At 42.1% G+C, this 72,089-nt stretch overlaps 3 protein-coding genes across 3 annotated transcripts; 2 read left to right on the forward strand and 1 right to left on the reverse strand.

Annotated features, from left to right (window-relative positions):
- Window positions 1–673: 673 nt before the first annotated feature.
- On the forward strand, window positions 674–13,400 carry LOC134466997 (5-hydroxytryptamine receptor 3C-like). Its single transcript, XM_063220927.1, has 6 exons — window positions 674–761; window positions 9,452–9,612; window positions 10,801–11,011; window positions 11,849–12,028; window positions 12,924–12,936; window positions 13,307–13,400. Exons 1-6 carry the CDS (start codon window positions 674–676, stop codon window positions 13,398–13,400), a joined length of 747 nt encoding a protein of 248 aa, XP_063076997.1.
- Window positions 13,401–20,505: 7,105 nt separating this feature from the next.
- Window positions 20,506–21,648, forward strand: LOC134466999 (interferon-inducible GTPase 5-like). The gene is given in 1 exon segment (XM_063220928.1): window positions 20,506–21,648. A coding segment is annotated over 1 exon segment (1,143 nt).
- Window positions 21,649–42,182: 20,534 nt separating this feature from the next.
- On the reverse strand, window positions 42,183–45,197 carry LOC134467000 (uncharacterized protein K02A2.6-like). Its single transcript, XM_063220929.1, has one exon. The coding sequence runs from the start codon at window positions 45,195–45,197 to the stop codon at window positions 42,183–42,185; it is 3,015 nt and encodes a 1,004-aa protein (XP_063076999.1).
- Between the last annotated feature and the right edge of the window lie 26,892 nt (window positions 45,198–72,089).

Raw genomic sequence — 72,089 nt, forward strand, 5'->3', positions numbered from 1 at the left:
GTAGTTAAGCCTTTTCAGTTAGTGAATAGGGTCGCCGGCGACCCCTGATGCAGTAAGAGGCTACGTAAACATACAAGAGCCAAAGTAGTTCTAATTATTGTCCATGCTAGAAGTCCCTCCGTTCAATGAAGAATAAAAATGCAAAAGCTGAGTAGTTCACGGCAGCTACTAAAGGGGGTGAGGTAGCTGAGGTGGGGTGTAGTGGGTTATTGTCCTGTTTAAGACAAGTGCCCAAGGTAGTGCAGGTGCTTGCTCCAGGGGGTGGGGGTGGGGTGAAAAAGAGTCCCTACGCCCAGCTGCTATTAAATGTGTGAATGTGTGCGTGTTTGCGTGTGTGTGTGCGTGTGTGCGTGCGTGTGTTCGTGTGTGTGTGTATACTTATCAGCATAGAGACTGAAGCGGGCATGAAAGAGAATCCCAGCTGCTATTAAATGTGTGTGTGTGTGTGTGTGTGTGTGTGTGTGTGTGTGTGTGTGTGTGTGTGTGTGTGTGTGTGTGTGTGTGTGTGTGTGTGTGTGTGTGTGTGTGTGTGTGTGTGCGTGCGTGCGTGCGTGCGTGCGTGCGTGTGTGTGTGTGTTTACTGATCAGTATAGAGACTGAAGCGGCCATGAAAGAGAGTCCCTATGCCCAGCTGCTGAAGGGGGGCATAGTGTACACCACTGACAGCTACCGCATGACCACCTCCTGCAGGATGGACCTCTACAAGTTCCCCTTCGACACCCAGCGATGCACCATCACACTCATATCATTCATCTACCCCAGTACGTGTGTGTGTGTGTGTGTGTGTGTGTGTGTGTGTGTGTGTGTGTGTGTGTGTGTGTGTGTGTGTGTGTGTGTGTGTGTGTGTGTGTGTGTGTGTGTGAGAGTGTGTGTGCGCCGTGCCTGTGTGTGTGCCATCACACTCATATCATTCATCTACCCTAGTAAGCACAAGTTGCTTGTGTGTGTGTGTGTGTATGTCACTCCATGACTTTCAGCTGACTTTGTCTTGGGCCCTGCAAAAGCTGTCATGTGGCCTGTGTGCAGGCCCGGAGTGGGCCCTGTAATCAGGCCGGGATTTTAATTCACATCTAGGCCACTTTGATATGGAAAATCACTCACAATGCATTTTATTGGACTCATGTTAAAGTAGGGGCCTAGAGTATATTGTCAAGTTAACAGAAAACTTTAACTTTACAAAGTGTAGGCTAATTCAAATTGAAACAAATAGGCCTAGGCTATGACAACAAAAAAAGAAAAGCTATATTTGTATTTGAACATGAGTTATTTGACCAATCGTGCGTAAAGGAAGAGAGGAAATCCGCACACTGTTGCTGCTCACCGATTTATTATAACACAACGTTTCGACCTCAGGCGGTCTTCGTCAGGTGTATAGGTGTGTGTCAGCCCGTGAGTGACAGTTCTTATAGAAAAGGAAGGGGCGGGCATAGGGTCAGCTGATATGAAATAACAATGTTCCCAAAATGACACATTATCCCAAGGAATTGCATAATTACATTGTGAAAAGACAAGAGAATTACAAAATGAAAGACAATAATAATAAAACCCATACAGTGAATAAATATCTACACGTCACCAATACCTTAGATTGTTATTTGACCAATCAAACTGCATTTGCCATCACAAAAAAGTTCTCAACAACTTGCATGTATCTGTGGATGTGAGTGTGGTTTACTGTGGAGTCAGGCTCCATGTTCTGCTTGTCTGATGCTCCACATGCATGGTACTAATGTGCAATAGTCCCGTGGTGTTAGGCCCACATGTAGGCTGTCTTGTCCTTAGGCTACTTAAATCAGTCTTGTTCAGGGATGCAAAATGAATTTCAGATTCAATAACAATTGATATCCCCAATACATGTTTTTTCATTCTTATTAAATTGTATTTCTTTTAAAATAGGCTACCCATAATATGGCCATTTTAATGAATGCTACTTTTACAGTAATTACAGAAGGCCTATCCAAATCATTGCTTCCTTGTCAAGAACAGTTGACAAATACTGTTGACTTGGAGAAAAAAAAACAATGACGACACGCCTTTGATGCGCAAAGCTGTTCGATGTCGGGTTGCCTACAAAAGACCGATAGCAGCAAAAAGTCACCCTGCATTTGTAGCCTTGCTTGAGCGTATTCTTGGACTCACACAGAGCCGTGAAGTTAGTAACGCCCGCTGAGATATCATATCAATTTATCCCCCCTCTCACATTCTCGTCGCAACTGTCACATCACCAAACGTTTTATTCACATTTCATTTGCAAACATGCATGCCAAGATTGTCGTTGTCACCCTATTACTTGTGTTACTGGACTTCTTATTGAGCCTATTCACCTGCGCACTGCTGTCATGCTACTATATGTGGCCATTAGGATTCAAAACTTGTCGAGCTGATTGTGAGTGCGTCAAGTGACATCCAAGTTCCCTCCGACGTTTGAAAACTAACTATAGCTACTGCTATAAGAGACACGAAAGATTTTGAAGATGCCTGGGTGTCGGCTAGAGCCCTACACACAGTCTATATATTAGGGTACAAAATATGCTCATAATCAACCTCTCTATTATCAACAATGTTGAGTTTAGAACTTTTAGTTATCATACATCTGACAGCCAGCCAGCGCCACGTTTAGGTAGCAAAAAAAAACAAAAAAACCCGACAGCCAGCTGTAGATATGCCTCGGAAAAATAGGCTAAGATTTCATGTTTCAACTGATTTGCTTTGCAATTCGTATTTTTGATTGAAGCTTCCTAAATTAAGTTTTCAAATTCAGATTCACCTGCACCTCGAGAGATAGGCAAAGGGAGGGGCAGCATGCGCGTTGGGGGGGCACGCGCAGCTCTACATGGGAGGGAGGGGGGAGCAAGCATGCATGCGATGCGACCAGGGCAGAGACGCAAAATATGTCGAAGATGTCGTGGGAGTAGAGCGACTGCCCTGGCGGCCTGAGGTGAGCTGGAAACATAGCAGACTACACAGTATTACACTACATGACCACAATTAATGCCTCTTAAAGCCGATGTCGAGTTTAGGACTTTAATCTGACAGCCGGTGTGCCACGTTCAGATATTGGGGAAAAACGACAGCCAGCTAGCTTGCAGTCATTGTCAACGTTTTACATGGCTCAGGTTGTTTTGTGGAAGGCTAACTCAACTAAGAAATGTGCAGATGACATGTCGTTTTATCAAGCAAGAGAGAACTTAAGGGGGTAGGCTAGCTAAAGGAAGCTCATCTCTGCAGAGTTGGCTGCGAAAAAAAACAGAGAATCTTTTTCAGGATTGTAGTTTGATCTTGGTGAGACCGCTTGGAAAGTGCTTTTTCTTACACTGATATATTCTCCGACCCAAAGATACTGTTTCCACTGTCAATGTCCGTAGGCCTACTTGAAATAAATCCACTCCACATGATAGGCCTAACTGGCGTTTACTGTTCTTCTCAAGACATAGGCCTACAAAATGTGCATGAACTAACTAAAATATCTGTAATGAAAATAAAAGGTTATAAAGTATGCGAGAAGCTCGGGGCTTCAGAGCAACAGATAAGAACTGGTCGCTCCCACGCCACGGTTCTTTGCGATCTGAATGAAAGCCGGCTCGTCAATTCTTAAAGCGACAGTACACATTTTTAATATAGGCTACAAAAGACCCAACAAATGACCTAAACCTGTGAATTCTTATTGTTTTAGCTTTCCTATATAATATTCATCATTTTAATCATGGAATATGCATATTAACGAAATTTCAAATTCAAATGAAATGATCTTTTAACCATTTTTAAACTATTTCTATTTATTATAACTTAAAGTCTACTTTGGCTGCTACAAGGATTATAAAGATGACAGTGGGTTAATTGATTAAGCATCTTCATATTTAGCCTATTAATTTACTCATCATTTCATTTCATTTAAGATGAGGATGACTCACAGACCTCTGCACATAGGGCAGGTAGGCATAAGACTGATCATCTCTGTGACTGATAAGTTACAGGTTTAAAAACTATCAAGGCTTTTTCTCATAATTTCATTTAATTTAGGGGCAGCCACATACCACACATGAGGAAATGTGGATCAGGAGACATTTAGGGCAGGTGGGCATAAGGCTGATCATCTCTGATATGATTAATAGGTAGGCCTACATGTTTAAAAACTAGCATGTTATATCATATGGTACGCATTCAAGATACTATACAATAAAATAATATTAATAATTATGACAATAATATACTACTTCTCAGAGGTGTGACCAAGTCACTAATGTGCAAGTCACAAGTAAGTCTCGAGTCTTTCCACTCAAGTCCGAGTCAAGTCACAAGTCAAGACACATCTGACCAAGTCAAGTCCAAGTCCAAGTCGTACCCCAGCCAAGTCAAGTCCAAGTCCAAGTCTCATTTTTTTTCAAGTCCTTAACAAGTCACAAAGGGATTTTCTATTTGCAATCACAATTTCGATCATAAATGCATTAGTATAATAATGAGACCTGAGTAAAAAGATGACAATTACTAAAACAGTTGCTGAGAAATCAGTCTAAACCAAACTACTGCTTGTGCTGTGTATGTAAAATGACATTTAATTTCATATTTTTTTTTCACATAAAAATACATTTCATATGAATTTGTACTTAAACAAAGGAGCAACCGTATGCCAAATATTTACTGTCCAGTGGGAAAATAGTCCTGTTTGCAAGAATGTGTGTGTATGTGTGTGTGTCCGTTCCATCATCTGATGGCATAAACCTATCCCACTACTCCACCCTGGTCTTGGTGGTGGGCCGGTCATATCTAGTCAAGGTTGTAAGTTACACAGACTCTAGCATCATAACGCTAAGGACAGGACTATGGTTAACTTTTTCACTAGGAGCACAGGCAGGGCCGCTGACAGCTTTGGCTGGAAGGTTTTGTCAAGACATTAGGGGGGCATATTACACTTCCGACCTGAAAACGCGGAAAACACACTTTCAGCGTACTTTGTTTGAGTTTACCCACAAAGGCCAAGGGTGAAAGTAGTAGCCTATTCATGTCTTACAGGTGCTACCCACCCTCCCCACTCTCTTTACTGTAGTGTAACACTCGACTAATGTAAACATTTTGGTTTGGCTTTAAAAGACGCCATTTTCCCTAAGGTACCATATTAAGCTCACCATTCTCATCAAGATATGACATACAGCAGGGGTAATCAATTTCTTTTTAAAAAAAATTGAGCCCAGTGTGTGTGTGTGTGTGTGTGTGTGTGTGTGTGTGTGTGTGTGTGTGTGTGTGTGTGTGTGTGTGTGTGTGTGTGTGTGTGTGTGTGGGGGGGTGGGGCTACACATGTGAGACAGGATGATGAGTTAACAGCACAGCTCAGCAGGCAGCCCTGTCTCGGCTGGTCCATGATGTTCACTTCATCCCATTATCTGTGAACCAAAAGCTGAGCATCGACCCACCAATGAGCACATGCATGGTGCAGCACTAGGCTATAGTCTGCTGTAGGCTACGTGCCAACAGTATTTAGCCTAGTAGACACTTGTCCATATGGGCTAAGAGATGGGGACAAAGTAGGCCTAGTTAGTTGGATTAAATTCCTGGTAAAGTAATGATGAATTTCCTGAATTTCCCCCTGGGGATCAATAAAGTTACTCTACTACTCTACTCTACTCTACTCTACTCTACTATTGTTGAAGCTGATATATATATTGTTGAAGCTATGTTGATATCGGCATTGTCGCTTTCTCCCTCACATTCTCGCCGCAATGGCCCACCACCAACCATTTTTACTGCGTCACAGTCCAAGTTAACTAGAACTTCGTTTGCAGTCATTAATCCACGTCTTGTTAATTATATTAGGCTACTAGACTATTCGCCAGCACGCTGTCAATTAAACATGGCGTTAGCGCTGCAGAATGTCAGTTATGGCAACGAGGCAACCTTGTTCTGCGCTTCTACAGTGTAGGAAGAAGGAAGGTGTGTAATGCCCTATCCAACATTTCGCTCTCATTTTCCCGAACGAATATGCGTTTCGCGCCATGCTCTCGTCTCCCTGTTCTCCCCAATCGCCCTCTCCTCCCCCACAAAGGCACTTGTATGCTGTTCATGCCTCTTCAAAAGGAAGTTCACCGTCCAGGTCATAGATTGTAGCCAAACAAAGTTCTGCTTCTATGTTTCCTATTTTTTGTTAATTTGGAAAACAGGGTTACATCCCAGTTCTCCAGTGCTGGCGTCGTGTAGCTCTAACGTGTCATTTCCAAGCAGCGGTAATTGCGACTCCAAACTCCCCCAACATACCAAACAAAGCATGTAGTTCGAACTGTGAGAAACATAAGATAAAGCGGTGTCGACAGATACAAGGTTCGCGCGCGCAAGGATTGGGCTGGGAGCAGTACGCGAGAGGGAACATGCTTTTTATCCGAGCCGACCCATGCCCATGTCTTGCGCTGCTCAGCAGTAGCTTGCAACCTCTACCTCGCATTACATTTAAACTTCACGATAGGCTGCATTAAAGATTGCGTTTCAACTGATGTGGCTGACATGATAGTGTGTCAAGGCTGAGTTTTAAAACTTCCAAGGAACAGGTATGGCATTATCTTACCATTTGACACATGGGACACTGCTATTCTGCTTTCAGCTGGCTGAGGCGGTATTCCAGGAATCAAAGCCCTGATGTCCTTAGAAATGTTTCGATTCAAGTCATCGAACAACAAGCAGTGAGGTTCGGGCGCATAACTTATTTATAGCCCTCAAGCGCAAGCTTCGCGGGAAGCAATGTTGCTTGCGCTTAGTTTTTTCCAATAGCAAGTATTCCTCATCTCGCGCCTTGACCAATTATTTGACAATTGTGGTCGTTTGTCTTGTCTCTTTGCAGGACTGACATGAATAGGCTATAGGCTAAATTATTTCCCTTTGGAACCATTCACCCAGCATCTAAAGTAGGCAACCGGTGGAGCTCTTTTGATGGATGCAAGACCAAGTGTTCTCTGCTCACCTATTTTCGATTGCATGCTGGAAGACTAAGACATGTATAAACGTGTCTTTTTGTATTGATTCCAACACTCAACCGATGGTGGCTGGTCAATGCAAAGAATGTTACCGAGAGGTTATCTTTCTAGACTGAGAAGCGCGAGCACAACATGCATTTTCAGCGCGTGGAGTTGTGGTGGTGAAATAGCCCTGGGATATCAAGCCATAGCCTACGGACACATCCTGGGTTGGGGGAAACTTAAAAGCAGGCCATATTCGTAACGTTTACCTCGCCACATATCCATCATAACGTGTTTTTTCCGCGATGGTGGAAATTATTCGCAAGGCTGCACTCACTTTGAAGTGACTGACTCGCAAGCATAGTGTGTGGGAGCGGAACATAGGCTACTGTAACAGCCTTCGGGGGCTGAAGGCAAGCGCATTCATAAAGGACAGGGAAAGCAAAACGGATAGGCGTCCTCTTTTATAAAACAACAAGATTAAGTCCTGTGGTTCGGTTATGTCAGCAGTGTGTGCTTTTTTATTTCAACTGCTTAAATAGCCTAATGTTCAACAATCAATGTCCATCACCATTTAGCTAAAATATTTCTAACAGCTTGGTTCTCACTGAATTTATGTCGTAAGCGAGGGGCGAGAGAGCGAGAGCTTCACGTGTGTAGCCTACAGACGCGTGTTGCACATCACAGCGCCCCACCACACACACTTCCTACAACATTGATAGAAAATATTTGTTGATCACAGTGCAAACTTCCATAGCCTACCCTATTAAGAATGCAAAATGAGTTGGGGCTGAGAGGGAGATAAATTAACTTCCGCGATGGTTTAAAATGTAGGCTATGTTTGCTCTGGAGACTCGCAAATGGTATTTCACTGTTGCCGCTGGTCGCCTCGTCCAGGCCAGCCGCGTCCGGCCGCATCTGGCCGCCAATGGCATAGCACCGCTTAGGACAATGACGTGATTCAAACAAAGAATGTGGGCGGGCTGTTGCATTCTGAAAACAAGGGTTGGACGTGGACTTTTTTTTTAGACCCAACATGGCAAGTCACGCCAAGTCATTGAAAGTTACAACTGTCAAGTCCAAGTCGAGTCCCGAGTCAAAGGCGTGCAAGTCGAGTCGAGTCGCAAGTCCTTTCTGATTTTGAAATTTCAAGTCGCAAGTCTTCACACCGCTGACTCGAGTCAGACTCGAGTCCAAGTCACTGGACTCGAGTCCACATGTCTGCTACTTCTACTACTACTACTAAAAATAATAATACCCATGGTGCAGTTTCCTAAAAAATTCTGAAGGCCGCTCATTGTTGATAGGTTTTTTTTTGTGTTTTTTTTTTGGGGGGGGGGGTTGCCCTTTCTTCAGGTTAGAGCAACTGCCCTTTGAAATTCCTGTGCACGTCCCTGCTCTTTCCCCTTTTAATCGCTCGTTTGCTTTTCTTCAATAATACAAATCGGGTTAAGCACACGCCACGGCGGTTCTCCAGTGCTCGCGCCATGTCTGGGCTCTCAAGTCGCTTCCAAATAACGCCAATTGCCACGAACTTAAAATATTATTTTAAGAAAGTAAAGATGAGTTGAATTATACCCCATACACTGTCCTGTTCCTATAGGCTACGTTTCTGACTCCTCATCGCCGACTTCTGTTGTGGTTGAGGTAGTAGAAAGGGATGTATTTAATTTGACTATTATTAAGCTACACGCAGATTTCAAGTGCACCTTTCTTCGCGCATTTCGCCGCGCCTCCCCATGGACTCTTTGGCGCCTAGATGGTTGCACCTTAATAATCTGCTGTGGTGCTGCCGGTGGCTGCGCTGTCATAGTGAATATTTATGCAGACTACAAGTGACCATTGCATTTAGATGTGAGTGTATGTTTGTGTGTATCAAGATTGATGCAGCACAGTATGTATGCATTTTACAGCAAGACCATCCTGGGACTGCTGTTAGGGATGCCTATATGGGGTAAGAGCTTTTTATTGTGTGTGTGTGTGTGTGTGTGTGTGTGTGTGTGTGTGTGTGTGTGTGTGTGTGTGTGTGTGTGTGATTAATTAATGCACGTTAAAAAATGAGTCCGGGAGAAGCGTACTGAAATTAAGCACCTGCATTTTATTTTCCGTTCCAACTGTCCACCACGTGGACTCTTTGTTTACATTTCAATTTTTTATTATTATCATTATTATTCCCATAGTTAGGAAATGGATCGCTCTCAGTTTTTCTTCAGTTTTTCTCCCAAAAACATCCAAAAGGTTATACAACATCAGCAGACAACTAGCAAACAGCGGTACCTTTTGGGAAAATATTTGGTGTAGGCCTATGTTACATTCTTAAAAAATGTCAACAAATGCTGCCCCCATTAGAATAGCTCATATCTCGGAAAGGGCTGAGCCGAAAAATGTGGCATCACCAGGTACTGACAAGTCAAGGGTAGCGTGAGCAATGCAACAGCATATTGAAATTGACTGAACTGGTCATTTAATCCAAATTTCCGCTAGTGAACTAATGAATGTCTGTTGGTGTCCAGTTGAGGAGCTGAGGCTGATGTCGCCCTACAACTCCTCCACGGTGACGGAGAACTCCCGCAAGATGTTCCAGTCCATGGGGGAGTGGGAGCTGATCAACGTGGACATCAGCAGTGTCAACCTCACCATCGGACGCTTCGTCTGGGATCGGCTGATCTACACGGTACAATAAAACACACATTCTCTCTCTCGCCCTCTCTCTCTCCCTCACACACACACACACACACACACACACACACACACACACACACACACACACACACACACACACACACACACACACACACACACACACACACACACACACACACACACACACACACACACACACACACACACACACACACACACACCAGTGGTGTAGTCTACGTAGAATGCATACTGAAATCCCTGAAATTTAGAAGTGGGTATACCCACTTCTAAATTTCAGAGATTTCAGGGATTTCAGTATACCACCTTAAAATTGATTGATCCATTGTTTTGAATAGCACAAACATATACAGTATACCCACTTTAAAAAATGCTCAAATATACAGTATACCCACGATAAAAAAGTAGACTACACCACTGACACACACACACACAGGACCGCTGCTAAGGTTTTGGATGCCCTAAGCATAAATGGTCAGGACTCCCAGGATCTCCAGTTGAGTAATGTAATAATACACATTTTTTTTTTTTTTTTAGGAGAATACATATATATATTTTGTAATGTAATTTAATATTTTAGGAGGCCTCAGTTTTGGGGGACAAAGTGGTTGAGGCCCTAAGAGCTCTGCATACTCTGCTTATGCCTAGCGATGGCCCTGATCACACACAGAGACTACGCACTGAATGTGTACCCCTAAGATCAGTATGGGCAGGGCAGGGAATAACGGAAATGAGGGAGAGAGGGAGCAATAAAGCGACAGAGACTGTACTTGTGAACAACTTTATACAGTAGTTTATCCAGGGCTCTAAATTAACAGCAGCTTACCGACCAAACGCTGGTGGAATTTCAGTTTGGCTGGTAGCAAAGAAAACTAGCCACTTTGACCCTTTGGTGACTATACGTTTGGCTTGTAAAATTAGCATTTTCTAGTCATTTTGGCTGGTGATGAAAAAAGTTAATTTAGAGCCCTCCGTGGAGATAACAATTAAGTTTACCCGCTGACGTTCAAACGTTTGGGGGACTGTTCTTCATTCACCATCCCTGATTGCAAATGAGAAAATGACATTAGAATTGTGCTTTTGCAAGATATTGAAATACACGTCTGTCGTCAGTGAGGTCATTGTGAGGCCACAAGCATGCTAGGGAGGACGGGAGTGTAGATTATATTAGAATGCACCCTAAATGTGTCGCCAACCCCAGGTCAGCATGGGCAGGAGGCCCCTCCTCTACGTGGTGAACTTCCTGCTCCCCGTGCTCTACTTCCTGCTGCTAGACTTGGCCTCCTTCTTCATCAGCGAGCGCGGCGGCGAGAAGCTGAGCTTCAAGGTCACCGTGCTGCTGGCCATCTCCGTGTTGCTGCTCATCCTGCACGACATGCTGCCCTCCACTGACCAGCACATCCCCCTGATTGGTCAGTCCCCCTGTCACTCACTGTCAACACTAAACCTGATTGGTCAGTCCATCTGTCAGTCATCATGAACTATCCATTGGTTAATTTGGTTGGTTTGCCATCATCACCATGAACGCCCCTTCCTCATTGCTGCTTAATATGCTTGTTCATAAGGGTTGGAGCAGGCGTCACCCAACAGTTTTTTTCTTCCTTTTAACGGTGATGACCAAAATATTCACTGAAAAACCTTTTTTTCATTTTTCTGCTTAATCTGCTTGGCAATGGGCAATGGGCACATGTCCCTGTTGCATAAAAGGCCCACAAAACATTTAAAAGTAAGAATTATAGGGGACGCTGTGGCGCAGCATGGCCACAGGGGTCATTTCCCGGCCCTCCCCCGTCTCTCTCTCCCAATCATTTCCTGTCTGCTCTTCACTGTCCTGTAATAATAAAGGCCGGAAGGCACCAGAAAATACTTTTGAATTTTGGCCTAGCTTGTGTCTTGTACACCTCTGTGAAAATGTAGCAGCAATGTTCAACTCCTGACGGATCGGGACTCTGTTCCATCAAACACACCCACCATTGTACATTTGTGAACGCATGTGTGTGATCACAAGGTAATTGGGAGAATGTGATTGACTATGTGCGCTGTGCACATCTGTCTGTGTGTGGTGTGTAGTGCGTTTGTAATATAGTGTGTGTATGTGATCAATAATGTGACAAATAATCATTGTATCCTTGTATGCTGCAGCTGTGTAATGTGTGTGTGTGTGTGTGTGTGTGTGTGTGTGTGTGTGTGTGTGTGTGTGTGTGTGTGTGTGTGTGTGTGTGTGTGTGTGTGTGTCTGTTCTCCTCAAGGGATCTACTGTCTGGGGATCTTCTCGTTTGTGGCGCTGAGTCTGCTGGAGACCATCTTTGTCAGTTTCCTCCTGAGGACGGGATCTCGGAGGGCCAGGACAGCCACGAACCCTGCTGTGACCTCAGCTTTGACCTCAGTAGTGACCTCCGCCCCAGAAGGGTCACCTGACAGCGAGCAAGGTGAGGTTCATAACAGACAGTATACAGCAGCCATAGGTCAGCGGTTAAGGGCATCAGACTTGTATTCCAAAGGTTGTCCGTTCAACTTACCAGGATGGCAGGGAGGGGAGTCATTTTACCAGTGCTCTCCCCTATCCTCCTTTATGTTTGAGGTACCCTGAGTATGGTATCATCCCACCACACTGCTCCCTTGGGGCGACAAAAACATGCATGAACTAGATGTGCCAAAGCTGCAGTGCCAGGGTCAAGCCTAGAGGGTAGCAGAGAAATTGGAATGGAGGAGAAGCTTCACTTTCATTGGTTCCCATTGTAGCCAGTAAGCTATTGCAGTACCCGATGGGTGCCCACTAGAGGGTGAACACGGGAAAATGAAAACCATGGAGGTATCATAAGACCTTTAGACAGTGAATAAGTCCCGCCCCCATTCATTGCAATGGGAAATATTAAGCATTTCACTTTCAGCATCCAAAATGGAGTTTCATGGAGCTCAATTCCGGTACCAGTTTACTCAGCCAATTACGTGCCACGTTACTGACTTACGTATGGTTGACCAGAGAGCTACATGGAAGATGGGCATTGGATGTTCAGAAATGGACGATAACGTTGTTCAGGGATGCGTATTGTCTTCTAGCCTGCCCAAACACAGACCTATATTAATCACATGCCCAACACTTAACTCGTGCATCTGCTGACAGCAATGGCGCACCCACCAATCATCATGAGCGAAGTGTTCCCGGATATGATGTGAATTTGTGAAAATGGCGACGAGGAAGTGCCTTGCTAATCAGCAAAGCTAACCAGCAAAATCCTGACCCCCCTGGCAAAAATCCCATTGACATCCATTCACTTGCCTGTGAACGCCAACTAGCTCCAGTTCCTCTTGTGTGCCCAATAGAGGGTAAATGCAGGCAAGTGAAAACCTCATTGACATCCATTCAATTGCTTGCGAGCGTCAACTACATTACAGAATCACCATTGAGTGAACACCCTCTGAGGGTAGTAAGTAAGTGTGGCAAGCCATGCCGTGACTGACCCTTGTGGTGTGCGTGTGTGTGTGTGTGTGTGTGTGTGTGTGTGTGTGTGTGTGTGTGTGTGTGTGTGTGTGTGTGTGTGTGTGTGTGTGTGTGTGTGTGTGTGTGTGCGTGTGTGTGTGTGTGCGTGCGTGCGTGTGTGTGTGCGTGTGTGTGTTTCAGGAGTGCACAAGGCCAAAGACACCTGGACTTGCGGACCGGAGTGTGTGTGTATGACCAGGCTGACGGAGGGTGTGTGTGTGACCAGGCTGGCCAGGGTCATCGATGTCATCTACTTCCTGTCCTACCTCGTCAGCGTCACCATTTTCCTGCTGTTGACGACGCTCAACTGGTTCTACTAGCGCTGAGTAAATGTGAGGCATACAATGTAAAGCACCCTGAGTGCTAGAAGGAGTGGAAAGGCCCTATATGAATGCAGTCGATTTACCATTCTATCACTCTCCTCCACATTTCTAAGACTGTATTCAAATTTAACGTTCCATGGCAGGGTGAAGGGCATGTTCTCTCAGTTTACTCTGAAATGTGGGAACATGGGGAGCCTATATTTATTCATAGGGCCTATATTTGAATAATTTCTTTAAAATGTGGGAACATGGAGCAGCACGAATAAGCTGTTGGGACCAATGGGCTGTGGGACCTTTGGGCTGTGGAAACATAGAGCTGACCCCCTCAAGCAGCTGTTGTGCTTAGGCTTGATGACTGGCTGGCAACTCACCCAGCTAATTGGGGCCTTCTTTATCTAAAAAAAAACCTGGTGCACTGAAATACTTTTAATTGGCTTTTGTGTTTTCATGTATTTTGTTTGCTGTGTTTCTTTTTTTTCCCAGTGTTTTCATTTTGTTTAACAATTTATTTGTTGGGATAGCCCCTTGAGATAAGATATCTCGTTTTCAAGGGGGTGTTTGCTGTAGTTACTTTTGGTTTGCAGTCCTTTTGTCATATGTGTTATATTTCATTGTTCTCCTCAGCGTATCTGTGTTTTGTTGTAAGGAACCTCCACCAGGGTGCAGGGCTGGCCCAAAATTGGGACAGGATGTGGGGCCTGTTAAATTGTACATATAAACAGATACAGTGCATTGACCTGGGACAACCACCAACTTGTTGTGTGGTTTCATACACATTGCATTAAACCAGTTCTTTGCCACAGATGTTACTTTCGGTAGAATATTTTAAACCACCTGGTGAAACAACATATTTCAGTGATCTGGGTCACATGCCAAACAATACCCGTCTTGTTATCACTTCAAAGACAACAGAGTTACTACTGTGTGTGTTCAAAGTCAAGTAAGTGTGACCAGAAATCAAATGATTTATTTTCTTATAATAGATGATGTGTTAAAAAATAGAAAGACCCTACAGTACCACTTTCAACGACAACAACAACAACAAAAATAATAGTAATAATAATAATTATTATAATAATAATAATTAGCATTGTGTGTCAATATGGCATCGCAAACAGCTTGGTACCCGTCAAATTCTGAAAGTAGACACTTTAAAGATACACAAAATGAGATGTCATAAAAATGCCTTTCCATCTAGACCAGTGTTTCTCAATGGGTGCGCCCGGCCCAGCCAGAGCTGTCAGCGGCCCTGATGCACAGTAGACATGGGGTGTCAACTTGTAAAAGTGTAAAGAAATCCTGCACACTGTCCATTCCACCAACAAACTTCAATACAACGTTTCGGTCATCCGACCTTCTTCTTTTTTACCTGAAGAAGGTCGGATGACTGAAACGTCGTATTAAAGTGTGTTTGTGGAATGGTCAGTGTGCGGGATTTCTTTACACTTCATTGACAACCCCACTGGGATAATATAAGTAGGTGCGTGGACCCAAAATAAGACACTAAGGTCAAGCACAGTGAGTTTTTTTTATTTTATTTTTGTCAGAGCAGAGTAGAGCAAAAATTGTACAGATAAACAGTGGATTGACCTGAGACAACCTCCAACTTGACGTCTGGTTTCACACATACTGCATTAAACCAGTTCTATAATTGCCACCATTGAGATATGTACTCTCAATGATTGCCACAGATGTTACTTTGGGTACATTTGAAACCACCTGGTAGAACAACATATTTCAGTAATCTGGGTCACATGCCAACCAATACCAGTCGCATCACTTCAAAGACAACATACCCAGACAGCAATTAGATTTGGGCCGGATCCTTTTTCGAGTCAACAGATCCGCATAGCAGTCAGAGTCATTTTACACCTCTAGGTCGGATCCGGGCCAGAGCCGTAAACCGGACGCGAATTAGTTCCGCGCTCGCGGACCCGCGGCGGTCCCGACGCTGATGCGCAATATGCTTGCTCCGTTCTGCAGGGTCCGCAGCGGACCCTGCGCTGATAAAGAATTCGGAAAATTGGTATTTGCACGGGGTACTACAAATGTCCCTGTCGTTGCAGACCTTGTATTATAAATATGGGAGTTAGACGTTTTACAGAATCTGTTATATTGTTTCAGAGGGGTTTTATTATTTAATATTGCCCAAGTTGAGGTCAATAAAGAGGCCATTAATTTATCCTCAACTTTTAGCCAGTGTAAAGAAGAGTGCATATGTGTAATGCTGGTATATTGTGAGCATTGTAGAATTAGTCTTGCTGCCTTGTTTTGCACTACCTGAAGTTTGGCTAGATGTGTTCTACACGCATTAGACCATATTATGTTACAATACTCCATCTGACTCAGAACCAAGGCACTTATTACACTTTTCATTCATTTTTGTATGATAGCATTCCTACATCTTCTAACCAATGCCAGGGCACAACTCATTTTATTCACTATTTTATCTATTTGATTTGACCATGTCAATCTACTGTCTAAAATTGTTTTGTTTCCTTTACTTGTTCAATAGGTATTTTGTTTATAGAGAGCTGAATCACTGGGTCATTTTTTAAAGAATAGTGCGATCCAAATAAAATGCTTTTCGTTTTAGCTATATTTAGGACAAGTTTGTTCTGTTTCACCCAAGCTTCCACTTTTTGTAACACATTATTTAATGCCATCTGACGTGTGATCATCTCCGATCTTGTATATATCAAATTTGATTATGAAATAAAACAACTGTTATTTTGAATTTTATTGACAAGTTTGTGCGATTTTCTTTCAAATATGTGTTTTGCACATGGAAATAATGTTGATCGGTGAGTCAAGCTGTAAAAAATAAAAATAGATTTTTTTTTATTTGTAATTAATAAAATAGTAATAAATAATAGTATTTTATTATGATTTATTAATACTATTATGTATTACTATTTTATTAATTACAAATAAAATATTTCTATTTTATAATAGTATTAATAATAGTATTACGGATCTGGGCCAGATATGGGCCAGATCCGGTCCAGACCAGGGCCAGATGAGCCCCAAGTGTGTATTACGGATCAGGGCCAGATCCATTCCAGAGCCATAATCTGGACCTGTTCCAAATCTGGCCCAGGTCCACCACTAACATCATCACACTTGGATTGGACCTGGGCCAGATCCATTCCTGATCCATAATCCGGACCTGTTCCAGCTCAGCGCCATTGTAAAATAAGAAACCGGGCCAGACCAGGATTGCAGACCTGGCCCAAATCTCTGCCAACATCTGGACAGGATCTGGGCCAAACCCATTTTGCTGTCTGGGTAGTTACTACTGTGTGTGTTCAGAGTCAAGTAAGTGTGACCAGAAATCATTGATGATTTATTTTCTTATAATAGATGGTATGCAAAGATTACAAAAAATTCTTACTCGTAACAACAACAACAACAATAATAGTATTATATATTGTAAAAATATGAATTATACTACTACTAATAATAGCCTAATAACAATTAGCATTGTGTGTCAATATGGACAACCTCCAACTTGTCGTCTGGTTTCATACACATTGCATTAAACCAGTTCTATAATTGCACCATTGAGATATGTACTCTCAATGATTGCCACAGACGTTACTTTGGGTACATTTGAAACAACCTGGTAGAACAACATTTAGCATTGTGTGTCAATATGGCATCGCAAACAGCGTGGTACCTGTCAAATTCTGAAAGTAGACACTTTAAAGATACACAAAATTAGATGTCATAAAAATGCCTTTCCATCTAGACCAGTGTTTCTCAATGGGGTCGGCCAGGACAGCCAAAGTTAACAGCGGCCCTGATGCACAGTAAACATGGGGTGTCAACTTATATACCTGCAGTTAGAATATTACAAATTACTCTAAAAGCAGAGTTAAAAGTCAGAGTCAAAGTTCTGAATGTGGCCAGAGTGTTTCAACTCCACAAACATCTGACAGTATAGTCAGTATAGACAGTAAAGTCCAAAGAGTGGCTTAATTCCCAACATAATAAATAACCAACATAACAATACTTGTAAAAAAAATAATAATAAAAAAAACACAGTGTATAATGATTGTTGTACAGTAGATGTGGAACACAAACCGTCTGTATGATATTGAGTGTAAATGTGTCATCTCCATTATGGCGAGAACATGTTGTTTTAGCCCTTGTTTATCTCTAGTGTCACTGATGCTGAACAAAGATAACATCTCCTTTTCGTGATGGTGACTACTGTTGAACAGCAGGTTTTTCCACCTGTGTGACTCGCTCTTGAACCCTGATTTCACCCTGTTCTTGACTTTTGCGTTCACTAGGCCTATATTATATTCAGTTGGCCTATGTCATTTTATTCTCTAGTACCATGTCCTGTCTCATTTCAGATATTAAAAAACTCATATACAGCAATTGCAAATCATCGTGTGATGATATTCAGCCATCAGGGGTGCTATCTGTAGTTTTACATTAGATCAAATCTTATTAGTCTGTCTCTTCAGAAGAGAAGCTCTGAGAGCGTGTGATTCACAATTAACATCAGATCAACACAACAGACAAGGCTTAAGGACCTCAAAGACAAAAAAAAAGAAACATACTAAATAAGGAAACGTGTAAAAAAAAAAAAAAAAAACCAACCAGTACGCACAAACTTCCATTTGGCCCTGACACACAGTCATCCAAATATAATGCAATCCATAGATATTGCACATACTCCTACCTTGAGATACTGTTCAGAGAATACTGAAAAAATGAAAATAAATAAATGCATTTATGTGCAGATAAAAACCCACATAAAATTACTGTAATTGCTGTAATACCTACCTAACCCCCACGCACAGCACACACAAATTATTTTACCCACTCTGTTTATGAGAGTTCAGCTTTCAATTGTACAGACAGACGGGTTCTGACCATGACCCCATGTCTAACAATTGATTCAATGGAAGCCCTTTGAAAAGCCATCATTATTTCCTTCTCAATGCCAAACACTCTCTATCTCCTCAGATAGGCGTTGGCTGATCTTGCACTTCAAAGTTCAACATGCTGGCCCTGTGTCAACTGGGAATCAAATACAACCCTGACAACGAGTATTTATGTGAAGACCTGCTCCACTGGCTCCCCGTTCAAATTTAACAAATCATGGCTACAGTATATGGACCTGAGGTCAAAAATGATTTCTGTTGTTTGGGAACATCTACTACCAGATTATTTATTTACACCACAACACAGCCCTACTGTATATCTCAGACGTATATATAGAGAGTCCAGTGTCAGTAGACTAAAAATGACTATGTTGTCTGAAAACTTGATTTTGTGATTGTTTGAGTGATGGTTTCTGCATTCATTTGCATATTACAGGAACAATAATGCAAAACTCACACAACCTTGTGGGACTCCTGTGTTGATTTTCAGTGTGTCAGAGAGGATAGAGTTAATCTTGACCTGTTGTGTTCTATCAGTGAGAAACGCATTGTACCATTTTATCCTTACAGGGCTGACATGCATTCATGAGAACTTCAAGAAATGAGGACCAATTGTGTTCAACGCAGAACTAAAATCCATAAAAAGAAGCCTGGCGTATGCCTTGGAGTTTTCAAGGTGCTTAAGTACTATAAGATCTGATGTGGTGCATAAAGCAGATCAGTGCTCCTTCTGTCTTTGTAAGCGAACTGATAGGGGTCAAGAAGATGTTGCAACTGCTCTTAACTGCCCCAGCATTATACGTTCCATTCCATTGACCATTCCATTCCACGATTCCATTCCATGATTCCATTACCTCTGATGTTAACGCAACTGGTCTGAAGCCATTCTCATTTGGACAAGTTTTCTTTGCTATTGGAATTATTATTGCTTTTTTCTATAGTCTTTCAGATCAAATATTTCTATCAGAATGTTTCACAGAAATGAAAGTTAATTTAGCAGAAATGTGCTTTACAGGGACTTTCCTGGCCTTGTGCACAATAATCAGATGGACAGATTGGAAATTCTCCATGACACACAGGATTCCAGTCATGATAGCTAAGGTGTGTGTGTGTGTGTGTGTGTGTGTGTGTGTGTGTGTGTGTGTGTGTGTGTGTGTGTGTGTGTGTGTGTGTGTGTGTGTGTGTGTGTGTGTGTGTGTGTGTGTGTGTGTGTGTGTGTGTGTGTGTGCACATGTGCATACGTGCGTGCGTGTATGTGTGTAAGTGTGTGTGTGTGTGTGTGTGTGTGTGTGTGTGTGTGTGTGTGTGCGTGCGTGCGTGCGTGCGTGCGTGTGTGTTGAGTTGAGATTACTTACATTTTGAACCACACCCACACTGTTTTAGTGATTCAAGGACTGATGAATATGCAACAGGCTATTGTTAAAAATGACACCCTCCATTTTGAAGCCTGTGTTTTGTATAAGTTTGCGATCCTCCCGGTCTGATATTTGTTACTCAGACTGACATTTACACTTAACTGAAGAGGACTGTTTGAGCTATTTTTCCAGACAGTAGTTCTTAGTGGAACACTACCTGGGTGAGTTTGAATACACTTTCATATTTTCTGAAGCTTTAACAAGTAAGTAGTTGGTAGTAAATGTCGATATGCATATTGTAGCTAGCCTATGTACTGTAGGCCTACGTATATAATGCCCATAGCTGCTCTTGCACACAAATACTGTTACTGAATAGGTAACATGATGTAACATCGTCTAGGGACATGCTTGCTGTGTGCCTTCAATTACGCATGCACGTGTGTGACTGAGTGCACATGCTTGCTTCAGGATGACCAGACCACTGTTCACTACACTGGAGGTTTCATGTAAGGGGCAGATAGCCAAGCATCAACCGCGACCTCAACATGGAAGGTCGGAAGATTCCCCCTCGTGGTTTGTCAATATGGCACTGTACAGAAGTGCATGCGCCTGTGTACCTTGTATCAGGTATTTTCCCATGTGCAAATGTGACATTAACAATGCATGGCCATGCGTTCGTGCACGAAATGTGCTATACAGCAAGCATGTCCCCATCCTTACAATAATGTTTTTGGTCAATAGAATTAATCAGCTAGTACACAACCATGGTGAATTGTATAAAATTTGATTTTGCTGTGGCTTCCATTAATAATTCTAAATTGAAAATAAACTTTGTCTTTGCAGATCATGGATGATGACAATCGTGCTTTACTAAGAGATTCTGGGCTACCAACAAGAGATCAGGCCATTGCCAGGGCCGAAGAAATAGTTAATGGATTAGATGACGTCGAGCTCAACATTGCTGTGACCGGGGAGAGTGGTGCAGGAAAATCCTCCTTTGTGAATGCAATTAGAGGTCTTAAAAGAGGGGAGGAAGGCTGGGCTCCTACTGGGTTCACAGAAACAACCATGGAGCTCAAGGAGTATCCCCACCCCAACATTCCCAATGTGAGGATCTGGGATTTGCCTGGCATAGGCAGCCCAAAGTTCAAAGCGAAGACCTACATGAAGGATGTGAAATTCGAAAGGTATGACTTTTTCATCATAGTGAACTCAAATAGATTCAAAGAGAATGATCTCAAGCTTGCTACTGAAATCAAGAAAAAGAAAAAGAACTTTTACTTTGTACGTTCCAAGATCGACTCTGACATGACCAATGAAGGGGTCAGTGAAAGGAGGGAAGAGGAAAAGGTACTGCGCAAAATACGAAAAGACTGTAAAGGCCATCTCAGCAGCCTTGGGCACCCTCCTGTCTTCCTCATCTCATCTTTGTATCTGAGCAAGTATGACTTTCCTACTCTGATCGAGACTCTGAAAGGAGATATTCCCGGTGAGAAAAAGGATGCACTCATGCTCAGTTTGCCTATGTACTCCATGCAGTGCCTTGATTAGAAGTACAGTGCTTTCAATAAAACCATCTGGGCACTGGCTGTTGTGTCTGCAGGAATAGGTGCAGCCCCTGTTCCAGGCCTCTCATTTGCCTGCGACACTGCCATGGTGATGTCCTTTCTCGGCAATGTCTATCGCTCTTTCGGCCTACATGACAAAGCCCTGGAAAAACTGTCAGAGCGAGTGGGCAAGAACCTACTGGAAGAGGTGAAAAAGTCTAAACTCATCCAGGAAGTTGGTGGTACTCGACTCAGGTCTACCATGCTGGGAAAAGCAGGGGCTGAAGCTGCCATTGAAACTCTTTCCTGTTTTCTTCCAGTTGCAGGCAACATTGGAGCAGCCGGAGTGTCCTTTGTCACCACACGAGCTGTGCTGAAAGAGGGTCTGGATGAACTGTACGGTGTTGCCAAAAAGGTGGTTGAAATGGCAAAACTGCAGTAGGAAGGAACTTATCTGGTGTTATCGATAAACATGATTGTAGTTTTTCTTTTAATGATCATTTCTTTTAACATGAAGTACAGTACGGTACTAACAATGACTTAAGAGTAACATTTGTTTGGATTTTTTTTATTTTTAAAAAAAATTAGTAATAGTATTCTCAATGTGATTAAGTGTCTGATTGTTGTCCTTGTCCAATGCCTGTGGAGCAAATGATCGACTGTTTCTGTTGTGAAGTTAATAATATACAAGTTTTATATAGCGCTTTACATGTCCAAGTTAAATCAAACAATCAATCACATCCAAAATCACTGTGCACTCCAAGCTCCTTTCCAAATGTATGCCTTTGCATGTGTATGGTTAACCTGAACTGAGAACATGACTTATAGACTTGTCTAAATAGATAAATGGCAATGTACCGGTATGTTTCTTCTGTAAATAGCCTACTATATGTGATTAACTGGCATTAAAAATGCTGTGTCTGAGAAAACAGGTGTGAAGGCAAGAGTCATATTTTTTGGTTTCAAAACATCAAGTGGCTCACTGATGCACTGATGGAGTAGTTACGAGCCTACAGAATGTTTAGAGGCGCTTCCTAGTTTGGTTGAGGTGCTTCTTGGATGGGGAAAATGCAGATTCACAAACAGAAGGAAATCCAAGGCACTATCTTTGACAAAAAAGTGGGAAAAAAAACATTTAATGGATTGTTCATATTAGAAATTTAAAAAGGGCATTACAATCAAGCCTTTTAAAAGAGAGCACCGTGCATTTCCTTCTGTCTGTTCAAAATAAGTCCACTGACTGGGTGGGACATGACATGACAAGGCCCATCACTGCTCCCCTCTGGTGACGAGTCCCAGTCAATGACAGATTATGTAATTAATACATACAGTAAAGGTATATTGCACTGCCTTCTAGTGGTGTGATTGTGTTTGAAGAAAACTATTGTAGATGTTTTAACATGCATTGGCCAGGCACAGTAAGTGCTGAATTTAGATTTTCAGTACAATGATTTGTGATAGGCCAAAATAAATTGAGATTATTTTCATAGCCATGTTCTTCCTAAACCAACACTTACATTGCTACAAAACTAGATTTCTTAGTCATTTTTGCAGATGAAATTACAGTAGGCTATATTTCCATGACATTATGCTGCAGTTGTGGAGAACATAACCACTCATCACAAACAAGAGAAGTCCCTTGAATCTGATTCATTACATTAGTCTTAGTTACCCATGGAGACTGCCTTTAAAGGGGTCATCCGGTGTGAAATGACTTCCATTGTGTTAAAACGTGATGATGAGCCCTAAGTTTTGCTACATACCTCATCTCCATAGGTCCCCTATATTCCGAAGTCCGAGCGCTAATCAGAATTCCAGGGCTAGGTGAAATTTAGCTTCTGCTGTGATAGACCGTCAACTGTTAAGCCATCGTTATAAATCTCTACTTTCCACCCATTTATGAGGCTCAATGTTGCTCAATACTGCAATATTCTGCAGAGTCGCGATGTTGTTTACATGTCATGTGGGCATATAGGTATGATGATGGCTATGTCACAGTGAGTTCCCAGCATCCAAAATCAGACAAAATATTATCCATCAATATTTACTTTCATTCTTAAGTCATAACAGATTTCCCATCAATCAAATCAAATTGCACCACACCAGAGACAGCTACATTCCATCACAGTCATATGTTTATATTCAAATGAATATTTATATTCATTTGATCATTATCTTTCCAAAGGGCATGCTTCAATTACAAAAATGTTGTTATTGGACAGGGTTTGAGGGACCCCTAGTGGTCAATATGTACAGTACAGTAAGCACGGACACCCCATATGAAATAAGACGAGGTCCCAAGAATCATGTATGTTGATACCACAATCACACACACACACACACACACACACACACACACACACACAGCCTAGGCCAGTGCTTCCCAACCACTACTGTGCCGTGAGAGATCGTCAGGTGTGCCGTGGAATTTTTTTTGGGTGAATTCATCGTTATTATCAGCAAATAATGACTGTGTAGTAGCCTAGTGTCTGTTGACTGGCGTCCTAAGCATGAAATAATTCCTTATCACTAGGTGGCAGCAGGTAGTGAATTGCATTGATGTATCTTCAGTAGCCCTAACAAAAAATGTCCATCATCTGCTAGTCAAAACAATACTCCTGACGTGACAGATAGTTCACTTTGCTAGCGCTGTTTCTTCATTAATTAGGTCAGAAAACCAAAATCCTACCCTGAAACGGATTTGTGTTTTGCTTACAACCTTACTGAAAAGTTAAAAGAGTGAGGTGGTGGCATGATTGAGCACACAACATAGTTTGTTGGTCGTCGTGCTTTCTAGTTGAGTGTGAGGATGCAGAGACCCTTGAAGCCAGACTATCCAACTGCTGGTGCAACCGTATCTCACTCATTTCGTGAAGTATTCACGAAAAAAAATAGCTTAATTTTCGTGGTGCATTCACGTTATTGCCCGCCTTTCGTAAAGTCTTCACGAAAATAATAGATTAATTTTCACGCTGCCTATTCACTTGAATTGCCCGACTGTTGCCACATGGTAATCAAACATTTCAAACAAGCAATTTAGGGTTAGGTTTAGGGTCAAGGTTAGGGTTAAGGTTAGGGTTAAGGTTAGGGTTAGGTTTAGGTTTAGGGTTAAGTAGGGTTAAGGTTAGGGTTAGGTTTAGGTTTAGGTTTAGGGGACATAAGGCGTAAGTACCGAAAGGGCGTCGAATTAGTGAGTCCCGAGTGTATCAGCAGTGTTCTGTCAGCCCCCCCTCCCCGCCCCTGCAGACGTTTGGATAACCATAGCAGCAGTGGGGCAATTCAAGTGAATAGGCAGCGTGAAAATTAATCTATTATTTTCGTGAAGACTTTACGAAAGGCGGCCAATAACGTGAATGCACCACGAAAATTACTCTATTATTTTCGTGAAGACTTTACGAAAGGCGTGAGATAGGGCTCGAAGGTAAGCATAATTAGCCCGGTTTTAGGGAAAGGGGAAAGCGATTACCTCCTGTTACCTCGCGGGGAAACTTGCACCTTTGTCACAAGGGGGTCAGCTCTATGTTCCCACGGCCCATTGGTCCCACAGCCCATTGGTCCCACATTGCTAAGACTTTTGTGTTTTTTCAAAATTAGGCCCAATGGTCCCACAGCCCATTGGTCCCACAGCCCATTGGTCCCACATCACTAAGACTTTTTAATTCATTTTTAGGCCCATTGGTCCCACAGCCCATTGGTCCCACAGCCCATGGGTCTCACGTCACAAAGACTTTTAACATTATTCTTTAGGTCCATAGGTCCCACAGTATATTCCTGCTGCTTCGTGTTCCCACATTTCTAAGAAATGATTCACATTTAGTCCCGGCAATGTTCCTCAACTTTAAGAACACATATATCCTATAAAAATATTTTATTTTATGGCAGCTTACCACCGGGGCATGAATTGCACTGTTCAAGTGCCTGACTGTGATGATATTTTATGGGCCACTTTTTATTGTGTAAAGCCAATTTGAGTAGCTATGTAAGACATATTGTTATTGTTATTATTAGTAGTAGCAGTGCAGTTGTAAGTGCTTTTATACTTTTGGAAATGAAGCTTAAAAACTGAGCTGAGGAATTTTTTTTTTTTTTTAAAGGTTAGCATGTGTAGGCCACGCTGTAAAGGGTTAAATGTCTTTACACGTTTTTGTTATTAGTTTACTCAGAAATGTGGGAACATTGAGTTGTGGAACATATAGGCCTCAGGCCTAAGCTGGGGGACCATTGGGCTGTGGGACCAATGGGCCTAAAAAAATAATGTTAAAAGTCTTTGTGATGTGGGACCACTGGGCTGTGGGACTAATGGTCTGTGGGACCAATGGGCCTAAAAATTAAAATAAAAAAGCTATGTGGGACCAATGGGCTGTGGGACCAATGGACTGTGGGACCAATGGGCTGTGGACCATTGGGCCTAAATAATGAAAAAAAGTCTTAGTGACGTGGGACCAATGGGTTGTGGGACCAATGGGTTGTGGGACCAATGGGCTGTGGGACCAGTAGGCCGTGGGACCAATGGGCTGTGGGACCAATGGGGCGTGGGAACATAGGTACGCTCCCGTCACAAACACCTCAGGCACAATTTCCAATCAGTTTTTAATAATAATATGACCGTCATATCTTGCATTTGAAAACATGAGATTTCCGCTTTGAGATCATGAAGCGCTGTCAAACCGTCTGACTTCTTCTCACCGACCTCATCCTTTTGCAGCGTTGTGATTGTGGTCAAACAGCCTTTAAGGGCGGGACTTAGCCAAAGGTGAAAGACGCATAGGTTTCACATTAAGATTAAGTGAGTAAAATATACAGAGATTGATATTTGTACATAGACATCTTCAGTGAAATATTTCCCAAATGTTGCTACTGTCAGAATAAGCATTTCTGTATTCCTGCTAATAGAATGCTTTTGGACAGAATAACAATTTGTAAATTGTAGGCCTACTTTGACGTTTATAGCTTCTTTAAGAAGTCAACATTAAGTGCACTTTTTATTTGAAGGAAGAAATATAAAGTATGTTTATTTGATTGCCATTCAAGACACTTTGTAGCCGCCCATATTAACAATATAGTCATTCTTATCAGATAATAATTTGTTTTCATTATTTCATCATTTTTGGTTGCTGGTGTGCCGCGAGATTTTTTCAAGGGAAAAAGTGTGCCTTGGCACAAAAAACGCTGGGAAACAATGCTCAAAGGAGGACAGCTTTTACAGGCAATACATTGGCTATAATAGCTCAGACACTTGAAGAAACCATACATGTTAGCTCTTCATAATTGTTGGGGGATGCATCAACAAACTTCCTTGTAGGGGTGCTCCCTAAGGGTGCTTAGTCCTTGTCCCAGGACTCATTAGCCGGGGTTTCACCGCCATATCAGAGCTGCGCTTAACTGACCCAGTGCTCACTGTAAGTGAGCCACCAGCCCAGAGACACAAGCCCCGTGCTAGGACAGCTGATTTGGTCTCACCGCCGACCTGCCGGTCCCAGAGGGTTAAGTCTCGTTTGTGAAACGTCACATTTCTGCCCAAGTGACTTTCAACATGCTAAAATAGAGATAATTCAAATTCAGTTGCTGAAATGGAAATGTTTTTGGAATGAGACAACAAATTATTAAACTACTAAATCACGAAACAAAAGTTGACGTTTTAACATTGTTTAGGCAAATTTTTGTTAATTTACCTATCAGCAAGATCTTGCTTCTTAATAGTCTAAAGCAGGGGTGTCAAACAATTTTTTTTAATTTTTTATTTGTTTTGCTTTTTCAAAGAAATAACCAAAATGCGCAATTACGCCACTGAGGGCAAAATTGAGACCTGCATGACATTAACCCGATGGTCCTCTTATCTCTTATCTCTCTCTCTCTCTCTCTCTCTCTCTCTCATATATATTGTATGTAGTAAAGTGCACATCAAACTTCATCATAAATAGTGAAGTTGTACTGTGACAGGCATTTGATAAACCTCATATATAGAGATCAAATGTTAATTCTTCATTGTGTATTGGTTATAATTAAATAATTGTATTTGTATTGGTTCGCATTGAGCTGAGACGGGAAACAGGAAGTTAAGATGTGTTAAAATTCAGGAAATTACATCTAAGAAATACACCATTTTTAGACCCCCAACCCCCGCCAAAATGAACTGTCTTGTATTTATTCATTGACGGTTGGTGATGAATTAACGAAATCCATGAAATGTTGTGAGTATTGCTTTGCTTTCTACATATTCAACAGACTTTTAAGACATGCTGAAAAGATAACGCAATAGTACTGAAAACTAATCCTCTGCTTTAACAGGTTTTTTTGCGATGATGTTACTAATGCGGCCTGCTTGAGGTTCACATGGGTTGTATGCGGCCCCCGGACCAAAATGAGTTTGACACCCCTGATCTAAAGTCTAATGGCCATCCTTGTATTTAAGGCGTAAACTGCATGTTACTTTTCATTGCAAAGGCACTGTTGGGCAAACTTCCCTATTAGCCTATATCTGTAATTCATTGACTTTTTGTAGATGTTATCTTATGGTACACATTCCTCACACACGTCATTACTACAGTCTTACACTCCTCGTACTGAGATAGGGAAAACAGGTTTTTCTTTTTATGCTCCATACCTCTGGAATGAGCTGCTGAAAATATTGAGTATGGACTCTCTGCCATCATTAGAGACTTTCAAGAGGGAAATTAATACAGTATACACAGAGGAGTGTCATTGTTTCTGACTATGCAGCACATAGGCTACTTTTTATCTCAAAATACGTTTTATGTAAACTTATTCTTCTTAATGTGTTTTTTGTACATTTATTTTCCTTTTTGTCTATGTGTTTGTCTGTGTCTGTAACTATACTGTAACTATGCTGCCATTTTGACCAGGATTCCCTGGCAGAAGAGACTGTAGTCTCAATGGGACAATCCTGGCTAAATAAAGGATAAAAAAAAGGCTATGCCTGTTTTCTCATTAGTCTACGCCCGGTCTCTAGCTTCCAATAATAGCTGCCGATATGGGTTGAAATGTTCACTTTAGGAAACGAGACCCTCTACCTTGCTTGTAGCCCACTCATGATCCGTGATGGACAAACATCATTAAGGCAGGCCCGTAGCCAGCCTTGTGTTAGGGGGGGGATCGTTTTTCCCCGAAAGTGGACTTCGGTGTCGCCGAATTGTTTATGCATTTTGCTTGTAAAAATAAGATGCTGCCCTGACCTATACCCTGCCTCTGGCCATCCGGCCCTTGATGGCCCATCGACATATTTTAATCATAATTAAATTCAACATCAATGTAGGATATAGTAAACTTTCATTTTTCATCATTTAATCAAATTATTAAGTTATACTTGGTCTGTAAAAGGCGAAAATAACCATATGGCAACAGCATGCAAACAGTGACACTCCTTCTATACATGCATTCCAATGGGCTCCCATTGAGTTACATAGGGCAGGGCTATCTTGACACTCTATTTGCAACTAGTATATCATTTTAACTTGAAAACATTCACTTTCTTAACATTAAGCTATTTTAATGCTTCAATTCATAAGTTATATGATATAACATAAACAAATAAATTAAATTCCTGAACAGAAAATGTAGTTTTTGCAAACTTTCTGTTATGGAAAAGAGATAGTTTAACCAGTGTTTTTCTGAATGTTTTGTAACTTCAATCAGCAAAAATTCTTCATTTTCACCCTTAAAACATGTACCCCATGTATCTACGATAGCAGAAGGGAAAATATAGCTCTTCCTTTATAAGAAACCGAGGTTAAGCTAGTGGCAAGTCATAAGGAAGGAGAGGTTGATATGACCCTTGATGAGGACAGTGAGAGGTCTGTGCCAGGTACACACACAACATCAGAGAAAGAATAACCTGCTGCAAGATTAAAATGGAAATATATATATATATATTTTTGGTGAAACAAGTCAATTGTACCCGTGTGTCTCCTATGAGGGGTATATAAATGGCTTTTTAGTTATTATTTATATTCCTGGTAAAGTATGAATACAACTCAATGTATTTTATTAAATTGAACTGTATTGCACATTGTAACATTATGCTGTTACAATTGTTTAGAATTTCCTTCAATAAAAGTATTTTTTGAAAGAGAATTGATTTCAAGGCATGTCACCGAACCCGCGTTGTTTGCTATATGGCAACAAATTCCCAACTACTCCCCCAAAATGTTATGATTTTTGTTTAAATTTGTATTATTTAACCAATTTTAAGTCTAAAAAACATTCTAAAATAAAAATGTATGATGTTTAAAAGGTTGTTCATGCAAAGAGGGTTAAAACCATGGTGAATTTTCATAAAAACTACTACTATGACAGTTACTGAAGTCCTATGATTAAACCACAGGAAAATGATGGATGGTAGTACTTAAAACTAGAGATGCACCAGATCCTGATTTTTAGGATCCTGTCTGATACCGGATCCACTGCTTAAGATCCTGCCAGATCCGGAATCCTACGAAAGGGTTGAAACATATAGCCTACAGTACTCGCACACGTGGGCCCTTTTTATTACGTTGGCACAAACTTTTTTTTTTTAGACTCATTGGCCTACTGCCACACTGCCTGCAACGGCCGCTTCCAAAGGGTTTTCACGCCATGCAGCGATTGGGGTTGTGAAAGACTGACTGAAAAGTCTAGGCTACGTAAAAACTAGAGATGCACCAGATCCTGATTTTTTGGCATCTGCCGGATACCGGATCCATTGCTTAAGATCCTGCCGGATCCGGATCCTGAGAAAATCCCTATTATCCTGCCTTTTCCGGACCCAGAACCGGATCCGGTGCATCTCTAATCACCACAGAAGTAGAGAAGCTAAAACCAAAGCAAACTAATCGAGAGTACATATGTGTAATAAGACGACAATATGGAACTGACAGGATTAAAAGAATGTGAAGAAACACGAAGAACTTGCGTTCATTTGTTTCTCTGTGTTGCCAATGAGGCGCGAAGCACAGCATGTTGGGAGCTGTAGTCTGTTTCCAACCAAATTGGCAAAATTTCTATTTTTGTTAAAAGGGCAAAAAATTACTCAAGATTTTCACAGGTAGTTCATCCTGTGTAAGCTGAAAAATGGTGTTCAAGTTTCTAGTCATATCTTTGTGGGATTTAAAGAAAAAAATAGTCTATGGGAGTTTCAATAGGATCGCCCTGGTGTTTGGAACGTAACCACTAGGATCGCTGTTTTCCACTTTCCCTCCCGATTCCAAATTACATTCAAATACATAAAAAATTCAGTTTGTGAGTACCTATCATCTGGATGTTTTACACAGGTGCCATCGTGGAGGATGCGTCGCATATTGATCTAATTCTACATATTTTATTCATTAGAACAGGTGTAACTGAATTTTCAGTGACTGTAAAATAATGCCTTGATAGTGAAGATATCCAGACAGCCACTAAGATCACTAAAATGAATCACTTAAAGTCACTATTCATTTTCCTTCACACCTGGCATTCAGGGACATACACAAATGACAGAGAAATTAGGAAAACCTTACAAGGCTTTAATGGGGAGAGAAATCCATGAAAACATGAAATAAAAATAAGAATGCAAAGTAATGATAAAATGGTAAATTGTTGTAATGTGAAAATGCATACCTTGCACGTTAGTAATAAAAATGCCATTTTCATTTTCACATTTTTTTTTTAGCGTACAGAAACTGAAAACCAGACTGACAGATTTCGCAAGAGCTCATGTTTCATTTCTCTGTCTGAGGTTTTGCATTGTTAGTTTGTTAGTATTTTTAGATATGGTCGCGGTGCTTAGAAAAAAAATATGATATAGTGAATTAAAATGGGGAAAAAACTTCAGAAGTGACAGCACTGACCATCTGTTTTAACATTACATGGAAGTCTTAATGAGGTTTCAAGTTTCAAGTTTATTTAGCCATATCAACAGTAAACAATACAGTAGTTAGGAATGTTATTTGGTGCGCTCACGCAACAATACAACAAAAGACACAAAACTAGGGAGGGGGGGGGATATGCAAGAAAACAGGGGGTTCATAAATAAGTAAACTGGGAATGACATACAAAAACTTTGGAGACATTGAAAAGTGCAATGGAATATTTAAAGTGCATGGTATGTACAGAAAGCAGTAACATTGTGCAAAGTTAACAAAGCAGGTTGGAAGGCCAGGTACCTGAGTAGCTGAAAAGTGTTAGTGCATATTTAAGTGGCGGATGGCTTGTGGGTAGGTACTGTCGCTAGAGCGTGTAGTGTTGCTTGGGATACTGCCGTACCTTTTCCCTGAAGGCAGCAGTGTGAATATGTGGTGTGCTGGGTGTGGAGGCTCAGAGGTGATGTTTTTGGCTTTCCTGGCAAGTCTGGTGTTGTAGTGTGAGGCTAAAGTGGGAAGACTGCGGCCAATGATTTTGGAGGCCCTGCGTACCACCCTCTCCAGATGTTGCTTTTCTTGACTGGTGGAGCTGCCATACCAGACCAAGATGGAGAAGGTGAGCACGCGTTCGATGGTAGCACTGTAGAAGTGGGTCATGTCTGCTTGACTTACTCAAAGTTTCCTCAGCTGTCGGAGGAGGTACAGTCTTTGCTGGGCTTTTGAAATGATGAGAGTGGTGTTCCGGTTCCTTAACAGGGACTGACGGATGGTGGTGCCTCAAAAACAATAGGAGTCCCACTCGACTACCTGACCATTAATGCAAATGGGGATGTGCTGGCCTGCTCTTTTCCTTAAGTCCACTATAGTTCTTTAGTTTTGGATATATTGAAAGTTAGGTTGTTTACTGTGCACCACTGCACTAGATGTTCGACCTCATCGCGGTATGATGTTTCGTCTTTGTTGCGTAAGGCCTATTACAGTGGTGTTGTCAGCAAGTTTCAGAAGTTTGACAGATTAGGAGTTGGATGTACAGCTGTTGGTGTATAGAGAGAACAACAGGGGTGACAATACACAACCTTGTGGCGCGCACAGGGCCGGTTTTTAGCATAGGCCGGCTAGGCGGTCGCCTAGAGCTCCATGTGAAGAAGGGGCGCCGAAATGGCGCTCCCCTATGCGTAATTTTGCGATATGAAGTTTTTTTTATGAAGTCGCAATCAACAAAGAGTGGCGAAAGCGCTCCTCACGGCAAAGCGCCCCTCAGCCAATAGTAATATCGCTTCCAACTGTCTCTGGGAAGTCTGTGAACCAATAAACAGACAGTTCTGAGAAAGGGGGCGGGACGAGTGGCAGCGTGCGCTCTATTTTGAATTTGGAGACTCACTCGAGGGACAGAGAGGGCAAGCGCAAACAATAGTGCTGCTCTGCTGGATGGAGATTATTATGTTCTCATTAAACCACTCATTGCATGATGCAGGAGTTTCAGAGGGTGTTTTGGAACTATGTGATTTAATCAGCAACCGTTTGTGATTATGGAAAGCCTAATAGTTATGAGGTTACTATTTGGAATTAGAGAGAAAAAGAGCTTTGTTTTTGATCAGAGAAATCGCTAGTTAGCATGCTAACATTAGCCAAGTATGCCAAGCAATGAAATCCAGTAAAGTAGCTGTTAGTAGCCTACTCACTACTCACTAACACCCACCTGATATCATAATAGGCCTACTTGCTTAGGTTGACAAGCAATGTAAAGTAAGACTGGTGCAATGTTTAAAACAATTTTAGCTGCCATATCTCCTTCCATCCACATGAATTACCTGCTTGTTGTAAGCTTAAAAAAACATTAATTTCCAGACCAGAATGACATAGCCTACATTAATCATGTAACAGAACCATGCACAGCAGTATTACTATATTTTGTATATTATGAAATTCAATAGCGTGACAGCTCTTCTCCCTTTCTCTCACCCTGTCCCTCCAGTTCAAACACATAGATAGCCCCCTTCTCATTCTCCTACTCACAAATGCACCACTATTTCCAGTCCAGAAATGAAATTGGTTTGGAAGACAGCACAAATGTGTAGCTTATTAAAATTGTTATGCTGCCATGCTTTGTGATGCTGTAGGTAGTGTAGATCAATGCAGACCTCCTTGGTAGGCTTATTGTCTACACATGCATTTTACATGCAAATGTAGGCCTACTGTATCACTCTCCTGGCATTTCAATTTCACGTTACAATTCAAACACATTGATAACCTCCATCTCATCTGGGGTTGGGGGCCCCACCACCATCACATCCAACATACCACACAGTGAAGCTACTTTCATGCGACTCAATCTGATGTGTTGGTCGCCTGTCAAAAAGAACCACAAATCCATTTGATGAAAAACGGTTATTTTTCTTGATGCTATTTAGTTAAGCTTACTACGGATATTACTCTTGTGTTCTGTAAGGTATAAGAAGGGGGAGGGGGGGGGGGGGGGGGGGGGGGCGCCAGAACTCAAACTCGCCTAGGGCACCAAATAAGCCAGAACCGGCCCTGGGCGCGCAAGTGTTGAGGACCTTAGTACATGAGATATTGTTCTGGATTTTAACGCATTGTGTTCTGTTCAAGTCAAGAAATTAAGCAGCCAGGTACAAAGTGACACCCATGGACAGGAAAGAGTTAAACAGTCTGATAGGCAGGATAGTGTTGAAAGCTGACCTGAAACCTATGAAGAATAGGACACGGGCATATGTGGATTTACAGTCAAGATGTTGTAGAATGAAATGAATGAAGTCTTAATACCAACTACGTCGTGGTTATGATCACCAATACTAACAGATTTAGACCAAGTGTGGTCAAGTCAAGTCATGTTATTGTCAAAAATCTACGTAACATGGTTAGCACAGAAGTTTGAAATTGTGTTTGAGCAGTCTCCAATGTGCAGTTTAAACTCAAAACATTTAAATAAGACATATCTCTCTCTCTCTCACTCTCTCTCTCTCTCGCTCTCTCTCTCTCTCTCTCTCTCTCTCTCTCACACACACACACACACACAGCCCTAGTATTGTAGTATGACTGGTAAATGAAGGTAGCCTATAAGTCCCATGTCAAAAGTCCCTTTGTCATTGTGGCACAGCAACAATGGAACACACACACACAGAAAATGCATTTATGCCTCGTCCATGCAAGAGGACACTTCAACAAGTAGCCCAAGCAAGCTACTGTACTGTATGTGGAGGGACTGTGTCATGCATCTCCTGTACCTCATGTCATGGAGTAAAGCACTGGTTATTCACTCCCCAACTCACTTGACGGTGTAGCACTGTTTCAAAGAATAATGTAGTTTACTTCGGCAAGATGTGCTCTTACCAATCAAACTAACGAAAAGAGAATGCAGGTTTTTTTGACAGAGTACTGGCCTTTGCACTTCATATGTTGACTTTCAGCTCAATTCAATTGCTTTGCAGGCCAGTTTACTTCAGTTAAAGTACAATGACAAACTTTGCAACAGTGAATACTTACACTTCAACTTTACTGGCAATCTAGCACATGATTAAGAGTTGACATGTTCCTCTGTGTAAAAGAAAGGGTTATGTCAACTGATTTTTTGTAAAAATCACTCCAGACCGTCAGCCACACTTCAGACAGAAGGGAAGGGGAACAGAGTATATGTGTGGTGAGAAACTCCTAAAACAAGCAGAAATCTAGACAGAAGTGGTACTAACCATGCACCACCATGGTGGAGAGAACTGCAGAGAAACTACATACTGTATTTCTCCTAAACCAATCATGGTCACAAGACCTGATTGTTTAGGTCTGAGTCTCAATAATGTGTGATGCTTATCTTGTTTTGGTCACAGGCAGTGGTCTCAGGATATTTTGTGCACAAATTAAGCAAGTGGCACATACATTAACGAAAAACAGTTATTCAAGTGCTACTATTTCTGTATTCCATGTTTTTTTAGACAGTGAATAATGGCATTACTTTGCTGTAGTATCCTACAATCTAAACCATGCTCAAATAGGTGCATGGATAAAGGTCCAAGACCCGGTTTACAAATACGCAAGTATTTCTAAAATTTCCCTTTCATTTTTTTCTTCTGAAAATTATTACATTAAATTACATTACATTGCATTTGGCATGCATTTGGACGCTTTTTAACCAAAGGGACTTACAATCGAGGACATAGTCATGGTCAACATCACTATCAGATACAAAGTGCACAGGAAATATACAGAATAACACATGCAAATGCTAAGTAGGCTTAATTTTGTACACATATATACACATCATGCCTTAGAGTCTGGCCCGGGACTGCAGGGGCAGCTCAAGCATCATTGTGTAGTAGACAGTCACAAAAGAGGAGAGTCTTTGCTTGCTTCTTGAAAGTTGAAAGAGATGTGCCAGAGACAGTCTGTATAAGGAGACGGAAAACTTCCGAAAGCGTCCATATGAAAGAACGGGACAATTTGCTATGCTAATATGGCGCGTTCTTGCACTTATCCCACCTGTCCGGCAACAAGAGCCAATTGTTTGCTGAGCTGGGCTGTCATTTATGCAATCATCTCACCGCCGATGCGTAAGCTTTTACGAGTGCTCAAACCCAATCGGTATGCCCTCAGAACCTGCTTCCGCTGGTCGGTTGCTGGTCACATGTGAGGTTCACATCGGGTAGCTACTCGTGGGGTTGCAGAGTCTGCGTCCACTTGATCCCATAGACCGCGACGCAGAACGTATGTCGTGAAATTCCGTGCATGTGCAGTTTAACACATCAGTAAGAAAATGATGATTTGCAATGTCGCTTTCACATAAAATGCCAATCTGAGATAGCCATTATAAACTAGTTTTCATTGCGATTCCAACCATATGGCTTGTGGGTCACTCCGTTTTTCAATTTCTGTGTAATTATTACCTCCGCCAGGAGGTTATGTGATCGACCGATTTATGTGTTGGCATGTCTGTCCGTCTGTCGCTCTGTTCGTTCGCTGCTATTTCGTGGCCTGCCACAAGGTGGCCGAGGTGAATTGAGCAATGACAGGGCGCGCCTGCGAGGTGGATTGATGGACAGTGACCACACAGCCAGAATGTATTAAGGGTGGTTTCATCCCTTACGCACGGATTTGCTGTGCCTACATGGCTGCGTAGCCAAGCACAACAAATGATATATAATAGCCGATATGCCAACAATATGGCACACATATCGTCGCAGAGTTTATTGTTCTCCGAGTGTTTGCCCTGTCAACCAAATCAGCGTTCGCGGAGATAATTGCTCTCCGAGTGTTTCCCTGACGTTTACGAAGGTTGGAGATATTAACAGCGGCAAACAGTGTTTAACAGTGAACAGACAGCGCCAAGGAGGGAAAGGTAGCCTACCCAGTTCTCTACATGAAAGGTTAAATAAAGTTGTGTGGCGACAGTCACCACAAAGCCAAACAGAATGCAAAGCGCGCGGATTTGCTGTGCCTGCATGGCTGAAGCCATAGGTGCGTATAGTCAATAAATAGCACCCAAACATAATGTAAATATGTAGGCTAATGGCATGCAGGCGGAGTTAGGCCTAATTGTTCTCCGAGTGTTTTCCATGTCAACCAAATCAGCTTTCTCTCGCCTGTTGAAGTTTGTAGCCCACGGAGGGAGGAAAAAAATAGCCTAATAACGGTGAACAGTGTTGGCTATCAATGATGAACAGACAGCGCCAAGGAGGGAACGGTATCCAGTTCACTACATTTAAGGTTAATCAAAGCTTGTGTTTGACAGTGATACCAAATCGTTCTCAAAGGCCAAGGTACCCCGGTAGTCATATCATTCACTATAGACTATATTATGGATTGATATTAATAGCTGCACTATTTAATATTGTGACAAAACAATTATGTGATGAAAGGCATCATGCTTCCAATAATCAAAATGTTTATAACAACACAATGAATGAACAATGACAACAGGCTACAGTATAGAGATGGGATACAATAGGCCTATTTTCCAAATTAGGGCCTAGCCTATGGCATGACCAATCACATTTGCCAATCACACAATGGCAGGTGAACTAATACCAAAGCTAACCAGGTGAGGTGACATAAGCCTTAACTAATAAAATACACACATAATTTGGTTAAAATTGAATGTTCACTTCTCTGAACACTGTAGGCCTAGCCTATAAATAGCCTAGGCATGCATGAATTACACCACGACATGTCACAAATATTACAATCAAATTCAGCTTCCTTGGCGGAGGTTTGCACTCTCTGAGTGCATTTCTAGTTCTTTTTGGGACGCCCATGGTCTTACTAATCTGAAGTTGCAACCAGGCGCGGTTCTTGCATTGAGGCGTTGCTAGGCAACCGCCTTAGGCCCCCAGCTTAGTCTCCAGCTGTAGGGGCCCCCTCTGTCCCCTTTGCAAATTTCACATGGGCCTATAGCTGGTAATTGGGCCCCTTTGGACAGTAATTCACAGATTAATGGTGATTTTCATAAATAATGAATTTTGTATGTTTAAATTGGAAACAAGAACAACACAATATAAAAAAAAAAATACTGATTCTGTGCACACCCTCTCTTTCCCGTTAAAATGGACTATTCCATCCTTGCGTGCCATGTGCGCCAGGCGAGTTCCTAAACATTCACACAACCACGTCTTCAGATAAGGAGGATAACAGTCAAGCACCACACTCAACAAACTCTTCATGGTCAGTAACATCAAGCGGAGCACAAAAAATAGGAAGGCACAAGACGTTTGCAGACAGCGTTTGCTATGTTCAGTGTTGTTAGACTAAACGCAGCGTCACCACTTAAAATAAACAATTAACACCCATAGAAGAAAACAACAGCCCTAACACCGGCAACCCCCTGATTTTTTTTTGACATTGCTATGAGAAGTTGAGCAAGAAAGGAAAGCAGGCAAGAAAGCAACTCGCGCATTGAGCGTGGAGGTTACTGGATACTTCGAATAGACTTCTCAGGCGCGCGAGCGCAGAGAGAGTGAAGGCTGTGTTTCTGTTTATCTTGTGCACGCACGTCTTCAAAGGGTTTGTTCGGGCGACAGCTTGACAGAGAGCGCGTCTTTTGGTTTATGTAGTAAATGTCTCCTTGATTAGTTTTTGGAACTTAGGGTGTCTATAACGTCCACGAAGACAATATCCACGTGAAAACGCAAGCGCCTACAAACCGCTGTTCTGTCAGAAAAGAGTGTGCACCTGTCGCCTACTCTGTCAACTTCCCACAGCGACATTTAAAAGTCTACCATGAAATCCAACATAGCCTACAACATAGGCTATGAGAAGTGCAGGCAAGATGGCAACTCGCGCATTGAGCGCAGAATTTGCTACTTCGATTACATGCCACGGGCACGCGAGCGAGGGGAGCGTGAACTGTGTTTCTGTTTAACCTGACTGCACGCGTGTCTCTTCTCAATGGGTCTGTTCAGGCAGGCTTGGGTCAGGGCGACCGTTTGACAGAGAGCGCGCTTTTCGGTTTATTCAGTAAATATCTCCTTGATTAGTTTTGGAAAGTTGGAATGTCTAACATCCACGAGGACAATATCCACCTGAAAACGCCAAATGCCTGCAAACCGCTGTTCTGTCAGAAAAGAGTGTGCACCTGTCGCCTACTCTGTCTACTTCCCACAGCGACATTTAAAAGTCTCCCATGAAATCCAACATCCAACATATGAGAAGTGCAGGCAAGATGGCAACTCGCGCATTGAGCTCCGCGGAATTGGCTACTTCGATTAGATTTCACAGGCACGCGAGCGGGGAGCATGAAGGCTTTGTTTCTGTTTAACCTGACTGCACGCGTGTCTCTTCTCAATGGGTCTGTCAGTGTTCAGGTAGGCTTGGGTCAAGGCGACTGCTTGACAGAGAGCACACTTTTCGGTTTATTTAGTAAATATCTCCTTGATTAGTTTTTGAAAGTTGGGATGTCTGTAACATCCACGAAGACAATATCCACCTGAAAACGCCAAATACCTGCAAACCGCTGTTCTGTCAGAAAACAGTGTCCACCTGTCGCTTATCCTACTACTGTCTACTCCCCACAGCAGCATTTCAAAATCCTCCATGAAATCCCAAACCAACGTCACTTCAAATAGGTGACAGCAAGCATGGACATATGAAATAACACTTCAGTGAGGGGGGAAAATCACTCTGCTCTCATATCAAAGTGAAAGTGGGATTACAGAAAATTTCACATTTCAGTTTGTTCAATTTTTGCATTAAAAGTTGCAAATATTCATTGAAATCTGTCCAGATTTGTTTGTAATTATTTTTTTTAATGGAAAATCGTGATTTAAAAAAAAAAAATCGAAAAAGAGAGTTTATGTAAAAAAAATGTGATATGAAATGGGCCGATGGGCCCCCTAGCTAAATTCGCCTTAGGCCCCCAAATTGCTAAGTCCGCCACTGGTTGCAACCCTGAGGCGTAGTCAAGATGGCCGGCGAGTGAAAGGCCTTGCGGTGCCCATCCATTTGTCAGTTTGACGCAAGCCGTACCAACGCATTCAATTCATTTTCAATGAAATGCGGCAGATCGTCGTTACCGGACTCACATATTGGGATTCCGACACGGCATGGGTCTGGTGGCAGGTCAAAAAGTTGAGCTCTCTCGAAAGTTATGCAAATAGCCACGGCTGACGGACTGCGTTACCCAATGACTGTTGAGCACATGAAGAGGTCCCATGATACCTGTGGTCATCACGAAGGTGCATTTCCCTCCGTAAAAAGTAGATTTTTGACATCTATCGAACTTTTGGATGTACAAAATATAGACTACAAGCATTTATGTTGCACGTGCTTATGATGCCTGGGTTCAAATGATTATGTTCGTTTTCGACCATAAGCATAACAACACGAGGTGAAGCTGTGTGTGAAAAAAACACATGTGCCAAGGTCGGTAAGAGTATATTGAACTGTAATATAGGGGCAGTTGGTTTGCTACATCGATAAAAATGGCTAGAAATGTAGATTGATATACTTCCTGTATATAACTCGAGGGCCACGCAAGCCTCTATAATGGATCCCCGGCCTCATTCTAAGTGGATTTGGATGTGCTTAGTCTTGCTGCCTCTGGGAGATTGTTCCTCTACTGAGGAACAGTGAAAGACAATAGTCTTGACTGGGATCACTTCTTAGAGAAAGCATGTGACAGGGCCAGATAGTTTGAGTTGGAGGAGCGTAGTTCTCTTCCAGGAACATCTAGCTTTAGTATGAATATGAATATACCTTTATGGCCCCAGGGGGAATATGTTTTGCGTTTTGGGAACACTTGAACATACAGACAATTACGACATTATACAAGGTCAAGACTAAAAAACAAACAAAACATACAGAGTATTCAAAATAAAAAAATAAAAAGTCCTGATAGAATAGAAATAATTAAATTAAAATCCTATATACATTCAGTATATTAAAGTTATTACTTATTCAGCAGTTGGATGCTTCTAGGCACAAAGGATGTTAACCCTCTATTAGTTCTAAAACAGGGTAACCTGTATCTAAGTCCAGATGGGAGGAGGGAGTATTCAAAGGGGGTGGGATGGATCATCTACTATTTATAGTGTACTCATCAGAGATTTGCCTGGTACTTTTCACTTCTGTTCCAGTTATTTTACAGCCTAAGTACACTCTAACGAAAAATATGTGAGGTTAGTTCACGAAACCTAAAATGTGCACCATTTGTAACACAAATCGTGCACTTTCTCTAATTACGTCAGTTATTTAGTTCATCATTTAATTTAAAGAGTCAAGGAGAGTTAACTTATTACATTTAGAGACAAGTCTAGCCTTACTTAACAAACCATATAATTCAAACAAATATAGTTGTGTCCTCCCAACAACAATGTGAATCAAGTCGCCAGGACTTAAGACCTTGAACGTCAAAGTAAAAATCTTGAGTTTCTGGCAACGGTGGATCACGCGGGAGCAACGTGACGTCAAATGACTCATAACAAAGACGTTCCTTCCATCTCTGCTCATGACAGCGGTAATTTGTGCCCTCTTTAGTCTCAAGTCAAAGATATTTTATTCCTCCTCGTCTCCCTTTCGTCAACCCTATCTCGTATAAAGTGGCTAAATGGACCAGTAACACCTCAAGGACCGAGTTCAAAACGTGTTTCACCCTCGCTTAAGCCATCGAAAAGAAGTGTTCCTGTGTTTGCCTACGACCGTCGTTACCACCACCACCACCACCACCATCTGTCATAGGCCTACAACAAAGAACAGTGCAACGTTAATTTCGCTAAGGTAAGCTAGTAGCTCTACTTTGATTTTGCATTCACGGAGACGTGGTTAATGTCGTATTTTATGGCCCATGGCTGGTACTAAATGAGTCAGTTCACCCTGTGCACTTGTTAGCTGCAACCGTAGGCCTAGCATTCTGCACCCAGTTACTGTTGGTCGGGTTTGTTAGTTGCCAAGTGCCGATTTATAACATGGCATTTGGTCCAGTAACTCTAAATGAAGTAGCAAACACAAAAGTGGACAAACTAACATTATAAAACTGTGGCAGGTTGGGAAAGTTGAGAAGCTATCTTCTACCCTGCTAATCTAACTACCTGTGTTTAGTAAGCACGATAGCTAAATGGAACTTCCAGAGTGTAACAACGAAGTACGAGTTACACCACCACCATGTATGGTCCCTTTACATAGGAGCAGGTGAGGTTTTAGAAAAATAGTCTTGTGTTGTACTGTGTACTTCATAAAGTATATAATAAATGGACCGGAGACAGGACGTACGTTTAGTGCCTTTATCTGGTAGTAGAAACTCAACACACTGCGCATGCGCGCATGATACATTCAATATCACTACATCTCCCCCTTTTAATCCAATGCTTTAAAGCTGTTTACAAAATCAGGAATTATATCTTTTCAAGCAGATACTATTATTTACTTACTGCAGATCTTACTTAACTAAGGTAGGGGGTGCTATAGTTACATTAACTTCAGACTAAACATAAATCTTCAAAATAAACTCTGAATGTGAATATTCTGCATCTCATTATCCATCTCATTCTTCTCTCTCTTTTTTTTTTTTTTTTCAAAACAATACTGCAACATTTAAACGCAAAACACATAAGAACCTAACTGAGAGGCAGGGTGGACTACCTGGTCCTCTCTGTTGTGGTATGGAGGTTTATTCTGCTCCGTGTATACACACAACACTTTTCTACAAGTTCAGTCTTTGGATGGGCTTGACCGCTCTGCCCACTCTGGTGCGTATCCCTGGATCTGGAGTGGTCGATGGCGAAGGCACAACTCTCAAATGAGAGCGGTTTCTTCTGAGACTGCCATTCGAAGTGTCAACGACGTATGACCTCGGCGTCGCTGCTGATCCGGAAACTACTCCAGTGCGTGGTATGTTCTTTATCCAGACTCTCTGGCCTGGCTGGAGCGGTTCCTTCTCCTTCGCTCTGTGTCGGGTGTTGTATCCCTCAGCCTGTTTTCTCTTAAGCTCCTTGTCTTTCAACTCGAAAGCTTTCAGGTCTGGCCATGCTGGTGTGAGGGTGCTTGGACACACTGGGAGAGGTGTCTGAATGTTACGCCCCATTAGGAGCTGTGCAGGCGATGCCCCATGAGCGAGAGGGGTCGCTCTGTATGCCATTAGTGCTTTGTGAGGGTCCTCATTCTTTTGCAACAGGGCTTTCACAGTTCTAACAGCACGTTCTGCTTCCCCGTTGCTTTGGGGGTAACGGGGGCTACTGGTCAGATGCTGGAAGCTGTAATCTTTAGCAAACTCGGCAAACTCTGTTGCTGAAAACTGTGGGCCGTTGTCGCTGATGAGAGTGTCGGGCACTCCATGACGGCTGAAGATAGCTTTCATTTTCTGAATGACAGCTGACGCCAGGGTGCTTGTGAGGTTAGCGACCTCAATGAATCGGGAGTAGTAGTCAATGACCACTAAGTAGTGACCCTTCTTCCATTCAAACAGGTCGGCGGCTAGCTTTTGCCACGGGCGTGATGGCAAGGGTGTGGTCAGGAGAGGTTCTGGTGCATTGTGACTTTCCTTGACACAAACATCACAGTTGCGTACTCTTTCTTTTATCTGACTCGTCAGACCTGGCCACCATACTGCTTCTTGAGCTCTCGCCATACACTTCACCATTCCTTGGTGGCCCTGATGAAGCGTCTCCAAAATGCTCTTTTGCATGCTTGCTGGAATCACAATTCTTTTTTCCTTCATCAGGAGACCATCAGCCATTAACAGGTCATTTCTGTACTGCCAGTAGGACTTCAGCTGTGGGGCTGAGCTCAGTCTGTCCCAACCTGTGCGGATGAGAGAAGACAGCTGCGCACACACTGGATCCTCTTCTTGTGCTCGCCTAATCTGTATCAGTTTCTCTGGCGACGCGGGCAGTTGCTGAATGATTTCGTTGATGTGAGCTCTCACGTCACTTTGGAGCACAAGATCCTCCTCTCTCACTGCATCTTGAAGGGGGGCTCTTGAAAGAGCATCTGCTGCGATGAGATTTTTGCCCGGAATGTGCACAATGTTGTATGTGAACCGCAGCAGTCTCAATCTGAATCGCAGCACACGAGGGGGAATGTCATCAAGTGCTCTTGTGCTGAGGAGACTCAACAAGGGTTTGTGGTCTGTTCGGATCTGAAAGTGCAGGCCCAGGAGGTAGGTTTGAAACCTTTCACACGCCCATGTGATGGCCAGGGCCTCTTTTTCAATTTGGGCGTATCTACGCTCAGTTTCAGTCATACTTCGGGAAATAAAGGCCACTGGCCTCCACTCTCCTGATGCTTGAAGTTGTGACAAAACACCGCCCAGTCCATAGGACGATGCGTCTGCTGACACTCTCGTTGGCTTGTCAGTGCTGTATGGGGCAAGTACAGCCGATGAGCTGAGCTCTTCTTTCACCTTAGCGAAGGCTGTCTGTTGCGCTGGCCCCCATGTCCACATGTTCTCAGCTTTCAGGAGGTCCCTGATTGGTCCGGTGAGCTCTGCAATGTTTGGGGAAAACTTTCCCACGTAATTCACCATGCCCATGAATCTTTTGACATCTGCCACATCCTTCGGTGGTGGCATGGCTACAATGGCCCTGATCTTGTCTGGGTCCGGCCGTATTCCCTCTCCGCTGACGATATGACCGAGGAATTTCACCTCAGTCATTGCAAACTCGCACTTGTCGTTCAGGGTGAGGCCTCTCTGCTGTAGGCGTTGCAGCACTCGATGCAGCCTTTCGTCATGTTCCTGTGACACCAAAATGTCATCCGCGTGACAAACCGTTCCATCCAGGCCATCCAGCATCTGCGTCAAGCGCTTCTGGAAATGCTCGGGCGCTGAGGATATTCCAAAAGGAAGTCGGTTGAAGCAAAAACGGCCAAATGGCGTGATAAAGGTGGTGAGTGGGGCCGATTCTCTGTGCAGAGGGATTTGCCAAAAACCTGCAGTGGCATCTAGCTTTGAAAAAATTCTAGCTCCAGCTAGTTTCGCGAGCGTCTCATCGACTGCTGGGAGGATGTGTCTTTCCCTGCATACATCCTCATTTAGGCGGGTGAGGTCGACACATATACGGATTTTTCCGTTTGGCTTTGGTACTACAACCATTCCTGAGCACCATTCAGTTGCTTCTTCGATGGGCGAAATGACCCCCATTGCCTCCATCCTATTCAGCTCCTCTTGAACTTTCCCTCTTAATGGGAGGGGCACGCGGCGTGGCACTGCAAGGGCAAATGGTGTGGCGTTCTCTTTCAGTTTAATCTTGTATTCTCCCTCTAGCTTCCCTAAACCAGTGAACACTTTGGGATATTGCTTCGTGAATGCACTCTCTGTTGCAATGGCGTCCACTTGAGTAAGCAAGCTGAGGTCTTGTATGGCTGGCAAGCCAAGGAGTGGAGTAGCTAGACCTGGAACAACATACACCTGCTGCTTCACAACAGAGCCCTTGTAGCTCATGTCGGCGGTGAAGTGTCCCTCTACTGTAATGGGAGTATTGCTTGGTCCACACAGTCTTTTGTTTGGAGGTGAAAGTTTCCCATGCAGTTTTGCAGAGTACATGTGTTTTGGGATGGCTGTTACTGCAGCGCCGGTGTCGAGTTTGAACACCACCTGCTGGCCATTTACTCCAATTGACTTTTTCCACACTGTGCTAGGTGCAGCATTAGTCACTGTGCCCAAAAACAAAGTTTCCACACGTTCACTCATGTCACTCTGCTGAATTTCCTCCACTCTCATTTTACTTTTACATAAAGCAGCAAAATGCCCCTTTTTCTGACATTTCTTGCAGTCTGCATTGCGAGCAGGACAATCTTTGAATGCATTTCCATGAAATTTTCCACACCTGCCACATTTGTCTTTTGCATTTGTTTGCACTGGTCTATGATTTGTTTTGTTTCCTTGTTGACCAGATTTTTGTTTGTGCTTGAATCTTACAGCATCCATATTTGCTCCTTCTGCACCATCCGTGCTAGTTTGTCTCAGTATGGGTTGTTGCTTTTTAATTTCCTCATTTTGGCGAAATTTAAGTTATTGCTTTTGTAAGCGTCAACTTTGAGTCGAGCTGTAGCCTCTCTGAGAGCGCGTGATCTTTAATGCCTACGACGAGGCGGTCTCTGATCATCTCCTCTTTGAGGTCTCCATACTGGCAATGGTCAGCTAGCTTGTGGACTGCCGTGATAAACGCCTCGGCAGTTTCACCAGGCTCCTGGCACCGTTTGTTAAACTTAGCCCTCTCGTATATCACGTTATGTTTACAGATGAAATGCTTTTCAAAAGCGTCTCTTACTTTCTGGTATTCTTTCTTGTCCGCTTCTTCCAGCGTTAAAGTGTTAAGCACATCATCAGCCGAGTCTCCCATAGTGTAAATGAGCGAATTCACTTGATACTCTTGGTCCTTTTTGTCGAGACCGGCAGCTATGCGGAATCTTTCAAAACGTCTGATCCAATTCGGCCATCCGGCGAAATCATTGAAATCAAATGCCTCTGGCGGGCTTATCGAAAACAAAGAATCCATTTTGTTTTACCTTCCGACGTCTTCGTCAGGTTGTGGCTACCTTGGAACGCGTTGGCTAGTTCAGCTCGAGAGAACCCCAAAACTTCTTTTTCCTCGCGTAGCCCAACTGGAAGGAAACTTCTCTCCGTTGCTTTTTTAAGCTTCTTTCTTCATAGAGACGGGTCGTCAAGTTCTGACACCATGTGTTGTACTGTGTACTTCATAAAGTATATAATAAATGGACCGGAGACAGGACGTACGTTTAGTGCCTTTATCTGGTAGTCGAAACTCAATACACTGCGCATGCGCGCATTATACATTCAATATCACTACAAGTCTCACTGTTAAAGGATAGTGTTGTAACTTTTTTATTAACCCACATTGCTAATTAAGATTATTAGCTAGGCCAATAAAATAGTCCATAACCCAATTAATAAGACTTAATATGGGCTATTGCCAGTTGCACAAGGATAACCATCCTACCCGCTGACTCGTGTATGTTTACCTATTTACCAAATTAATACCTAAGCACTTTTATTATTGTTATCACTATTACATACTTAGTTATTATTTAGTTCATTGGCCTCAATCAGCCATAAGCATACATTACCCATCTTTGTGCAGGAGAACAGTGAAGGAGGCAGCCATAAAGTCACTCAAGTCCATTTGCCAAGAGATGACCAATTTATTGTACATTGCAAGTGAGAGAGCATAGTAACTACGTTATTACAATTAAGCATAACCCAAGTTCCTAACCATGGTGGCCAAATGCCCCATGTGTCCCAATAGCATAGCATAGCGACCTGCTAGCACCAGGGCCAAAGGCCCCAGTGTGCCAGCAAGCACCCTATCCCCAAGGCTCTCTCCTAAGTGTGAGAACGGTTTTTGTTCTGAGCCAGGGACAACGCCCTGCTCAGAACCATAACCTAACCTGTCCCAACCGTTCTCCCGAGCTTCATCTGAGAACAGTATTTAAACCCCACAAGTGTATTACATCATGTAACAAACACAAAGCATCAGTGCCTCAGTACAAGAATACATTCACAAATATGGTCACTTCAGCCTCTAACTGACTAAGTCAAATATGGTGATGGTCACTCCATGGGCCTACACAACTCACTAACTCCAGCCCAAGTGGCTGTGAGACAATCGACACCTCTGTAGCTCAGTTTACGACAGGGCAGCTGTCTTCTGGACTCAGCTAGGCCCCAGCATTCTATTGCTGGCAGAGAAGCACATTTGAGAGTAAAACATCTCTAAAATGAAGATATTCTTCATGTGAAGATATTATGTTAATTTCCAATAAATAATTGTAAATATTAATGAAGAAATGTTGGCAAATCTTCGACAGGAGCTCCGGCGTCAAATGAAAGTTTCACCATCGATTTCCCATGCCCCAAAATATATCTAATGATGAGCCATTCCGAGAAATGCAGCGCTGTTATGGAGTTAGCTTATTTTAAGCTTTTTGGTGAATAACACACAGGGTTCCCCCAGGATTGTTAAACCTAAATTCAATGCTTTTAAGACCTTTTTTAATGCATGTTCACATAAAATTTAATACTTTTATCGCACCCATTATTTCAATAATATTGAACGAAATTCAATTAAGAAAGCGCGTATCAAATTCAAACCTCATTACTTCTTAAGAGATTACCTCTCTGTTTGGCACAAGAATGTACATTTATGGAAAATACAATTAAAACACATGCAAAGTTGCATTGTAGCATCTCAGATTTATTTACTTAAACAAACCCCAGAATTGAATTCAAAAGCTGCTTCAAAAGCACTATTTATTTGTTAATTGCAGATTACCGACTTGCTGTGATGATCACCGATCAGCCAAACACAGAAAGAATTGGAACATTTGCTGTTTTTTATAGGCTATTGACATTTTCTAGGATGAAGTAGACCAATCATAGGCCTAATCATAATTTGCACATGTACTGTAACCTATATTCATACAGTAGGCCTATCTGTCTTTCAACATGTATTAGCCAATATAATGTAAACCTATCAGACTAAATTGGAGTAGACCATTATTATTGTTGTTGGGCCTAATAATTAGGCCTAATCGTTTTTCTTCACTCCATTATAATGACGTTCAAAAAGCATAATTGCCTACATTTAAATGTACCATTTACAATTTGAGCGTTAAACTGACAATAACCCACTCATTTTTTGAGTCAACAAGTTATTGGTCATAGGGCTAGTTGTGCAAGTAATGATCCCCCTTAATGTAGTGTTTTACAGGTATTTGAGAATAGCACTGCCATAGTCGAATGGCCACAATAATGATTATCCGATAAGACCATGCATGCGTCCATGCTTGTTTACTATTTTTCACCATGCGCAATTCTGGGAAGTATGCATTATCTGAGCATGATTCAGTAAGGAAATGCGCCGTGAGCCCCCCTATTCATAGATGGGTCAGGTCTCCTGGTTTAGCAGCGCATCGATTAAAACAAGATCAACTAAGTAGTCGTCTTTTTTTCCGAACAGCAAGGGGAAATAGTTCAGAGACGGGATTTGATACGAGTCAAGTTTGCTACCAACAGGTATAGCGTGCCCACGCGTTGGTGTGTGGAGTGCATTGTAGCCTAACCAGTGTGTGATTTAACCGCGGTTACGCGTCTGTGGTTATTATTGGCCACCTCAAAAATTCAATGCAAGATTTTAAAAAGAGGCTAACGCTTTTAGGAGCTCCTCAAACAAGAGTGTGTTAATTAATGTCGGTGGTCGTTGGTGATACATCTACTAGTTGCGACCAATCGATAGGTCTGTCTCGCCAAGTAGCCTAATTGCGTTTGTAACACAGCTTTGTCATGAAATTGAAATGGCTACAAATGACAGCGGTGGATTTCTGATTGCTCCTTAAGTTTGCTTCACAACGTTCAATAGCCTTAAAAAGAATACCCCAAGAAAACCGGTAACACTCCACAACGTCAGTTCTCCACTGTTTGCATGAACACAATGAAATAAATATAAAGGGGGGGGGGGTGGCTTTGATCACAACCTGCTTCTCGAGTTCAACTGGTGCTTGGACGGCACAAATAAAACTTTGCTGGTTAGTGGAAAAAATACTTGTGCGCTACATCGAGGATAGATAATTGTTAATGCTACACTTCCCGTTGTCGCTGCAGCACTCAAGGTTTGTGCACGTGTTTACAGTGCAACGAATGGACGTTCTGTGCGTCATCTTCATTATGAAAAAAGCCCAGCGTAAACGTTTTCTTGCATAGTGTGCAGCACGCCTCGCGGTCATTCGGCACAGATTTTACCCAAAAGTATTTTGGATCCTGCAGCCACTTGGGGTTAAACCGGCACTTTCCCATTCTTCACCTCACCTCATCAAAAAATGACGCCGCTGCACTCTAGATTTGTGTTTACAGTAGCGTTCTACAACGAATCATTGACGTTCTGTGCGTCATCTTCATTATGAAAAAAAAAAACTTCGTCCTTTAGGTTGCACACTGAAATGTTTTTTGAAAATTTAATGCCGCAGTGAAAAAAATTCCCGACTTTTAACAGCTAATTCAATGCTATTAATGCTCTTAATGCTGGATAACTAAATTCAATGCCTTTTTAATATTTTTAATAACCCGCGGGAACCCTGAACACAGCCAATGCATCACGGCGGGGCCAATTTGTAAATATTACTTTCTGATGTTTCCCCGCTATAAACAACCTCAAAAACGCTACACACTTCATCACAAAGGTCTTGTCAATCAAACTGAGGCACAGAGAAGATCATCGGACCACACAGTCTTTCACTGGTTAGTGTTTTCAGAGTTGTCTCACTGTTGCAACTCTCTAGTCTGACCCGGATGCAGGCTACTCCATCAGGTGGCTAGGTAAACATGGTCCGCGTGTGTTCTTATCCCGGCTGCGGCCGTAAAATGACCGACTTCCACTGTCTCAACCAGCCATATTACGGGAATGGCTAATAGCATCAGAAGTGGACGAAACTGAGATAAAAACCCTGAGGAATCGCGACTAGCGTGTGTGCAGGCAGCTGATTTGAAGAGTTGTATGGAGTACAGGTGGGTCATTCCAGCTGGAATCAGCAAATGGTCCCCACTCGACCCCCTCGGATTTGCTTGAAAAAAATATATGTGATGGCTTAAACATCCAATAGAACATATTCACCATTGCAGATTTCAGCTGTGCATACTTTTCCCACAAAAAATCTGTAAATAAGGACACCCCCTCCCCCTGATTTGGTGTCACTGCCTGAGTGACCATATTCAGACTTAATTATCTCCAAAACTATTTGTGGTAGGTCCATTATTGTTTCAGGGCTAAGAGTCATAGACCTGATGAGCATACATTACAATTTGCAGCACTGTATGCCAAATTACACCTTAATACTGGCCCTCTACTTTTCTTTGAAATTAAAATTGCAAGGGTTTTCAGATGTCCATAAAAACCTCAAATTTCAACATTCAAGGTTCATCCTTGGTACATGGTCAGATATGTGCCATGACTTTCACATCACATCATATTTGATATAAGGGTCCAATGGTTGTTGAGATGCAGAGGTCCAAAAATGGGCAAAAACAAATTTATACCATTATTTGGAGCAATATTCCCAATCTATGACACCAGTTGTGAACTTGCTGTTTGGTGTCTCTGAAAGATAATATTATTATTCATAACATATCTAAAATTTGGGATGGTGTTTTGCCCCATTATTTTTATAAAGAATTTTAAAAACTCATTCCTGTGTGACATGCAGGTGTACCTTAGAAGCCCTGTTACCTTAGAAAAAAATTGGGTTTACTACACCTAAAATGAATAGCCAAGTCAGTGTACACTAAAACCTAAAATCTCTGATACCAAATAGGTGATTTTATACTTGTTCAGCTCAGTATTTCAGTATATCTGACTTAACCCTCAATTCCATCCTAAGAAGGTGGCCAATCCCCTTGATTTTTGTGTTCCATTTTCACACAAAGATGGCGGCTCATGGAGCCAATGGCATAGTTCCAAAATAGTTCCAGGAAGTCAGCATCATGGGAAGGAAACAAAACACCATTGTTTGGAGCAATATTTCCAATCTATGACAGCGGTTGTGAACTTGCTGTTTGTTGTTTCTCGAAGAGGATATTCTTATTAACAACATATCTAAAAATTGGGATGGTGTTTTGCCCCTTTATTTGTATAATGCCTTTTCAAATCTCAATGCAGTGTGGCATGCATCCCTCAAATCCATCCAAAGTGGCGTCATGAAAAAAAAACCCCACCATTTTTTAGAGCAATACCTCCAAAGTATGACACAAGCTGTGAACTTGTTTTTTGTTGTGTCTGTAAGAGGATATTTGTATTAACAACATAGCAAAAAAATAGAATGGTGTTTTGCCTCATTCCTTTTAATGATCGTGAAGTGCATTGCGGTGTGACATAAGCCTGTGATCAAATAGTGCAGAGGGAAGCGGAAGTGGTGAATTGTTCTGGGCCAAGGACATGGGGGAATCAAGATTGGGTACTCATTACATTGCATGTATTGGGAAGGGGTCTCTTCAGACGACTTTATCCCGGGCCCAGGCAAAGCTGTTTGTTCAGCTCAGTATTTCTGATTTTTGTCAGGGATTCTGGCCTCATCTTTTTAAGTGTACTATCGGCCAGATGATCAAGTGACTACGCAACATGTTCTCACTGGCGCTACGTTAGCAATAAATTCAAGATGGTTGAGAGAAGTACCATTTTGAGAGAAGTCATAAAAAAACAACCTCTGGAAATAAAACAAGGTGTTGATATGATTTCCTTGATGCTACCTTGACTTCCTTGATGGTGATTTAATATTTGAAAAAAAAAGATGAAATGTATTAAACAAGTCAGGAACTTTCAATGCTCTGGCCTGTGACAAATTATTTTATACACACTTAGCTTTCAATCACCAGCTGCATCTTATGAGTTGACTTTATAAGGTAGCTTGCCATTGTCATTGATGATGCATTAGGTATCTGCACTCATATTGTTGTGTGCAATCATCCATCAATGGCAATTCAATGAGGAACACCTGAATGAAACTTTGAATGACACTTTATTGTCATTGTACAGGTGCAACGAAATTGGTACCTTGAAGAACATTGACAACATAGGTATTGATTTCAGTAAGGATACCACCACCATGCTCAGGGCACTTCGGTCAGGGGAGGATGATGGGGGGCGGGAAGTTCTACAATCAGGATACCTCTTTTCAAACTGTCTCCTCCTATGTGTCATCTCTAATCAACTTTTACTTTCCTATGCGACCATAAAACAGTCCCACCCCCGCCAACAGTCACCACGACAGAGGTACCCTGACTGTAGAACTGTGCCCCGCCCCCAATCCACCACCATATCTGAACGCTTTTGCATGCTGCAAAGCTTCCTTTCGGCCTCTATTATTTCACCTGGATCAATGTAATGATGAACTTTACAAGTAATGAACATTGTCTACAAGTATCCAAGCCATGATTGTTGCAATTACTGCTGCTAATCTGCAATCCACTTGTTAGCATTGCAGTGGTATAATGTTATAATGATGCAAGCAGCTGAATTAGAACGCAACAATATGACAAGAACCACATGGTTGTCTGGTGCCAATATGAACGTCTGTGCCTTCAATTTTCACCTGATATTAAATACTGCATGCAAGCAAACTCTTCTAACTAAAACTCCAGGACCATGCTGTCAAAATAGTCTGAGGTAATCTCTAGCCAGTATGAATTAAGTTATTTTGCAATACAGCTGGTAACTTAACGAGTAAGACACAAGCTTCATAGCAAATATAAAGTTACAGTTGCTGATTGAAAGATTAGTTAGGATGGGAGTCCTTGTTGCAAACAAGAGTGCTACAATTCTTTAATCCTCTCCTATTTCATCACTTTATTCCAAGACTACTACTACCGCTACCAGTACCACTACTACTACTACTACTACTAAAATGATGATTATGAGTATTAGTATGATTTTACAATTAAAATAATTAATGTCTATCAAAGCCAAGTGCAATATGCTATTCTTGCTGTGTGGCAGCAATCAATTCATTTACAAGTGTTATGGTTTCCCTAGAATTTGCTTTGTCATTCACAGGGTAGCCATCTTGTTTTCACTATTAAGGTGACATCAGAGCCATGGATTTGAGAGTTGTGACAAGTCGGTTGGTGACATGGTCCTCATAGCTTCAAGTAATTGTAGCCAATTGAGATTTTGAAGTCCGTTATAAAAAGAATGAGGCAAAACACCATCCCAATTTTTGTATATGTTGTTAAAAAAAACATCCTCTTTCAGAAACACCAAACAGAAAGTTCCTAACTAGTGTCATAGATTGGAAATATTGCTCCAAACATTGGTGCAAATTAATTTTTTCCCATCTTTGGACCTCTGTATCTCAACAACCATTTGAGCCTTTTGTTAGATATACTATGATGTGAAAGTCATGGTATATATCAGACCATATACCAAGGATGAACCTTACATGTTGAACTTTGAGGTTTTTACAGACATTTGGAAACCCTAGAACATATGATATCTACAAAAAGTAGAGGCACATTATTACGATGTGATTTGACTTACAGTGCTGCAAATTGTAATATATGATATTCAGGTCTGGGACTCTTAGCCCTGAAAATATAATGAATCTGACACAAATAGTTCTGGAGATAATTGAGTCTGAACATGGTCACTCATGCAATGTCGCTAAAACAAGCGTAGGGGGTGTACTTATTTACAGATTTTTTGTGCCAAAAGTATCCAGAGCTGAGTTCTGATATTGTGGATATGATCTATTGGATGTTTAAGGCATCACATACATTTTTTTCAGGCAAATCCGAGGGGGTCGAGTGGGAGATTTTTCAGAAATTTGCTGATTCCAGCTGGAATGACCCAGGTAGGCCTAGACTACTCTTACAAAGTAATTGCAACACGGTATGATATAACATGGATTCAACTTTGTAATATCACACCACTGGTGGTGTACTTACATCTGTAAGAGCACTTCTAGTACGACTTCATAAAATTCCTCTGTAGCCCTCCTCCGTTGTGTAATAGTCCACCATCTGACCTCACGCGCCCTCGTCAATTAGAGTCTACTTCACTGAAACTACTCTAGCATCCTTGACATCAACCACCTCGAATGCCTCAGGTCGCTCACAATTTCACTTGCCATTCCGCGCTAGTTTGTTTTGACAGTTATTTATCTCCTGTAGTGGGCTACATTTACTGCACCACTGTCTGTCAGTGTTGCCAGATTGGGCGGGATTTGGTCAGACACATCTGGCAACACTGCTGTCTGTGTGCCTTCCCAAAACAGAGAGCTTGCTGGCAAAGACGCGCAATGTTTCGACCAGTTTCACAGATTCACAGACAGTCAAGATTCATGAGCCAGACAAATTTATACATTGTAGGGTCTACTACAATGTATGGGTATGAGGAATATTCTTCCTCACACGCGGGGACCATTAAATGTAAGTACTCTTGCAAATAATGGGCGTGAGGAATATTCTTCCTCACCAAGGGGCAACGTTAATGTAGGTTCAACTGCAGTTATGCAATCGAAATTACATGGCTACCATTAATGTAAGGGAAGTACAGTAATGTAATTATAATTACATTAATAAGTATAAAATTCTTATACAGTTCCAAATATGTAATGTGTTATTACTATATGTGAGGAATAAGAGTATAAGAAATGATGCACAAAGAGTGTGTTCAACTCTTCGTGCTGGGTATCAATAATGTGTATGTGTGTACTTAAGGAATCGTCAATTGTGTAATTAATGATTGCATAAACCACGTTTCATGACCGTCTCATAAAATCATGACCATTATTGAGTAATAATCTGAAGGTTTTGTGTGAATTCTTTTCTGGTTGACTTCGTAGAAATTGTTCAAATAAGACAAACACGGTTCACCATAATGCACATTTATTGTAAAAGCATCATCCGGTCATAACACTGATACAGCCAATGTGATTTGCAGGGCATAAGAACTTTAGTAAAATATACAATATATACACGGGTATGGGAGGATGCGCTATGCGTGTGTGTGTACGCTATGCGTGAGAGAGAAAGAGAGAGAGAGAGAAGGAGAGAGTAGCGCGCGCTTTGTGGGACGCCGCTCTGCGCCTTGCGGAGCGCTTCTGTGAAGCGACAGGGGAAGAGAGAGAGAGAGAGAGAGAGATGTATGTTCTGTATGAACTATGGCTCATATCGTCGGCTTGCTACCAAAACCGCCTAACTCCGATTTTGGGTTTTTTGGAAAACAGGGGAAAACTAAATTTCCTAGGGGGCGCCAAACACCAGTGGCGGTTCTAGGAAATCTGAGACCCTGGGCAAAGAGCAATTGTGAGTCCCCCCTAATAATAATTTGGTCAAAAGATTTTTGCAGAATTTTACTCCCCTACCACTTCTGCATCATCCTGTCTTCCTGTCTATGTCATTGGTCCATTAAAAACATTACCTGTCTAAGATGTTAATTTATTTTCTTTAATTATTTTGAGTGAAGAGCAGCAAGTCAAACATGAAACACCTTCTAAGGAAAACAAAACACTTTAAAATAAATTATTTGATGCAGCACAACAAGAACAGTATACTGCACATTAATTTGATAATTGTACTATTCTTTTTATTTTTATTTCAAACTTTAATCCTGGAAAAGATGAATGATTGAACTATTTTTTTAGAATGTATACAGTGAGTATTCTGGTTAATCTAATAACTACCAACAGCTTTTCCCAGTTGTCTTTTACTTTCTAGTAATTCCAGTCTTAGTTTTCAATGGCAGCTCTGTCTAGACTCTCAACCAAAGCATAGCACGCTGGATTATTGTCATTGAGTCAAAGCAATGGCCATAATGGTTAGGATCATTGGTCATACCAGGACAGATTTAGCTGGCAGTGTCTCACAGCATAAGCATTGTAGTGGCGTCCAATCTCATTGTTGAGGGTCCATCAGTCATGGCGGAGGATGAAGGGGTGGGGCACTTATTTGGTCCTTGTACCTCCTCACGGACAGTCTCCTCCTTGTTTATCATCTTTGGTTAACTTCTGCTCTTCCCCATGCTCATATAACTGCCCCACCCCCCCAAACCTGTCCATGACAGAGGTAACCTGGTCGTAGAACTGTGCCGCGCCCATTTCAACACCATGACCGTAGCATTCAGAACATGGTATAGAACCACTAATGGATTCTTTATAAATTCAGGTGTGGCTGTCCATTGTATGGTCAATGGTGTACAATACAAGTGAGATCAACTTTTGAATGCTGTAACAGAAAATAGAAACAACAAAGACTATTCAAGAGTGAACACTGAAGTGAGATCAACCAAATATTGTTTGAGGTCTACATTATGAGGTTCTAGGTTAAGTCATAAAATAACAGAGTATCGTAGAAGACTATCGTCTCCTATCAATCTTGATGACATCAATTAATGCACCTGGCAAAAAATCAAACATTCATTTCCTTATAGTTGAATTTTAAGGCTACAACCATTGTCTGATAAGATTATCTCAGACAGTGATGTCTAAGGATGAAGTTTTGACACATGGCCATTGTCTTTGAAGAGAGAGAGAGAGAGAGAGAGAGAGAGAGAGAGAGAGAGAGAGAGAGAGAGAGAGAGAGAGAGAACTCTTGACAGATGTAAATAAACTGCTTCTTGCATCAAAAATGGCAAAAAGTCAAGTTACCGAAGTCATTCACATTGGCAGAACAATTGTGCACAGGGCCCCAGGATGAATAGATAGGGCCCCATACCACCTGCCAAGGTCATAATAGGGCCCCTACCCCTGCCACCTGCAGGAGGGCCCTAGGCCTACAGGCAAATGCCCTCCTTGTCCTCCCTATAGCTACGTCCCTTGTCATTCATTTCCCCATAGGCAGTATGTGACTTTATACATACAGATTTTTGACTCTGGTGACTGTTGTGATTGATAAATGACCCTGGCGGAAAGGCAGGGTGATGCAGCTGTGGTAGGGGAGTAAGTTTATGCAAAAATCTCATTTCGACCAAATTCGGACTTAGGCAGTTTTGGTAGCAAGCCGACGATATGATTCTGCGCAGCTCGGGTGCGCAGAACCGAAATATGAGATTCAAGGTGGAGTGTTAAGCTTTCGGCTGATGAAGCGGGAAACTATCTCGAGGATAAGAATTCAAGCTTATCAGAGAATACCGACCTTTGTTTAAAGGGTTTCACTGTATTCATGGGGGAAGGGAAAGGGAGCGCTTGGCGCTCTTTTCCAACAATAGCTTGCGTCCTCGACGCGATAACTCCATGGGTTAACACTAAGGGTCGACCGATATATCGGCCGGCCGATATATCGGGCCGATATTTGCGTTTATTAAGTGTATCATATCGGCCGATACGCATGCGGTTTTGGCCGATACGCCCACCCCGTGATTTTGACTACAGACGAGCAGCTCTGTGTTGCTGGCAGACCCGCAATGCACGCTGCTGCGTCACCCCTCCCCCACTCATGGAGTAAAGTAAACAGCCTTGCAGGCTGCCACAAAGTTTTAGACTTTCAGATGCATCCTATTTTAATGTGGACACTGAATGACATGGCATGTGCATGTAATAGGCCTAAAGGGAGAATGTTTCAGCTCCATCCATTTTCTGTACTGATTTTAATTCCCTGGTTCATTGTTCAGTCAATAATCACCACCATTTGCCATCTTTTACCTACCGTTGTAACTGAGTGTCTACCGGCATATGTTTCAGTGTCTAATTTCCACCGCCTTTCAAAACGCGCATTTCATACCGTCATTCATTTATCAACTTCATTCTGTTTTAGCGACATCTAATAGGTAGCAAACATCACTTGCAAACTGGCTAAATTAAAATAGCCTATTCATTTCGGTAGCATTTAACTAACCAGCATGCAGACTGCATAATGCAGCCATCTCGTTGAGCAACCGACCAGCTCTTCCAACGAGGGTAAACTACTGTTTTTATTTCCCTGGTTCATTGTTCGGTCATTTATCACCCCCATTTGCCATAACTCTCACCTAGCGTTGTAACGAGTGCCTTCCAGCATGTTTCAGTGTAAATTTCCACCGCGTTTCAAAACATGCATTTCGTAGCGTCATTCATTTATCAACTTCCATCTGTTTAGTGACCTCTAATGAGTATCACTTGCAAACTGGCTATTTCAATTCATAGAAGTTTATTTGGTCAGAAATACTGCGTAAAACCTCATGGCCGTCCATTAAAAATCAATGCATTTCAAAGTACAAAGTACTTTACAGAACTTAAGTACGGATAGAGGAAGTTGGGAGACCCCAGGGGGATAGGTTGGATTGCAACTTTTGCTATATCATATCTGGAGAGTGTGTGCTTTCAGAAAAAACATGGGTTTGATCGCCTAATATAAGGTATGCTGCTATTTTAGGCCTAGAACTCATAATTGTCCAATGGATTTGAATGAAAACCCATGCGTTGCAATGTAATGCAAGGTATATTACAGAAATGTGTTGTAGATTAATGTAGGAAATTGTGAGTTGTCCCAATGCATATTTGTTAATAAATTTATACATGTATTATTGAAAATATACAATGTGATAAAAGTGTAACCTTTCGTTAGGAGTTTATTGGTTATACTTTGGTATCCTCTGTTATTCTTTCTCTCTTTCTCTGTCTCTGTCTGTCTCTCTCTCTCCCTCTCCTTTGCTCTGAGTTATGTGACATCTCTGGTCCACAAGGAAAACATCTCTGCCTTGGTCGTCCTGTTTGGGCTACTCTGTCTGAACTATGACCTTGGATGCTTAGGCTGGTAAAAGCTATCCATCACAGGCCAGACGACACTAAGAGCCCATCACGGAGCCAGGGGGAGACGAGACCATATATGTCACTATTCTATAGTTTTACATATTCATGATAGGAAAGATGACGTCATGGACTGGGGGGACTGGGACTGTTTTAAATAAGTTTGTTTCTGTATACACTTCAGGACTTGCTGGGTGTTTCCCCACGCAGTAACTCCTCCGGCCGTTAAACAATAAAATCTGCTCGCAGATTTTAAATGCTACCTCTGTTTCCTGTGTGTTCTTTCAGGTCAATTTGATAAGGTAATACAGTGAAATTGTTAAAGTGATAATGTGAAATTATTCACANTATTATATCACATCTAGACCTTTAGAAAGTATATGGACTAGATCAATGATTCTCGAACTTTAGGCCTGGGCCCACTGGTTGGCCCTTACTGTATTCCAAGTGAGACTTGAAATCATTTTCTAAAAATCAAAATCATATGTGATGCGATCTGGGAAAACCCTTCACATGGTGGGATTTTACATTTTTGAGATATAGTTACCATTTCAAAGTCAATTTCAAGCTCTTTCCAAAGGTGTTTTCGTTATTTTCATATCTTGTCTCTATCAAATGTTATACTTACCCAAAGTCAACTTAGTCGTTCGGAGGAATTCTGAGAAAAAACACTCTAAAGGTTGAGTATGGAGCTTGTGGCCAGAGGAGGTATTGCAACTATGCAAGGCGATTGTGGCCACAGTGAGTATTGCAACTATGCAAGGTGATTGTGGCCAGAGAAGGTATACTATGCAAGGCACTTGTGGACAGAGTAGGTATTGCAACTTAGGAAAATGTGAGGTTGAGTATGGAGGATTGTGGCCAGAGTAGGTATTGCAGCTATTTTTTCTTTGATTTATTTACGTAATGTGTTTGGTTTTGAGTTTGAGTCAAAGAAACAACTAAGGAAACAAACAAAAAAACATCCTTGTTTCAACACAGCATGGATAGCACATTATTATGGATAATGATTGAGATCATATTAACAATTATTATTATTAATATTATAGCTATTGGGATACTCTGTTTAATTGAGCCATTCTAAGTACTTGGGACACTCTAATCCCAAATGGAGACATCATCATAGTTAGTCTTTCATTCAGTGCTTGATTATTATTATTATCATCTTTTGTAGCCTATATTAGTTTCTAAGACCAATTATCCACATCAATACGATGTAATGTTCCTAGACTTACGTTGTGTCAGAATTGTTTTCTTTGATCAGCTGTAATACAGCATAGGCCTACTTTTAAAAAATGCAGAATATTAGCTCTTACTCTCTCAGATAGTTACCTAGAATTTGGATCACTCCAGGAGGGAGGCACTGCTGAGAAGCAGTGCAGCGTCCTGATACGATGCTCCGGATGCCTCACTGATGGTGGGAGATACGGGCAGGATAGTATTTTAGTAAAGGTACCTCGTAAAGATTAGTCTCCTCCTTCTGTATTGTCTCTAGTGGAATTTTGCTCTCATCCATGAGCATAGCACAGCCCCACCCCCCAAACCATCACCACAACTGAGGTAGCTCATCATAGAAGTGGACTCCGCCCCCAGTCCCTCACCAGAACTAGAATACTTAGAGTAAGGAATACCGCAAATGGAGTGATTCCGAACCACACAATATCCTCCAATTTTTACAGGTCTAATATGTGCCTTGTTATTGGCAAAGCAAAATTAATTAAAAATAAATGTATTTGACAGGATTTGAGATCAGACTTTGGATTGACCTTATATTCAAGTGAAGGGGCATCAAGTTTAACCACTGCTTCCTGTAACATTGATGACTTTCACTACTTAGAGAATTTAGTCTCAGAAGCAATAGGTTACCTGAATGAAAGCAACATTTAAAGATTTCATTAATCTCATTTATTTATCTTCAGTAAATTTGGAATCCAATGGCACTACTTCTGAGGACAACACAACACTGGAAAAAAGCAAGAGTAGGCCTAGCACATTGCACTTGGTTTTGATATTCAGATTATTATTTTTATTATTATTATTATTATTATTATTATTATTATTATTATTATTATTATAGTAAATAACAGAAGGCCACTCATCAAACACTACCTACCACATGCCTGTTAATTTAAAATCGGTTAAACGAATGTAGGCTAATTTCATTACTTTTCCTGGGGTCTTTTTTTTCTCTCCCAGAGACCCTCAAACTGCTGGCTAACTGTGGGTCGTCTATAGGCTACATACTGGCCTCTGTGTATATAGAATATAATTTCAAATTAAATTGTGATTCGTCGTGTAGGCCTATAGTCATGTAGCCTATTCGTAATTTACTGCCCAACTTTTGCCATTTTAAAATAGGTTCCTAAAGCATTCCACCAGGTAAAGAAACGAATGACGTGTAGGCCTATTGGACCTGCCATTTTACTGTTTAGGGTGTGAAGCGAAAATATTAGCAAAATGTGGCAGAAATGCAAAAATGGGAACTATCAGTGTCTCGGAAAAGTGCAATGAGCTCTCTGCTCGGGAGGTAAAACTTGGTTTTGCGCGATTCCATAACACCAGCTGCACGTGTTATGGAACATAGGCTATAGCCTACATGCCTCGGAATAGGCTACTTGTAATCAGGGCTTTGAACCGGTTCAAGGAGCGAAAACGAAAACCAGGAACTTTTAGTATTTTACAGGGAACAGAAACGAAACCGGAAACGTTATTATTTTTTATGTTCTGGAACGGGAACACTTATTTAAAAATAATGGTAACCGGTTAATACCGGTTAATACCGTTCCTCAAACAAAAAAAATATTTTCCTGTTACCATGACAGCTGAGGTTCACGTCCTGTGTGACATCAGACACTGAATGGAGTGAGAGCTGTGGATTACAAAGTCTCCACTCCACATCTTAAATAAGAGAAACCACTGTCATACAATATAATATATACAATATAATATATATATATATAATATACGTGTATATATATATATATATATATATATATATATATATATATAATATATATAATATATACAATACAATAGGGCAGAGTTTCCATTGCATCATTGCATCATTGCAGAGAAGCGCGTGTAAAGCGCACCGAGAATGTTCAACGTTATTGGGCATCCATCCATGGCCGCTTCTAATGTGCACAAACTCACAATTTCTATCATAGCGCTCCCCGTGACCCAAGTCAGCGTGGAGCACACATTTTCATCATTGAGGTTCATTTTCCGCTTCTCCGCTTAGGTCGTCCCTGAATGACAAAATTCTGGAGGATATTCTTTTCATCCCCTTGAATAAACAGTTTGGAATGTAGGCCGAGTCATTTGCACTTCTGTCTTTCTTGGTTAATTAATGTCAGTTAGGCCTATGCGGAGTAATCAGCTGACAGGAACGAAATTAACCGTTCCGGGAACAATATTTTTTTGTTCTAACCGGTTTGGGAACGTCAATTTATTGGTGGAACCCATAACCGGAAACGTTATAATTCCGTTTCTGTTCGGAACGGAACGTTTGGAAAAAAATAACGGTTCAAAGCCCTGCTTGTAATAGGCTACAGTACGGTGAAGACTGCTTTGTTTTTTTACCCTCCGCAGCAGGCAGCACAGACATAACAGAACAGAAAAAGTTTTCTCCGCGCTTATCTTCTTCACTATCTCGCGCGTCGCTTGAAGGACTTATAGGCGATTTGAAAGACTGGGGGTGAAAGTCACCGGTGCATCTCAGTCTGACTTTGAAATTTGACTGTTGAGGATGTGTTAACTGAACCCATTAGTTAGGCGAGACATAAATGCATAGATATATTATTTTTCAACATCTGAGTTGATCCAGTGACGCTTCTACAGTGTTAGGGAGCCAGTTATGACCAAATCCACGACTCTCAATTCAGCACAGCGTATGACAAAGTGTGTATACCAGCGCGGCAAAAGAATGAATGTTTTCGCTATGCGCTGCCTCGGAATAGTAGCCTACAAGAGCACTTTTGACCCTCTGCAGCAGGCAGCACAAAAATAGAGAGGAGAAACTTTTTTCTTCACGCTCTTCTTCACTGTCCGGTGCGTCGCGGGAAAGGACTGACATGAACTAAACGTCACCGAGTAGGCTATCTCAGATTGACTCTGGAAACGGACTGCTGAAGACGTGTGAACTGAACACATTCATTTGGCACGGTTCTAAATAAAAGCATTTTAATCTTCCACATCTGAGATGATCCGATGAGGCTTCTTTAAATTACAGAAACCTAACAAGCCCTGTCTTGACCACATCTACATCTTTCAATTCAGCACCGTTTATTATGACAACAAGTAGGACACAGCGCAGTAAATTAAACTTTTCGTTATAGATAAATCACACGGCCGCTTTAGTTTTAGGTTTGCATGTGAGCTATCCAATAAAAAAAATGAAATCTACATTCCAGTGTCGTTTAGTAGTCTAATCGCAGTTGTAGTGATAGCCTAAACTGCAAGAGGCATATGAGACTGGAGTTGAAATGCACAGGGCTCGACGACCTCTCCGATCCACGGAGAGATGTCGCCTACTGTTTCTTTGTATTCATTGTTCCTTCTTTCTTTAGACCTATAACTTAAGGGACAACTCTGCTTCATCGAGACAGAAGGCATTCTTAACTGCTCAGATGCGCTGACAATGAGTGAATACACATGTGTAAATTCTGAGCCTTCAAGTCTACAAACTCTGATGTTTTTTCCCTCAACCTCGCGCGCCCCTGCGCTACAAGCGTAGTAGTCAGCACGTTGGCTGCGCAGGCAGACTGCTCACGGGTGCCTCCCCTCTCACCACACATCGGGCCGTTTCAATCTTCATTTTAACACATTAAAACAGCGATTTCAGACAAAATATTTTCAGAGATGATAGACAAGATGTTAAACAACAATAATTTAATGAAAAACCGATTTCAGGAAAACATCACTTCTCGACCTATTTTCGCTCTTTCCTGAGAAACGGCCAGGGCGACATCCGACGGGTTTTCCCAGATCGCATCACATATTTGTTTGTAGTGTACTTTTTAATTTATTTATTTAGTCAGAGGTGGGCCCTGAAGAAGTATGAACAGTTCAAGGGGAGTTGGAATAGGTTGGGCACCCCTGGATTAGACAGTTTGATACACATAACAGAGTTATTTAGACCCAAACCTCATAGCCGTCCATTGAAAATCAAAGCACTTCCAGGCAAAGTGCATTACAGAACTAAGGTATAGCTCAATGTAAGTTGACAGATCTCTCAATGCACATTATATAGCTATGTAGACCTTGGGAAAACAAATGGGCTTGATATGCAGTACAGTTATTTTAGACTCAAAACTCATCTAGCCATTGAAAATCAAATCAATAGGCTATATTACAGAATGAAGGTAGGTCTAAAGTGTAACAGAGAAAACTGGAAAATGCGATTGCAATTGCACACACATCAGTTTCAAGCACAGTACATGGAGATCCTGCATAACAGTATTTTCATTTTGTCTGGAACTAAACTAGATCATTACTTTTTCTAAAAATGTGTCTTTTTTTAAACATACCGTACAATCTGACTTGCTGGGTATGTTGGGTGTGTTGACTGATGTAGTGTCAAAGACAGATAAGACTAGGTACATCATGATACAGACAGAAATGGCATCAGATGAGTCCTGTTTAATTTCATACGTGTTGTGACTGAGATGTTTGAGAATGAGTAAGTACATGATGAACAATAACTATACTACAGACTTGTGAGAACACCAACCAGCGGGAATATAACTCCACAAACATGCTGGAGGGAAGAAGGAATCTCACAGGGATTTGATAGAAAAGATATTCAAGGGAAACTAGTATATGTGCCTTGCATTGATTGTTGCCTCCGAGTCTAATAGTAGAGTGAAGCACACAAAGTGAATTGAAATCATTGACTGCATGTGTAGAGCTGGTGGGGTCCTGATCTCTATCTTGGAAAGTAATCTCCTTTTCAGTGTTATTTCACAAAGGATGGGCAATCATGCACATTGATACTTTTCAAAGGGTGGCATGCCTGGGTAACACACAGCATGACCTGACATTAAATCCAAACAACTAAGCTGGAAAAAAGAACCTCCATGTCATCTTCATGGTCTTTGGCGCCATACCCCATGAGCTTCTCCGAGTGATGTGCCTCCCCATTTAAGAAAGTGCCCATTTGAACAGCAACTGGAAAGAGGACTTTCAGCTTACATCAAGATGTGGCTTGAAGTTTCAAGATGTCCATTACCAATCTCACAACTTGCAGTGCACCAAGGCATGGCTACAGATGACACTGAATTCAGACATACTGTATTGTGAGATCAGTGGTGAGGGAAAAGGCATCACTTGTGGTTACTTAGTAAAATTGGAGACCTGCGATGGGAATGAGGCAGCATCAGCTCCCAAGAAGGCTGGAGATATTGGTGTATCCTTCAGTTTCCTATTCATACAGCCATTTCCTTTGGAGATTGCCCCCACATGCCCTCAGAAAACCAGCTCATTATTTAATACATTGTACCATGGAGAGGTACATCGCAGCCGGCAAGGGTCTCACAGCCACCAAAAGCACAGATATGATCACCCTGTCACTTCCCAGTAAGGGTTTACAGTATGAAGTTCAAAGACACCCTCAAAAGCCAGAGGAACTGAGCCAGAGGTCGTTAGTGTCATGTGTTCTAAAAACAGCTCATTACTCAGAAATTGAAACTGTTCATGAAACTTACCCCTATCATTCTCCAATTTGTTGCGCCAGCAACCAGCAATCACCAATGATGCTGATTGGATGGGGGGAAAGCCACAGGACCCAACAAATGGCAAACAGCTCCTAAATTCAACTTCATCATTTATCATTCACCACGTTTTCTATACAGCTATAACGCAAACACTGAATCTCTTCATGACTGAGTTTTTGGAAGACTAGATATAATAGCCCAACCTGGCTGATTATGATAATAGTGATGGAGATTTTGAAAATTATAATTCACACACATTACACATTTGTTAAAACAACATACCATAGGTGCAATTGCCATGTTATGTGTGAAGGATTCTGAATGCACTATTTGCTTTCTTTTCATTGAACAGTTAGTGTCATTAAATTCTCATTTCTTCTTTTGCAAATGCCATTCTGAGAGTTACGTATCCTCTTGACCTCTTGCCTTGTCCTAATTAATCTTGTTTTCAAACACTTGAGTGTCCACCTCCTGTAGACTCAAGTTGAGCCATTTTTGCAACCAAGACACTATGGTCTCTATCAAGATCTAATATGCCTGGTCAGCCATTGAATAGTACTTTCTGAAAATAACATCCACATGCCCATCAACTAATCATCCACAGGGTGTCAGAAACTTTTTCCATAACTGCAAGTAGGCTATATGATAAAAGGAGACCAGGCAACATTTTTTCACTTCATGGGTGACCCAATACTACCAGTGCTTATGGGTTTGAGGTTCAACAAAACAAAATTGCCAAAAGAAAATCTCATTTCATGTAAAGAAGTAAGCGTTATCAAGTTTGTATTGATAGCACTCTGGCCCATTTTAGGACATCTTAGCATGCATCTCCAGCACATGCCTACCATCACTTTAATTTATTAGAAATATAGGCTAAATGTGTCCAGGCCCACTGACTGAAAAAAAGATTGGCAAAAGGGGAAATAAATCTGGTGCCACAGAGTGCATATCTCCTTTGTTTTGAAAAAAAAAGATTATTTAACATAATGTATGTAGGCTTTCTAAAGATCCACTGCATGTGACATTTGTGTTGTGATATCTCCCAACTTCCTACACTCCTCTGCCTTAGTTCTACAATGTAATTGCAGAACTTGCATTTGCAATGCATTTCAATGGTCAGCATCTAAAGTACCTGAATTATGTGCATTTAGCAATCTAATCCATATATTTTCCAAAGGTTCATAATGTGCATTTAAACATCTCCTAACTTCCTCTATCCCTACATAAGCTCTGCAAAGTCCTAAAGATTTCATACTTTTAAATGCATTGATTTTGAATGTACGGCCATGAGTTGTGGGTCTAAAATAAGTGGGTTATTCTTAGTAAGCTATCCAATCCATATATTGTCTTAGGTCTATACACTGTAGATGTGATATAATGTGCATTGAGGCATCTCACAACTTCCTACATTCCACTATACCTTAGTTATGTAATGTGCTTTGCAGTACATTGAAATGCATTGATTTCCATTGAAATCCATTGGACAGTTATAGGTTTTGGGCCTAAATAGGTGTATAATTTATATTAAACTAGCAAACCCATATATTTTCTGAATGCCCACACCCTACAGATATGATATAGCAATCATTGGGATTTGACCCACCCTCCTACAGGCTTCTGCATCAATCTAACCTTGCATTATATTGCTGAAAAAGTGTACGACGGATACATTTTGACTTATATAATTCATAGGAAAGTACATTATCCATCAAATCTGTACATTTTTAAAATCCCTAAGGTGTCTACATGTGATGTAACATCAATAAAAACATATACCATCATCACAGACACTTGCATACGCCTACATTCATATACAGGCATGTATTGCGAAATGCACTGGGTGTCATTATAAAAGTGAGTAAAAATATAAGAAAGCTACCACTTCCAGAGGGCTATCATACCAAATAATGTCCCTCAGGCATGGAGGATTACAAAAAACATTGATAGACTTTGCCACCCCAGGTGATACCAATATGTGAAAATTTGGCCTCTGGCTCACACCCTAATTCGCTGCATGGTGGGTTTATTGCACAATGTAGACAGACTTTTTGTAAGCTATACTATCTACTATATTTTGTAAGCCTACTCTTCTAAAAATCCCCACACTCAAAACTTTGTGCCCGTGCTCATCCTGTCTTCCTTAAACGATATTTCAATAGGCCTACAAACTGTCAAAATGACAGTGGAGTGCACATTTCCATGGAACAGTAGCGAGATGTATCCTAACCTGCAACTACTATGACTGCTTTGGACTGTGATGATGGCTCCAGTGGTGTAGCCTACTTTATGATGTGGGTATAATACTGTATTTGTGCTATTGTAAATAATGAATCAATCAATTTTAAGTATACTGTAATCCCTGAAATTTTGAAATGGGTGCGTATACCTGCGTTTTACATAGACTGCACCACTGGCTGTGAATTTCATCAAGGTGTAGGCTACAATTCTCCACTTCAGGTTGATATTTTGACAACACTAATGTCCACATGTAGTACGACTGCAGATTTCGTGGTTTTTGTCTTTTTGGTTAGGAAACCATGTTGTTCGCTTTGTTTTTGTTTGTTTTTTTTTTAAAAAAGAGGGCCGCCAAGGGGAAAATTGTTCCGGTGGGAAAAGTCCTCCCACTCCACCCCTGGAGCTGTCCCTGAAGGTCCAGTCTCGCAAGCTTGCCCCTTGCTTCATTTACCCGTATCCGATCGAGCGAGTGCTCGGTCAATCAGTGGTCCGGCTGAAATTGCCCCTGTCACTCCGGCGCATACACCCATCCTTCCATGTGTCCCGACTCAAGCCTGTCCATCACTGTTCGCTGTCTCTCCCTGCTCCTCCCCCTCGTGTCATCGATTGGGCCCCGGCTTTCACTGGCAAAAAACTGCTGGATGCCCGGCGCCGAGGCCTGCAATTCCTGGTCGACTGGGAGGCTTACGGGCCGGAGGAACGGTCCTGGGAACCTTCTGGTCGAATGCTGGACAAAAGTCTTATCCGGGACTTCCGTCATCAGGACCCCAACCATCCCGCTTTTGCGCCAAGAGGCGCACGTTGAAAGGGGGGTACTGTCAGGATTGCTCTCTTCTGGACTCCTTGTTTACATTTGCCCCCTGCTGGACTGTCTGTGTTATTGCTCTGGCCTTTTGTTGCCTTTTGTTTTGATTACCTACCACGCCCCTCGTTTGATTCACCTGCCCTGCCCTGATTTCATGATCGGTTTCTTGTTCCCTTATTTCAGCTGTTTCCTGTATGGCTGTGATTACCTACCTTATTTATACTTACCTGTTTCTGTGGTTCTTATCCGGTTGTCCTTGGCATCTGAACCTGTAAATGTGCTTTCTTCCTGATTTTTTTGAAGGACCGTTACTTTGATTTTTTTTTCCGTTCTATGAACTTTGTCAAATGACTGAACTTAAGTTATTTTTTTGACATCTCTTTGTGGATATTTTTGTTGAGATTTTTCATCTTGGAATTTGACTGCCTCCGTTCTTAACACGCCTGTTTTACCTTGGGGAAAAATAAACCACTCAAGACTGAAGTTTTTTGCATTTGGGTTCACTTCTTCAAAAACCTGACTGTTCCCTAGTTGAAGAACGAAGCTGCCAAGTAAGTTCATGTAACTACAGTGTAACTATTACAATGAGCACACCAGCATAGCACGTAAAGCACAGCATAGGTTTTAGGTAACGTTGGCTAAATCATCATCAGTAAACGCTGCTACCGTGACAGCAGCAGAAAGCCTGTAAGCTTGTAGGACAAACGTGATCTTCGGAGACTGTTGGTATGTGGCTGTCCTTGGCACACCAGGGATTGGGAAGGTGAATGGCACCGCAGATGTTTTCAGACTTTTCTTTGCGGACATTCTGATTGACTTTATGAAGTCGTCAGGGCTGAAATGATCACTGCAGATCACCCTGTTACGTAGCGTCTGATGTGTTCTCCTTCAGATATGGAGCTAGTTTTGTTCTTTCTGGGTCTTTTTCAGGAAAAGAAGGAAAACGTTTCTGTATATATGGGCTCTATTGCCGCAATTTTATATGCACATTTATTTACCATGTTGCCACGTTGTTGGTTTATAATCCACTATACATTAAAAATGCAGTAATGTAGAGTACGGTAGTTCTAGGTGGCGTCTCACTGTTGAAGTGGGTTTACATCTGATCACAGCTGTCGAGGGCAAGGTAAAATTCCGCTGACTAGGAGAGACCTGGCCTTTCATGGATTTCTGTAATACTGTGAACTAGTTTGTTTCATTTTAAACAGTATTTTATCACCCCAAACCTTCACATCCACACTCGAGCATAATAACTGCTGTGATTTGATTGTTTATTGAATTTGTTAAGACTGCTTTTTTGGGTCATGCTAGCAAAGGTGGATCACTTGCAGCAACATCGACCTGTGGTTTTACAAGTACTGCATGGAATAAAAAAAAAAACGATCTTGACACACTTCTAACACTCTGGCTGACTCGGAAATGAGGTCCTGTATAAAAAAAACGGAGTGGTGCTTTAAGTTTTAAGGAGCCCTAACTTTGTATACACATGTCAATATTTCAGCGAAGCAACAGTATACATTTTTCAGTATCTCAACGTTTCAATTCTTCAGTTTACTTCAGGTGTCATGGAGGGTCTGTGGAGAGTTTAGGCTGGCCAATCTGTGTGGACGTGCTTGAAATACGCGATGGCGTATCTAGTCTTCCTATATGATGTCTGTGGTCAGTGCACTGACACAAGTGCGTGATTTGAGACATAGCCTAACACTCGGTTTGCTTAACCAGCATCACCATCTTTGACGTTCAAGGGTTTTTTTCCATCTCTGCAACTCGCGGTGCACATGATGACTGCCCGAAAGGCTACCTGTAAACAACCACCCCCAGAAAACTGGAGACTGTGGCTTCAAAATTCCGGCTACAGACACCCATGATGCGTGCAAGAGAGAGTGTTGAAAGGTGGCTCATGCGAACCATGCCTGTCCCTCCCAATGAAACAACGCAAGTGGAGGCTTTTGTTTCTGGAGGAGATGGCGACGAACATCAATCCTGACCCTGAGTCAGAGGAAGATGATTGGGTTGATGCTGAACTGAACCCTGGGGGGGGGGTCTCTCAGTCCCATGTGCTCTCGCAGATCACTATACAGTGGCATAATACCCCTGGTGATGAAGCCCTACTTGACTGCATCTCAGTAGTCACTACGGATTTGTTTGATGACAGGGAGGATTCAGACGACTCATCTGAAATAGACCTCCTCTCTTCACAGGCGCGCTCTGACGCGGACTCTGAAGTGGATGCTCCCTTGGGGGACACACTCCATGCTTTCTGCCGCCTTGCTGGGCATCTCGTAGCCTGCAGCCCCCCCTCAAAAACAGTGCTCGCTCTTGGATGGGTTTTATTTCCCCAGAACAATGCCCTCTGTCCAGAAGGTACTCCCTCCATTCCCTGACATTATCTCTGAAGTGCAAAAATCGTGGCAACGGCCGCTTTTGTCTAAAGCCCCCATTGGCGATTTCTCCAGGATAGACATGGAAGACATGGATGGCATATGGGACAACCCTTTACAAATGGAGTGTACCCATGGGCTCCGTGGCAAGTGCAGCTCCCAAGCTGCCGCATAAATCTGATCGCTTTGCTGCTAGCCTCTGAGCGAGGTCTTACAGATCATCTGCCCATCTACGCGAGCCCTGAGCACTTCTACCCTACTGACGGCTTATCAAGGCGTGCCAGGGGCCGAAATGGATGCCACCATAGCGGAAAGCAGATTCGTTGATGCTCTGTGGGCTAACATCAGAACAGCGTCTGACCTCTGCGGACGTCATGCTGTATGGTACAGGCAACTGGACGAGCCATGTGGCTAGCTGTGGTTGGATTGAGGCAAGGCCGATGTGGACCTGTTTGCTTCAGAAGTAAACACTATGGATCTATATGAGATGGCCATGGGCGCTGATGCCCTGGCTCACCCCGTGGCAAATGGGAGGCTGTATGGCTTTCCCCCAGTGGCTCTCCTGATAGCGGTTCTCCACAAAGTGCGTGCCCAACCACACACCTGTATAGGTATGTGTGCCCAACACTAAACTTGCACACACACCAATAGCATCCACCCTCTTTGAGGGAAGTGGCATCGGAAATGAGCAAATTTGTGAGAATTGAGACGAGGAAGTGCCTTGTTAATCGGCGAAGCTAATCAGCCAAATCCTGATCCCCTGGTTTCACCCACATCCAGAGTTGTGGGCTCTGTGGGTGTGGCACGTCCAAGCCTGAACTCGGACTTGAGTGAGATAGGGGTCAGAACCCATTTACTCAGAGGTGTCCGTCAAGGCCGGAGGCCTCTAGAAGTGTCCCTCCGGGCTCCACTGATACTCATTGAGCCTCGTTCTCTCTGCCTGGCAGACCTAGCACTGGGTACCCCTGGTGTGCCGGTGTTCCGATCGGGAGTTTTTGTAGCTCCCGTAGAGAGAGAATCATCGAACGCGTTTGACTGATAGAGAGCAATAGGACATGTATACGTATGTCCCCGGTTCTCTGAAGGAGAATGAGAGAGATTATTCTCTACAATTCCGTTCTCGGTCAGAAAGCTCAGAGGTTTGATTGTGGAAAGAGGACCTGCGCATGCCCGGCCCCCTTCTTTATACCAAGGTTACTCCCCTATTAAGTTAGGACACGCGGCCGCCATCTTGGCGACACCTTCGGAGTGCT

Source organism: Engraulis encrasicolus, chromosome 17 (assembly GCF_034702125.1).
Source record: "Engraulis encrasicolus isolate BLACKSEA-1 chromosome 17, IST_EnEncr_1.0, whole genome shotgun sequence".
Taxonomy (NCBI): domain Eukaryota; kingdom Metazoa; phylum Chordata; class Actinopteri; order Clupeiformes; family Engraulidae; genus Engraulis; species Engraulis encrasicolus.

Excerpts from the sequence above, each read along its gene's own strand:
- LOC134466997 (XM_063220927.1), top strand. The coding sequence starts at position 674 with ATGACCACCTCCTGCAGGATGGACCTCTACAAGTTCCCCTTCGACACC. Across the intron at positions 9,613-10,800 it reads GGGATCGGCTGATCTACACG|GTCAGCATGGGCAGGAGGCC; the intron begins GTACAATAAAAC and ends CGCCAACCCCAG. Across the intron at positions 11,012-11,848 it reads CCAGCACATCCCCCTGATTG|GGATCTACTGTCTGGGGATC; the intron begins GTCAGTCCCCCT and ends GTTCTCCTCAAG.
- LOC134467000 (XM_063220929.1), bottom strand. The coding sequence starts at position 45,197 with ATGAGAGTGGAGGAAATTCAGCAGAGTGACATGAGTGAACGTGTGGAA.